This window comes from Pteronotus mesoamericanus, unplaced genomic scaffold (assembly GCF_021234165.1).
Source record: "Pteronotus mesoamericanus isolate MK-2021 breed Mesoamerican mustached bat unplaced genomic scaffold, CSHL_Meso_final scaffold_1135, whole genome shotgun sequence".
In the NCBI taxonomy this organism is placed as follows: domain Eukaryota; kingdom Metazoa; phylum Chordata; class Mammalia; order Chiroptera; family Mormoopidae; genus Pteronotus; species Pteronotus mesoamericanus.
In genome coordinates this window covers 1,316,033-1,386,153 of record NW_026555300.1, presented here as the reverse complement: position 1 = coordinate 1,386,153, position 70,121 = coordinate 1,316,033, and the positions used below count along the sequence as shown (strand labels likewise).

General features: G+C 45.7%; 6 protein-coding genes, 1 long non-coding RNA gene and 1 pseudogene across 10 annotated transcripts in view; 5 read left to right on the top strand and 3 right to left on the bottom strand.

The window, feature by feature from the left end:
• Positions 1 to 412, top strand: part of SPACA6 (sperm acrosome associated 6) — a 9,229-nt gene extending 8,817 nt beyond the window's left edge. The window contains exons 8-9 of the mRNA XM_054587264.1: positions 1 to 77; positions 379 to 412. The exon at positions 1 to 77 is cut by the window's left edge and continues 128 nt beyond it. Coding sequence (XP_054443239.1) covers positions 1 to 77; positions 379 to 412 — 111 coding nt within the window. The remainder of the gene's footprint in view (positions 78 to 378) is intronic.
• Positions 413 to 4,098: 3,686 nt separating this feature from the next.
• On the bottom strand, positions 4,099 to 12,091 carry HAS1 (hyaluronan synthase 1). Its single transcript, XM_054587285.1, has 5 exons — positions 11,744 to 12,091; positions 8,500 to 9,204; positions 6,914 to 7,139; positions 6,169 to 6,301; positions 4,099 to 4,774 (listed from the first exon to the last, which is right to left on the bottom strand). Exons 1-5 carry the CDS (start codon positions 12,089 to 12,091, stop codon positions 4,099 to 4,101), a joined length of 2,088 nt encoding a protein of 695 aa, XP_054443260.1.
• Positions 12,092 to 21,094: 9,003 nt separating this feature from the next.
• Positions 21,095 to 21,805, top strand: LOC129081621 (proteasome subunit alpha type-2-like; annotated as a pseudogene).
• Positions 21,806 to 29,957: 8,152 nt separating this feature from the next.
• LOC129081591 (N-formyl peptide receptor 2-like) lies at positions 29,958 to 38,112 on the top strand. 3 transcript variants are annotated; one of them, XM_054587262.1, is made up of 3 exons: positions 29,958 to 30,018; positions 36,151 to 37,170; positions 37,968 to 38,001. In XM_054587262.1, exon 2 carries the CDS (start codon positions 36,162 to 36,164, stop codon positions 37,167 to 37,169), a length of 1,008 nt encoding a protein of 335 aa, XP_054443237.1. In that variant the 5' UTR covers positions 29,958 to 30,018; positions 36,151 to 36,161; the 3' UTR covers position 37,170; positions 37,968 to 38,001. The 3 variants fall into 3 exon arrangements, with proteins under 3 accessions (XP_054443237.1, XP_054443236.1, XP_054443238.1); XM_054587261.1 differs by having other exon boundaries at positions 36,151 to 38,112; XM_054587263.1 differs by lacking the exon at positions 29,958 to 30,018 and adding an exon at positions 34,306 to 34,327 and having other exon boundaries at positions 36,151 to 38,112.
• A 1,740-nt stretch (positions 38,113 to 39,852) lies between these two features.
• Positions 39,853 to 45,446, top strand: FPR2 (formyl peptide receptor 2). Its single transcript, XM_054587284.1, has 2 exons — positions 39,853 to 39,901; positions 44,377 to 45,446. The coding sequence occupies exon 2, from the start codon at positions 44,391 to 44,393 to the stop codon at positions 45,444 to 45,446; it is 1,056 nt and encodes a 351-aa protein (XP_054443259.1). The 5' UTR covers positions 39,853 to 39,901; positions 44,377 to 44,390.
• Positions 45,447 to 52,667: 7,221 nt separating this feature from the next.
• Positions 52,668 to 53,960, top strand: LOC129081590 (N-formyl peptide receptor 2-like). Its single transcript, XM_054587260.1, is given in 4 exon segments — positions 52,668 to 52,782; positions 53,002 to 53,703; positions 53,706 to 53,932; positions 53,934 to 53,960. Coding segments are annotated over 4 exon segments (1,071 nt in total).
• A 13,334-nt stretch (positions 53,961 to 67,294) lies between these two features.
• On the bottom strand, positions 67,295 to 69,311 carry LOC129081554 (zinc finger protein 268-like). Its single transcript, XM_054587225.1, has one exon. It carries the CDS (start codon positions 69,035 to 69,037, stop codon positions 67,295 to 67,297), a length of 1,743 nt encoding a protein of 580 aa, XP_054443200.1. The 5' UTR covers positions 69,038 to 69,311.
• A 263-nt stretch (positions 69,312 to 69,574) lies between these two features.
• LOC129081573 (uncharacterized) overlaps positions 69,575 to 70,121 on the bottom strand; it is a 6,210-nt gene continuing 5,663 nt past the window's right edge. Inside the window, exon 6 of one of the 2 annotated variants that reach the window (XR_008530323.1) lies at positions 69,575 to 69,694. This is a non-coding gene — a long non-coding RNA (uncharacterized LOC129081573). Of the gene's footprint in view, positions 69,695 to 69,985 lie in introns of those variants that run through there. The other variant, XR_008530322.1, reaches the window with a different exon arrangement.

The following is a 70,121-nucleotide window of genomic DNA, read 5'->3' as shown; positions in this document are numbered from 1 at the left end:
GCTCTGACGCTGAGCAACCAGTGCCTACTCGGGGCCGCAGCCGCCTTAGCTTCAGCCGGTGTGACCCTGCTGGTGTGGTGAGTTCCCGGGACCCCGGCTCCCAGCATCTGGCGCTCTCCTTACATCGACCCGGGTATCCAGTCCCCTCGTTTTACAGACCCAGGAGTCCAGCCCTCAACCTTTCCTCCCTCAGACCTGAGAGTGCAGGCGCCCGGTCCCCTCCCTCCTCGGAACCAGGAGTCCCGACACCCAGCCCCTCCTCTCTCGGACCCAGGAGTCCAGTCCCCGAGCCCCTCTCCCTCAGACCCAGAAGTCCAGGCCCCAGACATCTGCTCCCCAACTTCCCCCCCCCACACACAAAACTCCTTATTTCCCCAGGATGTTCTTCCGGTGGTACTTCAGTGGCAACTAATAAAGGTATCTGTCTCTTTCTTATTCTATTTCCATTCCAAAAATAAAGAATATATTTCAGTGGTACAGATGTTTTCATCTTTGAAGGTGGTTACTGCCAATGTTGGTAGGGGGAGGGGCGGCATACCCCAAATGTGCCCAGGGGTCTGTGCCTCCAGAGTAACAGTACTGTTATAGCTGTCACAGTGCAGGCCCTGTGTTGAGAGACTGAGGGGCAAGCCCAGATCCCTCCCCAGACTTCTGGCAACCTCCTCGACGTTTCCAGCTGCAGAAGACACCCTCGGCGTGATTCTTCTCACCCCTTCCAGGACCTGACTATGGCTCTTTCCTCCCTAAAATAATGTTTTGTCCCTTTTTGGTCCAGTTAACTTGGTCCTGTTCCTCCGAACAGCCTTTTATATGTATTAACTCATTCTCATGACAACTCTGTGCAGCCAGCACTGAATTTATTGGCCTGATTCCACCTCCTCACCACCACCGGCCCCCCTCCCACCCCGCACACTTTATTCTCTTGTCCCTTCTGCTGGCCTTTGCCATGTGCTGTTCTTTGTCCTTAAAATGACTCTACCTCACTGCACAGGTCCCAGCCTATCCCCCTCTTTTAGCCCATGCATTGCACTCACTTGGATCTAATGTGAACTTATTTTTTCATTTAGTTTTGTGTCTTCCCCACCTAAAAGATAACACTCCCTCGGGCCATGTACTCATTCACTGATGTCTTCATTCACTCAGTGAATATTTACTGCGCGCCAAGCATTTTCAAACCACAATGAAGAGCTCAGAACAAACGAAAATCTGCACCCTCACAGAGTTTAGATGCCAGTGGGCAGGGAGACTATAAACTTAAAAAACTTAAGCAAGATAACACAGGCATTAGGTCATATAATGATATATGTGATGGAGAAATGAAAACAGGGAAAATGAGGTAGGAAAGGTTGGGGGGATGAAGGGAACAAGAGGAGCTTTGAAGAAGTCCTCACATTAAAGAAGGGGATGAGCCCTGGCCAGGTGGCTCAGTGGGTTGGAGTGTCTTCCCATACACCAAAAGGTTATGGGTTCGATCCCCAGTCAGGGCACATAGCTAGGTTGTGGGTCCGATCTCCATTTGCCTCATGTACAAGAAGCAACTGATTGATGTCTCTCTCCCCGATGTTTCTGTCTCTCTCAAATCAATAAACATCCCTGGTGAGGATTTTTTAAATGATAATAAAAAAGAAGGGGATGAGATGTGAGCCATGTGGGTATTGTGTTTTTTGTTTGTTTTATTGATTTGAGAGACAAAGAGAGAAACAGTGATCTGCTGTTCCACTTACTTAGCATTCATGGTTGATTCTTGTATGTGTCCTGACGGGGCACCGAACCCTCAACCTTGGCATGTCTGGATGACGCTCTAACCACGTGAGTTACCTGGTCAGGGCTAAGAAACAGCTCTTTTTTTTTTTTTTAGTCGTATTTTTCCCCCTATTACCATTTATCTCCCTATAACCTCTTCCACCTCCACCCACCCCACCTCCCCATCTGGGCATTTATGTTACAAGTGCTCCAGCAAAAGAAACAGAAGCAAAAGCCCTAAGTCAGGAGTGTCCCTGGTTGTGAGTGGGGGTGTGGGGAGGTGGGGAATGGCAGAGCAGCTGGCACAGGGCTTTAGGAAATGAGGATGTGGTGAGGTCCTGGAGAGCACAGCGCACCAGGTCATGCAAGAACTGGGCCACCGTAAGGTCTGGATTCTCCTTTGAGCGCACGGGTGGTTTTTAAGACAAGGAAGGTCATGATTTGATTTGATGTACACTGTTTGGGTAGCAGAATACAGGGGGCAAGGGGAGAGGCAGTGATCCAGGCATAAAATGGCAGCTTTGGTCGAGGAAAGAGATGCAGCTGCGGTGACAGACAGGATAAGGAGCAGTGCTTCCAGGATCTGCTGAAGAGAAAGCCAGTGGCATTGGCTGTTGGATCAGAATGTTGAGTATGAGACAAAAGAGAAGGGCCATGGATCAATGGTCAAGACAACAGCAATGGCCAGTAGAACCCTCTTCTCTGGAAATGTTCCAGAACAGGTCTACGATGTCCGGTACGGCAACCTTCGGCACACGTAGCCGTGAAGCACGTGAAGTGTGACCAGTGCAACTGAGGAACCGAATGTGTAATCTTTTCTATAGCTTTAATAACATCTCTAAATCGCCCTTTCTCTACAACAAATCTAGAGGCATGTGTCTGGGGGTCCTTAACTACGGGTCACTCTCTGTGCTTCCTTCCTCCAGAGCTCCTGTAAGGCAGCCACGGGCCCTTCATCTGTTTCACTCTGCAAAACTGGCCAAGGGTGTGGAATTCAAAAGATGCTTGGTAAATGTTTTGGGGACTGGCTGAATCAAAAGAATGAATGAATGGGGAAAAATGTAATAGCCTTATGCAGTAGTGGCTGCTCTTGTGGACGGTGCAGCTCTAGCAGATTTGGCCTGAAAGGCTGGAAGGATGGAGTTCTGTTTACTTAGAGGCTGAGAACTGCAGGAGCAGGTTTCATGGGGGTGGAAGGGAAGGACGGGGAGCACAAGTCAGGAGTTGGGACGTTACCAAGTGGAAACGTCTTGGTAATTTGGTGTTCAAGTCTGGAATGCAGGCGTGTGGTCTGATCTGAAGGTTAAAATATTGAGTCCATTCTCCAGGGATGGAGTGGGAATGAGGCGTAATACTGGGTGCACAGAGGAAATGAGTGTAGGTGGATAAGGTGATGATAAAGTTCCTCTAATGTTAAGCAGTAGGTGACATGAGGAGGAACCCAGAAGGAAAATGGAAAGCAAGGCCCCTGGCGTCCTGAAAGCCGAGTGAAGAGAGCACGTCAAGTGGGGAAGGGGGGAACGGCACTGAGCACGGACAGAGGTTCAGCCTCAGTACTGAGGGCAGGTGGCCTGTGTGAGCACAGGTACAGATGGGTGAGGATCATGGAGGCGGGGACATGGAAGGTCGTCCTCTTGTCCCTTCTGTTTTCTCAGAGGTAAGGTGAGGCAGGGGGAAGAGGTGTGGGGTTCGAGGAGAGAAGGTGTGAGCTACCCTTCTTCTGAGGGGCCCAGGAAAACACTCTCCATGGTGCCGAACAGAGCCCGCGTGTGGTGGGTGCTCCGGAAGTATGTGTGAATGAGGAGTTGAGAAATTCCACCCTCACAACAACCCTGGCCCATTGGATTAATAGTCCTAACTTTCTTTTGAGGGAACTGAGGAAGGAAGGTATCCTGTCTAGTTTCAAACAGCTGGAACCCAAGATGGAGCCGAGAGTCCCCAATTCTCAACCACAAAACCCCCTCCTGTTTCAAAAGAAAAAAGAAAAAAAAACAAGGGTGGTGGGAGAGGCTTGGAAGAAAATAAATAAAATTCTTTATTACATCCTAATCACACCGTACAAATGGAGATTAAATAAGAGCAGGGAGAAAGTGGGGGGCCCCAGAACAGTATGTGGAGACTCCTTGCCCCTAAAAATTCACAACCTGATTAATAAATACCCCTCCCCAGAGACCCAGAAGCCCCAGCCCCAGAACAGTCCAGGCTGAAGAATCTTGGGTAGACCCCCCCCTCCCTTCACAGAGGGGGGAAACTGAGGCCCAGAGAATTCACCCGTAAGTTCCTCGTCGATCCTGGGGCCTGATTGGTCTCTTGCCTCCCCTGAAGACCCCTTGGTCGGTGCCCGGGCGCCGGAACTCACACCTGGACGCGGTAGCCCCCAGCCCGCCGCCGGCAGAGTCTCCTCACGCCCACCCAGTAGAACGTGAGCATGAGCACCCAGTACCCCACGTAAGCCCCGGCCCCGGCAGCCAGATGGTAGGCCTCGGCAGTCCTGGAGGGGCCGCTCCAGTCGGCTCTGGCCTCGTACACCACGCTGCGCACCAGGCCGCCGAGCAGCAACAAAGCCCAGAGGGCCAGCGGCAGCACAGGGACGTAGTTGGCAGCCAGCTTCCTCCGGCCTGAGGTGCCCCAGCCACTCTGGTTCATGGTGGCCAGCGCCAGGAACTTGGCAGGCAGGAGGCCTCCCATGTAGAGGGGCGCGTAGAGCGAGAGCAGCAGCATGCGCGCGCAGCCCCGCAGCCAGGCGGCGAAGGCCGCCTTGGCCAGCGCCACTCCCTGCACGCAGAGCAGCACCCACAGCAACGCCCACGGGCGGCCGGCGTAGAAAAGCCGCAGCACCGTGGCCGCCACGAAGAAGGGAAAGAGTCCCGAGATCACCGCCTCGTAGGTCATCCACGCGTGGTGCCGGTGCCACCACAGCGCATTGTACAGCCACTCGCGGAAATATGACTTGGACCAGCGCGTCTGCTGACTCAGCCAGCGCAGAAAGGACGCCGGAGTCTCCGAGTAGCAGCGGGACCGGGAGGTGTACCTGGACAGGTGAGAAAGGAGTAGGCATCAGCATGGCTTTCCTTGGGGACAGGAGTCCAGAGCCAGCATTGGCCACTGCACATGGCCTCTGAGCAAGTTTTCTCAACCTCTCTGAGCCTCAGTGTTACTCTGTTTAAAATGGTGTTAACAATGGTTCCTACCAAACGGTGAAGATTCAGTGCCAAGTGCTTGGGACCCGTATGTGGTACTTGCTCAGTAAATGGCAGCTACTATGGGCCACTGTTTACTCAATGACTAATAACACTCTCGCCATTACTAATATTACGGTTACTGACGCTATTACTAATACTGTCACTAACCTATTACGAATACTCCTGCGCTTACTGTTATTGGCAGGCCCCGTGGTGAGGAACGAGCCAGACGTGGTTCCCGCCCAGAATAGCGCATGTGTTGGAGCTTCTCAAGAGAACCATAAGCCTTCCTTCCTGTGATCACTAGTCAAGCATTTCATTTCCTACCTTTAAACTTCCTATCCCCCTTCCTGGTTTTATTTATCTATAACATGTATATTCTACACTTTTCTTACTTATTGTCTGTCTCCCCAATCAACCTAAGCATGAATTTGTGTCTCTTTTGTTAACTGCTGCATTCCCAGAGCTGAAAACATTGCAGGCGCTTGCCCTGGCCAGCCAGCTCAGTTGGTTGGAGTGACGCTGCAATGTGCCAAGGTTGTGGGTTCAATCCCCGGTCAGGGCACATACAAAAAACAACCAATGAGTGCATAAATGAGTGGAACAACAAAGCAGCCTCTCCCTCTCTCCCTCTCACATCAATAGATAAAAAAGTTTTAAAACCATTTTAGACACTTAATATCTGTCGAGTGAGTGACAGATTTTAAACTTGGGTTTACCCCAAGTTCTTTCTGGCCCTTCCACTGGATCTAGCTTTGTAGAAATAACTTTCCCCCGCTCTAGCCCGTGCACCCCTGAGTCTCATGGAATTACATCTCTCCCTGAAGCATTTACTAGTTTGGGCACTCTCCTCCTCTGTCACTTAATTCTTCTCGCTTGCTCTCTCACTGGCTAGATCCTGTTCTGTGGATCTCTTTCCCTTCCCACCTCACTAACAGTAATTGTGCCGCCATGGGAATCTGTGTTCTCGGTGACAGAGCCATCTCACCCCTCTCATGTTGTATCTTCTTGGTGGGATCCCCCACCCTCACCGTGCCTCCCTTGGTAGAGTCCATTGAGTCGCATGATTCAATGCAAATGCCACCTCTGCCCCTTCTGGTCTCTTCTCTCTCCTCTAGTGACTCACTCTTAAGAGCCCACTGTCCTGCAAGTTACTTGGGCTGTGGCAAATGCCCACACACAAACATTTGTTGAGATAATCTGGTTTCTGCGCACGTTTGACTACCTGTTCCCCTCCGCTTACTTGGTGGCGTAGCCCATGCTCAGCATGCGGTTGGTGAGGTGCCGGTCATCCCCAAAAGTGCAGTGGGTGCCCAGGAACTTCTGGTTGTACCAGGCCTCAAGAAACTGCTGCAGGAGGTTGTTCCTGTATAAGCCTAGGTTGAGGGGGGAGCAGATAGCCGTGTCAGCCTCTGATGTCGCCGACTCCACCCCCGCTTCTATCTCAAACTCAAACTCCTCTCCAGTTCCGGCCCCACCCTTAAATCGCGTCCATCCCGTGCTCGGCCCTCTTGCCAGCCACAACTCCAGCCCCCATCCTGCCCTCAACCCTAAATCCTTCTTCAACCCCACCCCCCTCTCAAGCTTGCCCCGATCCTGTCCTTGACCCACGTCCACTTTGATAGCAAATTCACCCCAGTCCCATCCCCAATCCCGTATCTATTCTCTGCCCCAACCCCTACTCATCCATATCCCAAACCCATCTCCAACCCCAAACCGGCCCCCCCAGTCCTGACCTTGACTCCAAACCCATTCCAGCCCCTTCCCCAAACTCTCCCCTCCGGCTCAATCCTCACCCACACTCTTTCCTCGGCCCATTCCCGACACCAAACACATCCCCTCTTCCAGCTTCCTACCTTATCCCTATCCCCACCTCCTGCCCAAGCCCCTGAATCTGTGTCCACAGACTCAGTCTCATCCTCAACCTGTTGTGGCACCCCATCTCCGCCCCTGCACCCACAGCCCTCCCGTGCCCTCTCCCTGCTCACCCAGGGGACCACTGATACAGGACACACAGTGGAAGTAGCTCTGACAAGCCCGCTCCACATTGAAGGCCACCCAGTACCGCAGGCTGCTTAAGAAGCTGACCCAGGAGTCCAGAGGGTTGAGGATCCGCACGTCTCCCCCAACAGCCCCTACCCGGGGGTCCTCATCCAGCACCCGCACCAACTCCAGCAGTGCCATAGGGTCCAGCCTCGTGTCTGAGTCACAGACCTGTGGGGTAGAGGGGTCAGGGTTAGGCCAGAGCCCTGAACAGAACTGGTGCTTGAGGGAAGGGCACCAAGGGGCAGTGAGGAGCTGGGACACGCTGCAGCCAACTGGAACATAACCTTGAGTTTTCAGTAATCTTCAATGTCTAATGACACGTTAAGATGACCCCTAACCCTCCCAAGACCCATGTTGTTGTATGATACCCTCCTGCGGGGTTTGGGCAAGACCTGTTACTCTCTTCTAACCAACAGAATAGGGCAAAAGTTATGTAACTTCCATGTTATACGACCTTATATGGAAATGGTGAAGGGGTTTCACAATGTCATTAAGGCCCCAATCTTCCTTTTTTTTAAAAAAAAAAAAAAAGATTTTATTTATTTTAGAGGAAGGGAGGAAGAAAGGGAGAGAAACATCAATGTGTGGTTGCCTCTCATGCAGCACGCCCCGCCCCCCGCCGCGGGACCTGGCCTGCAACCCAGGCCTGTGCCCTGACTGGGAATCAAACCGGTGACCGTTTGATTCGCAGTCTGGCGCTCAATCCACTGAGCCACACCAGCCAGGGCAAGGCCCCTAATCTCTTGACTGTTAATTAATCAAAGGGGATTACACCTGGTAGGCTGACCTAGTCAGGTGAGCCCTATAAAAGGGGGTCTAGAAGTCCAAGCCTTTCTGTTGCTAGTCTGGAAGAGGTAAGCTACCCTGAGTTGTATGACTGCTGGGGGGTGGGGAGGAATGAATTCCATCAACAAATACGTGGCCTTGGAAGAGGCCCCTGAGTCTTAGATAAGGCTGATGACTGCAGCCCGATGCTACGCTGCACACAGGATCCAGTTAAGCTTTGCCCAGACTCCTGACCCATGGAAACTATGCGGTAATGAATGTGTTTTGTTTCAAGTTGCAAAATGTATGTCAAAAAACTGGCAATGCATTAAAGAATGAATTGCTACATTGAATGAATGAGTGAATGACTAGATGAACAAGTGAATCTCTATATTAAATAGATAGGTAAATGGATGAAAAAATAAATAAGAGAATTTCAACACTGAAGGAAGGAAGAGAAAGGACTTTCTTCTTCTAAATTTAATGAATAAATAAATGATCTCCATATTAGATAGATAAATAGATGATTGATAGAGAGGTAGCTAGCTTTATAAATGAATGCGCAAAGAAAAGTTTCTACACTGAATGAAGAAGGAATCTCTACACCGGGCAGATGAATAAATAAAGGAATGTGTTATCTCATATAGGATGGATGGATGGATGGATGAATAAGTAAAGGAAAGACCTACATTGAGCAAAGGCCTCCGGGAAGTGGGATCTGGGCCTATATGGTCACGGTGGGGCGGGGGCGCCTTCCACTCACCTGCACGTAGTCCACCGAGTCGCCGAGCGCTTTGAAGGCGGTGTACATGACCTCGCGCTTGCCGCCCCAGCGCTGCGCCACGCACACGCACCTGCGCGTCCTCACCAGCGCCTCCACCGCCAGCCGCCCGGGGTCCTCGACCTCCACCTCCCGGTAGGCGCCCTCGCCCACGGCGCCCGCCGCCGCAGGTTCCCAGGGCTGGTGGTAGTTGCCGTCCCACACGTAGGTGGCCGGGTCCTCGTCGGCGAAGATCTCGCGGAACATGTCAACCATGTAGAGGTCCTCGGTGCGGTTGCCGTCCACCACCATGACGACGCGCAGCCGCGAGCGCGGGTACAGCAGGGAGCGGGCGGACGCCAGGCACTGGCGCAGGTACTCGGGGTCCTCCTGGTACGCCGAGATGGTCAGCGCCACGCTGCGCGCCGTGGCCGCGTCCAGGGGGCCCCGAGCCGCCGCCCGCCGCGCGGCCGCCGCCACCCGCCGGTGCTCCAGGTACGCGAACAGGCTCTGCGCCACCAAGTGCGCGGAGAGGAAAGCCCCGTAGAGGCCGAAGGCTAAGAGGCCGTAGCGATCGGAGGCCAGCGGCACGCCGGCGGCGTAGGCCCAGGTGATGAGGCCCAGGATGAGCAGCGCGAAGAGGACGGTCAGCACCCGCCGGGCCAGGCCGGAGCACTGACGGGCAGTCCGGCTGGGCTTGGTCAAGTCCTGTTGGAAACAGAGAGAGGAGATAGCAAGGGGAAAGGGTCCTTTCTAGAAGGGAGGACCTCCTGGGTCTTCCCCGAGCCCGTGATGACATCCCTGTTTCGTAAAGAAAATCCCGAGTACCGCGAAGTTGTTTTCCATTAGTTAACGTAATTGTGGCAAACAGTTATCAAGGCCAAAAACCTGCTTATATTGACTCTAATGCCTTTTTTTTTTTTTTTTCACATTTCTACAGCTCCTAAACCCATGAGGGTTATGCTCAGTGGAGTGTCACGGTTTAGTTAACAGGGGTCCCCCCTCTCCTTGGTGGCACATAAAATAATGATTCATCTCACAATCAGAGGTTCCTTAGTGTTGAATGAAGAATAGTAATAATAATATACTGTACATCTAAAAGAACAATGCAGTACGGTATGTTCCAGGAGTTGCTCTAAGCCTTTGAAGACAGTAACTCATTTTAAACCTGACCACACCATTACTATCACCCCCATTTTACAGATGAGTCACAGAAGTGCAGCAACCTGCCCATGGTCACACCCGGAGAGTGGAGGAGCCAGGATTCGAACCCTCAGAATTCAGTCACCAAGCCACATCCTGATATACTGGACGTACTCCTCTGGAGGGCTCTGGGGGACCAGATAATGGTAACGGCCACCATATAGATGGCAAAGCCGAGGACCGATGAGCCAGGAGGAGTGGGTTGCTCAAGGTCACAAAGCTCACAGGGCGAGGAGGCTTTCCTGACTTCCCACCGGCCGGGACTGGTTTTCCTTCTCGTCTCCCCAACTCCCTGACAGGGCCAGGTGCCCAGCCTGGAAGAGCCCAGAAGAAGAGGGGGAGGGGCGCCTCCGTTTTATTGGCTGTAAAGTGGGGATTTAGCCTGTTCCGTGCCAGGCACCGCTCTCGGGAGGTCGGTACTGTTGCCTGAGGCACAGAGAGGTGGGTTCTCTGGCCAGAGTCCCTCGCAGCCTGGCTCCAGTGCCCTCCTCTAAGCTGAGCTGCCTCCTCTGTCACCAGTCCCCTCCTTGGGTTTATCATGAGTGAAGTGAGACGTTAAGCTATAGAGCTGTGTTGTCCATCCAACACAGGAGTCACGGGTCCCACAAGCCTACTGAGCCCTTGGAATGCAGCCAGTGCGACTGAAGAACCAAATTGTTCATTTTATTTAATTTAAACCAATTTAAATTTAAACAGTGATCCTCGGTTCCGTTATTGGAAAGCTCTTCAGTGTGTGTGGGACCAGTAGGATCTGTGTTCTTTTTCAATGGTAAATATTTGGAAATTTAAGCATTTCCATTGAAAATACTGAGTATGAGGAAAAGAAAGTAAAATGCCTCATTCATATTTTTGTATTGGTTGCATGCTACAATGATAGTATAGCACACTACACGTCTGCGGCCCAGGGCCCGCTCTCTTTCTCGCTGTGGCCCGCAAGCTCGCACTGCTGTTTACATTTTTCAGTAGCTGGAAAAAGTCAAAAGATGAATCATACTTTGTGGCACATGAAAATGATATGCAATTCAAATTTTGGCGTCCTTAAATCAAGTGTAATCGGCAGACCACCGTGCTCATCTGTGTAGATTGTGTGTGGCTGATTTCACTAGTTAAGTTGCAAAGGAGACCACATGGCTGGCAAAGCTCAAGTACTATCTGGCCTTGTAGAGAAAAAGTTTGCCAACCCCTTATACATTGGGTTAAATAAAATATATTGTTAAAATTAATTTCACCTGCTTCTTTGTACTAGTAGCATAGCTACTATAAAGTGTTAAATCATGTGCGTAGCTCACGTTCTGTTTCTTTACAATAGGGCTTAGGTGGAGCTTTTGGCCTGGTGCAGGTAACCGCTCAATATTAACAATTATTATGACTTCCTCCTCCTCTGTCCTTTTGCCCCAGAACAAGCCCTGCCTGAGTTTCTGGGGGTGGCCAGATTTATCCTGGAAATCACCAAGGTGGGTGGGCATCTGCACGGTTTTAACTGCAACCACACGCATGAACACACATGTATCAGCTGTGCGTATGCTCACATGACAAGTAACAGAATGTGCCCACGTAGGAAAACACTCATGTCCTAGAAAATGACCCAGACGCCTGTTCTAAGGCAGAGCTTAGTGATCCTGAGCCCCCACTAACAGCCACACAGATGAACTTGGGGACACATGCCTCTCAGCAGAAAGGAGCAATACTGGCAAGAGACCCTCACAAGACAACAAACACACAGACCCCCACCCGTGGGTCTGGAATAATAGGACAGAAATAGTAACAGGGGAGTTTGAGCCATATGACATTCCCATTTTTACACATTAAGGGTGATTTAACTTGAACACATGAGAAGAAATCCAGGCCTAGGTGTCAAGCAAATTCCTCTCTCCCCGCTCCTCTCTCGCACTCACTCTCTTTTGCTCACTCTCTCCTTTCTTCTCTCTCCCCACCTCCCACCAACACACAGACAACACGGATTTATAGCAACAGGAACACGGACGGGTCACATGTCACACAGGCATGGGTGGCATGGCCACCTGCACACAGACAGGACCCGCACCCTCAGCCGCACATGGTCACTGTCCCACACAGATGGTCGCTGTCGCACACCTGAGCCCACACAGAACCCCAGCACACCTGGCCACACGCCTGGGAGCGTCCCCTCCGCGCCCCCAAACCCGGCCGGCGGTCCCACACACTCTCCTGCGCGCACCTGTCTCATCACTGCGAGTCCGGCTGGGCTCTCCGCTCTCCCGCTGCTCTCCGCGTTGCTCTGCGGCCCGAGAGCTGGGGGGGCCATTTGAAGACCAGCGCCGGCGGGGGCGGGAGGAGGGGTGACGTCAGGGCTGAGCGGGGCCAGGGGCTCTGAGGTCACGCACGCCGGGCAGCTCCACCCGCTTCCCGCCATTACCCCCTCCCCGCCCCGTGCGCCCAGACGGGCTTCCCTTCCCAATCCCCCGACATCGCCACCCTCCCCTCTCCTCCCTGGTCTCCCCCATCATTCCCCTCCCCTCTCCATTTTTCTCATCTCCTGTCCCCGAGCCTTGTCTTTCTCTCCATCCCTGTTTCTGCCGTCTCTGTCCTTATCCCCCGTTTCTCTCTCCCTCCCCGTGCCCTGCACCCCTCGCCTCCTCCTCCTCACCCTCGACAGCGCGGCCCCTCCTCCGCCGTCGCTCCTGCCCTGCCACATCTCCTCCCCTTCTGGCCCCAGAACCCAGCCAGGGTTGGGTCCCCCAGGGACTTGTCTGGGGAACTGGCCGATGGAACGAAACGGGCACACGTGCGTGGCTGTGGGTGGGACCGTGTGTGCTGGGTTGTGAGGCACTGGCTGTTGGGAGCTGGAGCTGTGAGTGAACGTCTGTCCGGCCGGCGCCCCATTGACGGGTCCATGTGTGCCGTGTGTGCATGTGCGTGTGCATGGGCGTGGGCGTGGGCGTGCGTGCGTATGTGCCAGGGCCTGGGGAGGAGGCTGAGGCACTGGGATCTGTCTCCCCAGGGGCTTGGGGGTAATCTCAGAGCTGGTGGTCAGCGCCCCCGGGAGCTGCTGAGGAAACTGAGTCAGCCTAAAGGTGCGAGTCCGGGGCCCTGGGGCCTCTGACCTCCCGGGCCCTCAGAACCAGAAGATTCAGTGATAAATGTCAGCGTCTCCATGCCCTTCTTTTCATGATTATTTCTGTCTCCTCCTCTTACGAGGAAACCAGTGTTTGTCTCTCCCTCCGTATCTTTCTCCCACCCTGTGTCTGTGACTCTAATTCTTTATCCCTGTGCCCTCCTATGTCCTTCTCTCTCTTTGTCTCTGTCTTTCTCTCAGTCTACCATTTTCGCCTCTGCCTTCCTGGCCCTGTTTCTCTGTCCATCTGTCTGTCTGGTTCCCGTTCTGTGTGTGTTCCCCTGTTCTTCTCCCCCCCCTCCCCCCCCTCCATCTCTCTCCCGCTCTCTCCCTGCTCTCTCTGGGTTTGCGCGTGTCTGTCAGTTTCTGGCTCTCAGTCTTCCCAATGTTCGATTCTGCTTACTCCACGCCTTTCTTTCTTTTTGAGTATCTCTCCCTGGCTCTCACCCATTGTCTCTCTTTTTCTCCCTCTCCCCTTGAGTTTCTCTGCCTTCGTCTCTCTTTATATATTTCTCTCTCCTTTCTGAATAACTGTATCCCTACCTTCCCATGTTTTCCTATCTCCCAGTTTTCGTTTCTCTCTGTTCCTTTCAGGGGCTGCCCATGTCTCCTTTCCCTGCCGCTATCTGTGCATCACTCTGTCTCGGTCTCTCTCCTCCCTCATCCTCGCTGCCTCTCTGTGCATCTCTTCCTGAGGCTTCATCTCTGTGTTTCACTGTATCCCTCCCCTCACCCCCATTCACTGTTTCTCTCTGTTTTGCTGCCTCTCAGTCCTCCTGTCTCCCCCCTGCCCCACCTCGTCTGCCTGCCCTGGAGTTTTCCCCACGCGGGATGCCAAGCCCTCGCCCCCTGAGCTTTCCTGGAGCGGCGGCCTGTGCTGGGCCGGCGGCCTGTGCTGGGCCAGCGCCAGGCTGGGCCTTCGCCTGAGCCTGGCTGTCAAGGGGAAAGAGGCCAGTTCAGGGCCGGAGCTCGGGAACCCCGCCCACCCACCGGAGCAAAGTCAGCCTGTGCTGACGGCGTTGCCGGGAGCCTGGGCCACCGCCTGGTGTCTGTCTGTGTCAGGATGATGGGTCCTCCGGTGGGAGCTGAGCCCAGAGCAGGAGGGGCCAGTGATTCTTCTACCCCAGGGTGGGGAGAGGGGGAAGTACAAGCTCCACTCAGAAGCTGGGCATTTGACTATCCAGCCCCCACCCTGCCCTGCTGGGTGGAGCTGCTGTATAAAACCAGATGTTTCTAAAACCAGAGTGTGGACGAGGGAGGAGGGACCAGGACTATACACCCCAATAGTTTCCTCCTCTGGGTTTCAGGAGTTCGGGCCCCCAGCCCCTCTTCCCTCAGACCCAGAAGTCCAGGCCCCCAGCTCTTCCTCCCTTAGACTCAAGAGCCTAGGCTCCCAGAATCCCTTGAAGGGAGAGATGACCAAGGCTGGAAGAAAGGAAGACAGGGCTAAAAGAAAAGAACAGAGGAAAGTGGGCCCTCCTACAGCAGGCAGGTACTCGTAGGGGTGGGACTACCTCCTGCAACCCTCACGAACAGCCATGTCTCCCAGAACCCCCCACTCCGACGGGGCTGACCTCCGGTCCCTGCCCTGGGTCCTCAGGGGCCCTCCCAGGATTTCAGAAAAGCCTCAGGGTGTGGTTACAGACCAGCAGGACAGAGGAGAGAAGACTGGGGCGATAATAAGGCAGACATGGGCAAAAGGCAGAGGACAGAACATTTGTTCACTATGGGGACATCCCTTGTACTGGTGACCGGCCGGGCTCCCAGCTGGGCGATGCCGGGAACAAAGATGACTAAGACCTGGCCCGGCCCTTGAGGAGATGCCAGTCTGGTAGAAGAGACAGCTGTGTAAACAGAGGGCCACAGACCAGTTGGAGGATGCACCAACTCAGCCGGAGAGTCAGGGAAGGCTTCCTGGAGGAGGTGATATGCTTGAGGAATTAGCCAGGGTAAGGGCAAGGGAGGGGGTGGGGGTTGAATAATGGAGCAGAAAAGGCATCCAAGGCAAGGAATGCCCTGACCAGTCAAGAAAGTATGGACGGATTGATGTGGAGCATAAATGATGAAACACGGTGGGTGGGGGGGAGTGGGGGTGGGGTGCCTAGCAAGGTCCACCCCTCAAAGGTTTTGAATGCCAGATTCAGAGGCTAGGACTTGGTCTGGGGGCGTTGGGGAGCCATGGGAGGGCTGTGAGCAGGGCAGGGACAGGCAGCTCTGGCACCAATGAGGGACACAGTGAAAGGACAGGCTGGGGACTTCTGGCCTGGGCATCTGTGCGGTCGGTCATATCAGGGTTTCCTCTGGACTAGAGCGAGCTCTGAGTCTGAGCTTGGAAATTATGGCACAGGAGAAGCACTGGGGATGGGATGGGCAGAGCCAGGTCGACCCTGAGGAGCAAGGCGACAGAAGAGGGACCTCGGAAGGGGGCGGGCCACTCAGCCCTTCATTCCCTAGAGCTGTCCTGCCTAGTCGTTTCAGGGATGAATTTTATTGTCTCACTGATTACTTGCCTCAGGGGAACTATGGAGAGCAAGGGACCCAGGGAAGTAACTTGAGGAGGTCTGTGTTTTGTTCAATGCTTGAGTCCAGGCAGATTCTCTGCAAGGCGTCCTGCTTTGGGACGATCTAGATACTGTGAGACAGAGGAGAGAAAAAGCTATCGTCTTCCTACAGAAAGTATAACTTGCCCATTTAGTATCTTTTTTTGTATAATGGGCGTCTCCCTGGTTAGCTCGTGAGCTTTACCCAGGCAGCAGTCTCTACCTGTTTTGTTCACGACTGTTTCCTCAGGGTCCGGACCGGTGCCTGGAGCACAGTAGGTGCTCATGCATATGTGTTGAATGAATGAGTGGGGTTGGGATGGAGTCAGAATGGTAGGTGGAGAGGGGAAATAGAAAAAAGAAGAAAAAGAGAGAAGATGGAAGGAGGAGGAGGGAGGGGGAAGCGAGGGAGGGAGGCAGGGGAGGATGGGGAGGGAGGCTGAGGAGTGGGAGGGGGAGCCCAGCAGCTGGGAGGCCCCAACCAGGCCCGGGATCCTGGTGTCCACCCCTCAGAGAGGCCAGTCCTGAGAGGGATGGTGTGAGAAGCTCCCAGCGAGGTGGGACCCTGGGCCAGGCATCCCAGATCAGCGAAGGTCCCAAACCTGGAAGCAGACGGCCCTGGACTTCCAGGAACTCCGAGGGCTCAGACCTCAGCGGAGCTCTGGCTGCGCTGTAGTTCCACCGCCTGTTCTTCCCACACACTATGTTCTGGGAAACACCTAGGCCTCCCAGATCCTGCTGGAATCCTGAGAGGGAGGGAGGAAGGGAGGCGGCGATGAAGATACACCCACCTCTGCCTCTGGAGAGAGCTGTGGGACCTCCAGGCCAGGAATTAGGGAGGGCTCAGCCTGCCCATAACCCTGTCCCTCCAGCTGAAGCGCCTCCATATTGCTTCCTCCATTGCTGGTACCCCTTCCCCGGAGGAAAACAGACCAAAAGAGCCAGGGAGAGGGAGAGAGAGACTTCCTTGTTCCCAGCTCTATCCTCTCCCAGGGAAGCAAGACAGGAGTGGTCTCATTTTCCAGAGAGGGAAACTGAGGCCTGGAAAGAACCGTTTCCTGACTCAGACCTGTGTGGCTCCCAGGGAGGCTCTTCAGGCCCTGGTCTGTGGTGAAGGCCGACCCAGGGCTCAAGGTGGCCCACGAAACTGCAGCAGCGGAGGAGGGGAGGCACAGAGCCAGAGAGAAAACTGGGTCCTGCAAAATTTCCTGTCGGGAGCTCAAAAGGGGATGGGCTGCAGAGGCCAGAGGCCAGGCATCCTCTTCAGCACATGGGAGTGCAGGGCCCAGAGGCCTCCTCCTTCAGACCCCAGGGGGCAGCAGAGCTAAGGAGGTAAGAAGGTCACTAAGGGAGGAAGGACTGAGGGCCTGGACTCCTGGGTCTGAGGCAGGAGGGCCAGGGGCCTGGACTCCCGGGTCTGGCCTCTGGGACCTGCACTCCCATGTGCTGAAGAAGATGCATGGCTCTGGCCTCTGCAGTCCACCCCCTTCTGAGCTCCGACAGGAAACTTTGTGGGACCCAGTTTTCCCTTGCAGGCAGGCTGTGGCTCTGTGCCTCCCCTCCTCCGCTGCTGCAGTTCCGTGGGCCACCTTGAGTCCCCCGGGTCAGCCTTCACCACAGACCAGGGCCTGAAGAGCCTCCCTGGGGGCCACTCAGGTCTGAGTCAGAAGGCGGATGTGAGGATGGGGCACTGGAGGGACTGGGAGGAGCCGGTTACTTGCATGTTCTTGGCAAAGGACTGGGGTTTTTTCTTTCTTTTCCTTTTTTTTTAATTGAACTTTTTGAGGTGGTATTGGTTAATAAAACCATACAAGTTTCAAGTGCACAGCTCTTTAACATATCATCTGCACACGGCATTGTGCATTCACCACTGTTTTATTCTCCTGAGCCTCTATCTTCCATCTGCGAAATGGAGCTGTCTCAAATTGTCCCTCACAGGGTAGCCCTTCAGATTGGGAGACAGCGCCTGCCTGGCACACTGGAATTTTTGGTGAGTGTTACCCATTTCTCAACCAGCAGCAACTCAGGTGGCAACAGGGGGAATCCTGAGAGGACCCGGTGACCTTCACACACCCTGACTGCCTTAGCTCTGGTGTGCGGAGTCAGCCAGGCCAGGGCTGGGAGCCCAAGCTCTAGAGTCAGATGCTCCTGGGTTTGCCAAGGCTGGTGGCCTCCCGCAAGCCACCTCCCCATCCTGTGGGGCTTCCCCATCCACCTGCGGGCAAGGAGAGCCCATCACTCTATGGGTGATCCCTCGCCCCCAGTTCCCTCATGTCACCAGGTAGGGGAAAAAGACCCTCCCACCCCGGGCATTTCAGTGAGCTTGGCACAGCAGGAGGCTCAGAAGAGTTTGGGGAGCAGACAGCGCGGCACAGATGGTGTGCTAAGGAGGGGGTGCCCCTGCGGGCTCCACTGAGCAGAAGTCAGAGGCGGCCTGGAGGCCTGTCCTGCAGCGCGGGGAGGGCTGCGGGCTGCAGGCCCGTGGGCCGGCCACGGGGAGGTGAGAAGAGGAACGAATGCCGCCACCGTTTTCTGTCTGTCTGTTGCCAGCACCGGGCTGTGAACCCAGATCTCATCCTGGTCGACACTCCCCTGATTCCTGTGATGAGATCCGCTTTCCAAATGCCGCACTTTGAGCTCAGAGAAATGGCGGAAGGTGCCCAAGACCACACAGCCAGAAACCGGCTCCACTCTCTGCTCTTGTCATCATACCCGAGTGTCCTACAAATGGGTCTGTGGGCACAAGAGCATCCCAGTCACCTGGGTGCATTTGCTAAAGATACAGGTTACTGGGCCCCACGCCCACATGTTCTGACTCAGTGAGACCAGCGCCCCGGAAGTGACTGAAAGAAATGCCCCAGAGTTTGAACCATATGAAATTGCCATTTTTACAGACCCAAAGTGACCACATATCGGCTTTTTCATTTGGTTTGACTTAAACGGAACACACAAAAAGAGAAATTCAGACCCACGTATTAAACGAATCCAGCGCTCTCTCTTTCTCTCTCCCTCTCTGTAAAATGTTTACTGAAGCACGATGCACACAGAGCATTGCACATGCCATAACCGTCCCATTAGCGAAGGTTCACAAGGTTCACACGCCTGCGGAACCAGCGCCCACATCAAGACGCAGGACATGCCCACCCGCCTCCTCCCAGCCCCCCACCCCCGCGCGCGCTCACAGACGAGCACTGCTGTGACTCCAGTGGGCACAGGGGGCGCCCCTGTTATTACAGGTCCGGCAGATGCGCGGCCCCTCCGCGCCTGGCTTCTTTCTCACGTTACTGCGGAGGCTGTGAGGTTCCTCCGCAGCCGCGCCCGCCCGTCATTGCCGGTCGCTGGTTCTCCTTCCTGAAGCAGCGTTTCCCCGCTGTGATCATCCCCTGTCCCTCTTCTTTGTGCAGAGAGTTCCCCTGCAGGAGGGACTGTTAAGAGACCGTTTCCAAGTGAGAAGACAGAGGCTCAAAGTGGTGAAGCCCTCGGTGCCAGGAGCCTGGGTCCCCACGCTCCTCGGTCAGCCAAGAGCTGAGGGTTCCAGTTCTCTACCCCTCGGGAATCGTGCCCTGACGCGGGCGAGGCCCGTGAAAGAGCAGAACTGTCGAAAGCAAAGGGGAAGTACAGCAGCACCGGGCCCTTACACACAGCTTCCCTTCCTGCGGTTTCAGTTCCCCACAGCCAAATGAAAAATTGCAGAAACACATTATGGATCAGCTCTGAATTCCACGCAGTTCCGAGTAGCTTGATGAACTCTCACGGCGTCCCGCTCCATCCCACCGCTGCATGCCACCTGGGCGTGATGTGTACACCACCTGCACATTAGTCACTCCATAGCCCTTCCGTTACTAGGTGCGCTGGCACTTGTGTTCAAGTTACTCTTATTTTACTTAATAATGGCCCCCGAAGACATAACTCTTATTGCAGTGTATTGTTATAAGGGTTCTACTCTATTATTAGTTGTTGTTAACCTCTTACCATGCCTAATTTAGAAATGAAACTGTATCATAGGTTTGTGGGCATAGGAAAAGTATAGCATATGCAGGATTCAGTGCTGTGCCCGGTTCCACTGCGGCTCTTGGAATGCATCCCCTGCAAATGAGGGGAAACTACTGCAGACCCGGGGCTGCTGGAGTAGCAGGAACCAGGGTCCTTCCTGATTCTTACAGGCTCGCTCCTACCACCCCGTGACCCTCTGCACCTCCGAGTCCATTTGGGATCTTCTGGGCTGAGGACATAGAGGTCTCTTTGAGGTTTTAAAAGTTTTCAGAAAACACCACTGACTCTCTTACAAGCACATTGGTCAAAAGCAGAGAGAGCCCTGGCTGGTGTGGCTCAGTAGATTGAGCGCTGACCTGCAAACCAAAGGGTCGCTGGTTGGATTTCCAGTCAGGGCACAGGCCTGGGTTGCGGGCCAGGTCCCCAGTGGGGGGCATGTGAGAGGTAACCACACATTGATGTTTCCCTCTTTTTCCCTTTCCCCTCTCTCTAAAAATAAATAAATAAAATTAAAAAAAATTTTAAACACAGAGAGAAAACCAGGACTACAAAGACAAATGTGAGAGCATAAGGATACTCATTTCTTTGAACTTCCCGGGGACTGCGAGTGCCAGGTTCTGTGGCCAGAACACAGAGGCAAACGGGACACAGAACAACCCTAATGGGCTCAAGGTGGCACAGGGGAGGCCCTCGGGCACATTAGAGCCACCGGGGCCATGCCTGTGGCCAGGAGCCACATGCAGCTAATTAGATTTAAGTAGATTAAAATGAAATTAAATTTATAGTCTAGTTCCCCTGATGGGGATTTAGACTTGGGTTGGGTACTTGGCTATCATGAAAAAAGGTGGGGTCAATGAGGAGGAAGATTGGGAGAGGCTGTTGGGAGGTACAATTTTGATCGGATCCCAGTTTTAACATGTGGGCTTCCCCCCTCCCCACACACCAAGCAATTCTCCCACACCAGCTTGGTGTCCTGCGATGTAACTTAATTCTGACACAAACTCCCCAGAGACAGCATCAGATCGTTCAGGTTAAGGGCTCAGTCCTACAAGCCCACCTCTCTCCCAATTTCAGATGCCAATCGCTAGTCCAGGCTGCTACCTGTGCTTCTCTGACTGATCAGCTATAGATCAGAGGTTCCCACCACACCCTTGTTAGGTTCGATTTCCTTGCTAGAATGGCTCACAGAACTCAGAAAACCCATTTACTCACTAGATTACCTGTTTATTACAAAGGATATTAAAGGATACAAATCAACAGCCAGAAGAAGAGATACACAGGGCAAGGTCTCAAATAAAGGAGCATCTGTCCCCACGGGGTCTGGGGCCTGGCACATGGAAACTCTCCGAACCTCATTCTTTTTCTTTTTCTTTTTTTTAATGGAGGCTTCATCACATAGCCATGATTGATCAAATCATTGGTGACTTAACTCCACCTCCAGGCACTCACTTTTTAATTGTTTTAATTTTTACATTTGGGGGAGGGGAGCAGGTGGAATTGGAAGAGGGTATAAGGGGAATAAATGGTAATGGAAAAAAATACAATAAAAAATGAACTACTTTTAAAAATTAGCTTCACTGGTTTCATCTTAATTTTTCAAACTGCCTACCAGACAATTTAAAATGATTTATGTGGCTCAAATTTCTTTTGAAATTTGATGCTCTGCAGTGTGGGAAATAATCGGTTTTTTCCACCTGCATGCAACCACAGAGATGCCCCGAGAACATTCGTTCTCTAGAATCTGCAGGGCAGGACTCTCTGGGTGAAGATGGCGGAGCGCAGTTACAGCTTTTCATTGACTATGTTCGGCCCCTCCGGTAAACTTGTCCACATTGAATATGCTTTGGCTGCTGTAGCTGGTGGAGCCCCTCCAGTGGGAATTAAAGTTGCAAATGGTGTGGTATTAGCAAGGGAGAAGAAACAGAAATCCATTCTGTGTGATGAGCGAAGCGTACACAAAGTGGAACCAATTACCAAACATACAGGCTTGGTATATAGTTGGCCCTGGGCATGGGCCCAGGTTATAGAATGCTTATGCACAGAGCTCGAAAACCAGCTCAGCAATATTATCTTATTTGCCAAGAATCCATTCCTACAGCTCAGGTGGTACAGAGAATAGCTTCTGTGATGCAAGAATATATCCAGTCAGGTAGTATCTGCCCATCTGGAGTTTCTTTACTAATTTGCAGTTGGAATGAGGGACGACCGTATTTATTTCAGTCAGATTCATCGGGAGCTGACTTTGCCTGGAAAGCCTCAGCAATGAGAAAGAACTATGTGAATGGAAAAACTTTCCTTGAGAAAAGATACAATGAAGATCTAGAACTTGCAGATGCCATTCATAGAGCCATATTAACTCTAAAGGAAAGTTTTAAGGGCAAATGATAGAAGATAACATAAAGTTGGAATCGGCAATGAAACTGGATTTAGGAGACTTACTCCCACTGAAATTAAGGATTACTTAGCTGCCATAGGATAATAATGACGTGACTGACAAATCCAGAATTTCAGATAATCGCTGTACTTAAACATATTTAAAGTATGTTTTGTTTTGCAAACCTTTTGCATACCTATTTCTACATGATTTAATGGACTGATGTTTTTAAATACTTATAAATCAAACTGTTAAATCCCCCCCCCCCAAAAAAAAAAAAAGAATCTCCAAGGCAATCATTTGCAAAGGTTGATGCAATGAATAAGGAAGATTCCACAATGACAGGAGGGGACAGGAGGGGACCAGAAAGGAACTGCTGTGCAATTGGGACTCCACCAAGACTTGGAAAAGGGAGAAAACTTATGATCTCCAACCCACACAAATCATGCTGGTTGCCATTTATTGAGCCCCTTCTGTGGGGCAGTTGCTGTATCAAATTCACATCTTTCTTGCCTCTGAGCTCAACAAGCTGGGAATTGGCTAAATGTCACTATCAACAAATGACAAAAGAAGAAACTTGTGTTTTGACGGGGGAACTATGACTGGCCTATGGTTTAAGGTTGTAATTTTGACAGGGCAGGGCCGAGTCCTGCGGAGGGGTCCCACACAACATCCAGTGCCAGTCTCTTCATGTGGCGACACATCGCTGCTCTGGAAGGCTACTCCTTCCCTATTGCTTTCCTTTCCCCTTGGTCCATAGTAATTATTATTTCAATCTTTCTGCTTTCTCCTTAAAGCTTTGAACCTCTTCTGTCATGCCTGCTCACAGCTGATGTCCTTGCCCTATACTCCACCAGTCCACATTCCTGTCTGCTCCAGCTTCTACCTCCATGGCCAGAAAACAAGTACCCCTACCTAAGACCTATGCTCTACTTGTCCTCTGAATCCCGCCCCTTCGTTTCCTCAAGAAACTCCCTCCTTCACGTATCCTCTCTCTCTCTCGCAGCATCAGTATTTTTCTCTCCACTCCGTCATTCCTATCAGCACCCTCACACAGGCTAGAACCTCTTTGCTTTAAAAAAAATTTATTCTTCAACTCCACATTCTTCTTAAGTTTCTAACCAATTCCTTGGCTCTCTCTCACGGCAAAACGTCTGGAAAGAGTTGTGTGTGTTTGCCGTACTCATTTCTTTACCATTTCTCTAGACCTCCCTCCGAGGAGTCCTTTGTCCCCACTCTCCTACCAAGTGTGTCCTTGTCAAGCTCCCCAGCGCCTGCACAAACCATGACCCATGATCTGGGCAGTGCTACGTTCTGGCTTCCTGAGGAGAGTGACTCTGGCTCTAATCATCTTAGCAGCAGATCCACAAGAGGGACCGAGGAGGGGCAAGTGAACAGAAAACAGTTGGGTAACAGGAAACCAGGGCTCCTTGTGCTTCTCCGTGGCCCCAGTACACCATGAATAAATCAACATGGCATTTGTTTTAACGGTATTTAGGGAGCAGGCTGGGCCCGTTTAGAAACTCAAGTAACTGACTGTTTTCTTCAACCTCAACCCTCTATGGAATGCAGAAGTCCAACCCTTTCAACATCAAGGGTCAATGAATCTGGGTGTCCAAAACTCTTTTCTCTCAACGGATCAGAATAAATAAATAAAGGAGCCAGTATTGAGGTGAGAAGAATCCAAGGTAAGCAATGGAAGGCAGAGGTGACAATGAGAGAGATGGGAACCAGAAACACAGAGAGAGCTCCCAGAAGGAAGGCAGAGAAGCTGAGACATTTGGACAACACAGTGCACTCCCCACCCACTCACCACTGCCAAGACTAGTCCCACAATCTTCTGCTCCTGTGGGAGCTCATTGGTAGGCCTCTACCCAAAGAGATGGTGGTCATCCCCAAATTGTCTGCATTATCAATGGGTACTGAAGTGATACAAGGAATTATGGGAAGGCAGAGACAGAGGAAAGGGCAGTCATCTTAAAAACATTACTCCCAAGGCCTTGCATCAATTAGGACACTTTCAATGATAACTAATTTATAATTATACCTCACAATGGCTTAAACCAGGACAATATGCATAGTTTACTTTACAAAAAGTTTGGAGATGGATAGTGCTAGGTCAAGTTCTGTCTAGTAATATCATCAAGAAACAGATTTATTTTAATCCTTTCACTTTATCAACCCCAATACAGTGGATTTCTTCCTGGACATTGCCACCTCATGGATGCAAGATAGCTGCCATAGCTCCTGACTTCACACTACAGCATCCTGAGCTGGAAAAATGTGGACAAACTTTTTTGTTATTTTTGTGGACAAAAATAGGGAATCACTGAAGATTTTTAATCAGGAGTGAGATATGTTCAGATTTGTATTATATGAAAATTTCTTTGGGGTTATACATAAAAGACAAATTTTAGAAAACTCCAAGGAAGGAAGAGTGACAAATGTGGATGTAGCAAAGAGTCAAATGGAGGCCAGAGTTGAGGGGAATTAAAATGAACAGTAGGCAGAGGGCACTGCAATGCATACAGAAGAAAGGCCTACATGCTGAGAAAAAAACAAGAGGCATGGGACCTCACAGAGAGTGACAGACAGATTTCCAGGTATCTATAAAAGTCTGCCTGAATAGACATATGAAAAGGTGCTCAATGTCACTCATCATCAGGGAAATGAAAATTAATACCACATGAGGTTCCACCTCACACTGCTCAGAATGGCTATAATCAATACTGTATTTTGCTGTGTGTAATGCGTACTTTTTTTGCCCAAATTTTTAGAGGTAAATAAGGATGCGCATTCTGCATGGGTAGTACTAGTTCCGTATCTATATAAATGATTTTAATTATTTTATTTATGCTTATGTGTTAAAAGTGTAACTCTAGAAAGCAGTAACGATATCCATACACAAAATAACACCCTGGAATACGATAATCGGTTTTGCTTCTAGATATAAATAAATAAATAAATGAATTAAAAATTAAAACGAAAGATTTTCTTTCCTGAAAGTTTGGTCCAAAAACGTGGGTGCGTGTTATACATGGGAGTGCATTGTACATGGCGAAATACAGTAAATCAACAAGCAAGTGTTGATGAGGATGTGGAAAAAACGGAACCCTAGTGCAACTCTTGGTGGGAATGCAAATTGACGAAGCCACTGTGAAAAACAGTATGGAGGTTCCTCAAAAATTTTAAAATAATAAAACTTCCTTATGATCCAGCAATTCCACTTCTGGGTATTTACTCAAAGATATCCAAAACACTAGTTCGAAAAAATGTATGTATCCCCATGTTCGTTGTTTGACAGGATAGTAAGAAGCTAGGAAAATTCCTGAGCAAGTGGAATAGGGAAACTGAGACAAGAAAATTAAACAAGGCCAAACATTTGAGCAACATACTGCCGGCCAGTGAATCGCAAGGCCTTGCCTCTCCTAAACAAGGAAACTTGAGAACAAATGGCTTATGCCTTATACCTTTCCTCCCTAACCAGATAATACATAACTCAAATCACCCTGCTCTGGGAAAATAGAGAACAGAGACCCAATTAATGCCATTTGTGCCAGCTAAACCCAAGTACAGATGAAGTCAGGGGAACAAATAACAAAAATCCCATTAGAGCCAGACAGACCCAAGATAAAAGTAAAACAGTACAGCAGACCAAAGACTATCCCCCAGCACCACCCCCTACATGCCCATTTTGATGCATCAGCATATTAAAAACACACCTGGAAAGCTAATACATATTCTGCTGAAACCCTCCCCTAAGATTCTCACCTATAGAAAAGAGATAAATATCCTCAGGACAAAGACTCAGGGTGGGCTTGTTCATGGGCATGAACCTTTCACTTTCTCTTAAGCTAAGGGTCCCCATGAGAACTTGCAGCAAGGGGAGCAGTGGGCAGCGGCAGCTCAACCTGGGCTAACCCCCTGATCTCGTCCCCAAGGCCCCCTTTTTTCTGACTTCCCAGGGGGCTCACAGCAGCCCCGCCTTGGCTCTCTCCTTTCCTACAACTTCTGCTAGGATCCCAGAGCAGAGCACCGCCTAGGCCCTCTCCTGTTACTCCTTCCACCCTAAGGCCTTCCTCTGTTTCACTGTCCCCAGTTTTAAGAACCATATTCTCAAAACCACCTGGACTTGTACTGTGAAATCTTTCCTGCATGGAATCAAGAACCCACACACTACGGGCCGTCTGGACGCAGGCCTGCTCTAAGCCAGTTGCTGTCCTGTAACAACTGCAGCATTATTTACAATAACCAAAATATGGAAGCAATCTTAGTGCCCAAGAATAGATGAATGGATAAAGAAGATGCGGTGCCTATGTATAGTGGAATATTACTTGCCCATTAAAAAGAAATGAAATCTTACCACCTGCAACAACATGGATGGACCTAGAGGGTATTATACAAAGTGAAATAAATCCAACAAAGACAAATACCATATGATTTTACTAATATGTGGAATCAAAAAAATCAAAATAACAGATTTGAAAAAAACAGAAATGTACTCATAGATACAGAGAGCAAACTGATGGTCTCCAAAGGAGAGGGGGTTGGGGGCTGGGTAAAAAAGGTAAAGGGATGAAGAAGTACAGATTGGCAGTTACAAACTGCTGCAGGGATGTGAAGTACAGTATAGGGAATATACTCAATAATATTGTAATAACTATGTAGGTGGCCACTAGAATTACCAGGGGGATCACTTTGCAAGTTATATAAATGTCTAACCACTATGCTGTATACCTAAAACTAATACGATGTTGAATGTCAACTAAAATTGAAAAATAAAATAAAATAAAAATCTGGCAGTTCTTCCTGGAACTGATGCATGCCCCTGCATGTTTCTCATAAGCTCTCTTTATGGAAACACAAGCAGGTTTTGTTCCTTGCTACCAAATGGCTCCTGTTTAACCAATATGTGCAAAATCGGACAAAGGCAACGTGACTATGGTGAAAACAAGAAGCCAGGTCTCAGATGGACTCCCATCCTGGAGGGGCCCCACTGCCTGCACTGGGTAACCCCAATGGGACAATGACCTTGGGAGTAATCTGGGGCCAATCCTTACCTGTGCCGCAAAAATCCCTGGCTGTTGTGGTAGCTGGTGTCTGAAACGGCCTCTGTGAAGAGCCACGTCTTTCAGTAAAGCATGGTGCCTGAGCGGGTGAAGCCAGATTGTCACGGCTGGACACCTGGGTCTGTCCTTGACTAGTCCTGCAACTGGTCAAGTCATTCCACTCAGAGGTCAGCATGTGGCTTCTGTAAAAAGCCAGATAATAAATATTTTACGTCTTACAAGCCCTAGGGTCTCCATTACATCCCTCCTCTCTGCTGTGATAGCATGAATACAGCCATAGAGAATGTGTGTCAGCATGGCCATGTGCCAAGAAAACTTTATTTAAGGACACTGAAATTTGGATTTTATGTAACTTTTATTTGTCACAGAGTCTTCTGGGGCAGAAACAGCCTCTCCTCTGTACCATATTCTAATTTCCAGCCCACATAATGCATGAACACAATAAAATGTTTGTTGTGAGATTATAAATATATACGTGTATTAAATGTGCATATAGGTATGTGTGTGTGTGTGTGTGTGTGTGTGTATCTGCCCCAATATTTATATACATACGTCTCTTCTGGCACAGAGCTCCTCACCCCTTATAAATTCCTAAGTGATAAGAGCACTAGGAGCATCTCTTACTCTAGTGAGGAGACCCCAGGTGGGCTCCTGGATGGGACTGCTCACCCGAAAGACCAAGCCACGAGTAGAAGCTTGGCGTTTTCAACCAGTCTTCCCAACCTCTGCTTCTTCAGAGAGGGGAGAGGGGCTGGAAGTGGAGTTAATACTGGCTCATGCCTATGTGAGGAAGCCTTCATAAAATCCCAATAGTATACAGTTCGGAGAGCTTTCAGGTGGATGGACGCATCCACAGCAGGAGGTTGATGCACCCCAACTCCGCGGGGACAGAAGTTCCTGTGCCCAGACTTCGCCCTGTGTATGTCTTCGTCTTTCATCTGTATTATCATATCCTGTAATAAGTTGATAAATGTGTTTTCCTGAGTTCCATGAACCACTGTAGCAACTTAATCAAACCTGGGGTGGGGGTCACTGGAGCCTCTAATCTGCAGCTGGTTGGTCGGAAGCACAGGGGACATGAACTTGTGACAGGGCGTCTGAAGTATGTGTGAAAGGGGGGTGGGCAGCCTTGTGGGACTGAGCCCTTAACCTGTGGTGCGAGATATTAGCTCCAGAGCTGAGAGCAATTGTGAGACACCCAGATGGTGGGGGAAACGTGCCTGTTGTGGTGGGAAAAAAACTCCACACATTTGGTAACCCAGAATAAAATGTTCTGTGTAAAAGTAAAGGAAGCACAGACGGGAAGAAATGCACGATGAGGAAGTACCGAGTGTTCCCCTACATAGCTGTTTTACATAGTTATGTTTCTGGGTGGTATCTATTATAGTAACTGGGCCCCAATCAAGAAACATGGAGTTCATGAAGAGCCCTCCTTCTTCATTCCCCAGGGCCATCCAGTCTCCAAGGCCATCAGCTAAGCCTGGACAATCCCTCCCAAAACCACACTTCCTCTCTGTTACACTATTCCTGACCTGGGTAACCCTTCAACAGCTTCACCTTGATCCCTTGCAATATCCTCTACTCTAAGATCTCTGCCTCCAATTGGGAACATTCTCAAATCCATCTCTTTGCAGGAATCAAGAACTTCTTTTTTACCCCCTGAAGAACAGACTCAACAAGTCCCTGTCCTGCTTACGCGGCTTTTCATTTACTTGAAGAGAAGTTCCAAGTCCTTCCTGTAGCATTCAAGACCCACTACGCAATGAGTCCAGTCACCTTCTACAGAGTCACCACTTGCTGCTCTCTGCCTCATCCTGTGCCCCAACGGCCCAGTGCGACCCATTTATTGGCCCACTCCTGTGCGCTTTCACTCCCCTCTGCCTGGAATGCAATTCTCTTTCTCCTCTTTACCCAAGTCATATTCTGATGGTACTTACAAGCTCAGAAAAGGCTCATCTCTTCAGACTCACAGATTATCACTTCCGGGAGCAGAAGCCCAGGGAATCATTCTTGGTGATGGTGTTGGGTGAAGAGTCCTCTCTCTCTGTTCTCGGTTACCATGTCTTTTACCTCCACTGTGGTAGAAAAAGAAACATATTTGGCCTTTGTCCCAGGCTCTTGGGACAAGGCTCAAACCCTTGCAATTTCCTGAGTGATAGAAGTGTCTTATTTTATTTATGAGGAGCCCCTTTTGATCACATCAGGATTTTTGCTAATGAGGTGAGTTAAGGTGGACCCTTAGGTAGCCTTAATGGGACCAAGTGTTAAAGCTTTGGCAGTTTAAGCTTCACACACCAGCTTCTGGGAAGGGGAGGTGAGAGAGAGGCTGGAGACTAGGCTTTATAAATACTCTTCAACAATGAGATTTGATGATCTTCTAAGTTAGTGGACACATCAAGGTATAGGGAGGGTGGTGCCCCGCTGAAAGAACATGGAAGCTCTGTGCACACACATCCCCCATACCTCTTGCCCTGTGGATCTCTTCCATTTGGCTGTTCTTGAGTTGTATACTTTAACTGGTAAACATATGTAAATTGTCCTCCGAGTTTCTATGATCCATTCTAGCAGATTAGCAAATCTGAGGACAGGGTAAGGGCAGTGCTTGACTTATAGATGCTCAGTAAGAAATACAGTTGGCAACCTTGGACTTACAATTGCCACCTCAAGTGAGAGCAGCTTTATGGCACTGAGCCCTTCACCTTGTCGGATCTGGACCTAATTCCAGCTAGACAGTGTCAGACTGAATTGAGTTGTAGAACAATTCAGGTTCACAGAGAACTGGAGAATTTCTTGGTGTAGAACAAACCCACATATTTGGTGTCAGAAGTGTTGTGTGAGAGGAAAACAAGTTTTTGTTTAACCATCATTTCTGTTTTTTCTTGCATGCCCCTAATTCTTTTCAACTCAGTAATTGTTTCTTTTATTTTCCTGAATATCTGAAAGAAAGGGGGACTAAACACCCAGCATTCATGACCCCAGACATTTACAGGACTGAACTTCCTCTCTCCTACAGAAGCGGGGAGGGGAGGGGAATATTCAGGCATTAAGTTTCTAAGAATAGTATGCTGACAGTATATCGAGAATGCTTTATGGAACTTGTAAGATGCTCTGAGTTTCTGTCACCTGATTGATTCAAGTCCCATTGTCCCTTCCCACTGGCCTTCAATAAAGTATCTATTGAAGCCCCTCCAGGCTGAGTTAGTCCAGAGGAAGGCAAGAACTGGCCCAGTAACGGGATTTCAGCTGACAGTAAGTTCCATGCCTGACAATTTAAAAATTATTTGAACATCTGCTATATGACAGATACCTTCTGAACTCTAGAGTTAGGCTGCTCAGTAAGAATCAACTTGCCACATTTGGTTACTGAGCTCTTGCTAGTCTGACCTTAGAGGGCTGTAGTCAGAAATGAATTTAGTTATTTGAGACTTAGTACAAAAAAGAATAGGAAATAGCTCATTGATAATTCTTATTTAGTCACATGTTCCAACTATGTTCTTTTTGACATGTTGGGTCAAGTAAAAATACTATTAAAATTAATGTATTATTAAAATTAATTTCTTTTAATTTTTAAAAACTGGTAAGTCACATATGTGGCTTGCATTTATGGCTTGCATTTATGTTTTTATTGGACAGTGTTACTGTAGAAATATAGCACTGAAAAAACTTAGTAGTCTTTGGAGCATGTGTACTAATGTGGAGGGTATTTAGAATTAAAAATATAAGTGGAAAAATAAATAAGAACAGAACCTGATGAGATAGGCTGTACCTGGGGTAGCATTGTGGGTCAGGAAGAAATTTTCTGAGGACATAATATCTAAACTGAGGTAGGAATATTCAGAAAGAACCAGATGTAGGGAGTTTGAAAGAAAAAGCATTGGATGCAAAAGAAAGAGAGGATGCAAAAGCCCTGAAAAGGCAATGAGTCTGGCATGTTTAAGAAATGGAAGGAACTCAGTGTGGATCCATTGCAGTGTGTGAGAGGGCAGTGGGTGCGTGAGTCCACAGGACAGATTTAGGAGGGCTTGGTAAGCTTGAACTAGGAGTTCAGGAGCCTTTGGAAGGTGTTGAGCAGAACAATGTTATGGTATGATTAACAGTTTTTATTGTTTGTTTTTTTTTTAATTTTTAAATTGCTTTTCAATTACAGTCGTCCCCATTTTTCCCTATTGCTTTCCCATGTCCTGCCCCCGCAGTCAATCCTCCCCACCATTGTCCTCCACGGGTCCTTTATACAAGTTCCTTGACTTGACGTTTCCCCTTCTTTCCCCCATTATCTTCCTCCTTCCTCTAATCGCTGTCAGATTGTTCATTTCCACGTCTCTGGTTCTATTTTTCTCACTTGTTTGTTTTGTTAATTAGGTTTCACCTACAGGTGGGATCATACAGTATTTGTCTTTCACCCCCTGGCTTATTTCACTTAGCATAATACTCTCTGGTTCCATCCATGCTGTCGTGAAGGGTAGGAGTGCCTTCCTCTTTTCTGATGTGTTGTATTCCATTGTGCAAATGTACCACAGTTTTTTGATCCACTCATTTACTGATGGACATTTGGGTTGTTTCCAGCAATTGGCTATTGTAAATAACACTGCTATGAACACTGGGGTGCATAGGTTCTTTTGAATTGGTGTGTCTGGATTCTTAGGGTATAATCCAAGCAGCAGAATCACCAGGTCAAAAGGCATTTCCATTTTTATTTTTTTGAGGAAACTCCATACTGTTTTCCACTGTGGCTGCACGAGTCTGCATTCCCACCATCAGTGTACTAGGGTTCCCTTTTCTCCATATCCTCGTCAGCACTTGTGATTAACATTTCTAAAATTTTATTTGTCTTATGTCTGCAGAACAGATTGTGGGGGCAGCTTAATTGCCAAAAACAAAGCTATTTGCAAGGTTAATGCAAATGAACAGCCAGACAAGAGCCTTCAACTAGGGTAGAGGTGATAAAAAATGATTGCAGGTGTCAGCTTAGTTGCTTTATAGATAGAATTGATTGACTTGGATTGGATTGGATGGCCAAGGAAAGGGAAAACAAGGATAAGAGTTAGATTTGGAAGTTTAACAATTGAATGTGTAGGCTCCAAATAGAAACAGAATATTGAGAGTGGACAACATGAATGGATGGAAGAATTAAGAGTTTGGTTTAGGCAGTGGTAGGTTTGGAGTGCCTATGGGACTCCTATGGAGAGATATCAAGAGTCAGTTGGTTATGTATCAGGCTAGAACTGTGGGGAGAAGCCAAGACTGATTACATGAACCAGAAGTTATCAGCACAATATTATAAACCATGGGACTGGATGACATTACTTATGAAACAAGTAGAGGATAGGGAGAGGTAGGGACATGACCTGGAACACCTAACATTTATAATTAAATATAAAGGAGAAAAAGCAATACGATGGAGATGAGGTGGCTATAAAGACAACCAAGAGTGTGTTCTGTGTGCATTTTATCATCTAAAGGCATAAGAAAATGTGTTTTTAGAGAAAGGAAGGGGTTTATGGGTCCACGTCACTGAGTTATCTGGGTAAGAACTGGGAAGGCACCCCCTGGAGCAGTGACATGGAGGTCATGGGCATCCTTCAGGGGGCCACAGCCCATGGGGTGCTCAGGACCCACGTCAGTTTGCGGCGAGTTTAGGAGAAAAGGTGAGGTGACAAGTGGAGACACTGCCTTCTAGCTTTGGCTGTGAATCCCCTTCACTGAGAGAATTTTCTTGCAACAACACAGCTGAAGCTGGAAGGGAACATCTGCCAAGGACAGTTTCCTTGTGAAGGGAGGGGAGATGATTATGGCTATGTGATAGAATGATCTAGTAGAAAGACAATCTTGGGGATGTTTTGGCAGAAAAGAAAAGTGATCCCACAGGAGAAAAATTAGAAAAATTCTTGGGAAGGTGAGGGAGAGAGGGATCCAGAGCAAACATGAAGGGGGAAGGACCAAGGACTCTGGGTTCACCGTAACAGGTGCAGAGAAATGGGAGAGTTGGGGAGAGAGAAAGTTACAACAAGGTTCACAAACAATTTTTACTATTTTCTCATTAAAATATGAGGTAGGGGCATCGGCTGAGAGCAGGAATAGGGAGGAGGTTAAGAATTTGGAGGAGAAAGCAGAACTGAAGCAATTACTTGCAAGCATGAAAATGCGAACATCATGAAGAAATAGGGTCAAATAACAGGGAACTGCTGAGTTTGTGTGTGAAATCTGTGGTGTAAATCCAGTTGCACTCTTAGTAATTGTGAAACTTGGCAGATTACTTCCTCTGTCAGGGCCATAATTTCCTCTTGATTTGCAGGACGATGATATTCATCCAAAAGTAATGATGATGATTTCAGAGCTGATAAAATGACAGCTTTTAGGGGCTCATCAAATAGCAGCCATTGTAATCCATCTGAGTAACATCTGGGGCACAGAGTTTCTCCCCCACCCCACACTAAGAGGGTCGGCCCATAATTTCACCATTTTCTCCATTGGCCTTTCCCCACCTGTCACTGCACAATCATCCTTCCTTGTTGTATCAACATGTTTAAACCAATAGTTTAGATATTATTGAACTCATGGTATCTTCTGAGGTCCTTGTAGTGTTGTTGACTGGGTGGGTGGAGAGAGCCTTGCCCTGCTGAGGAAGCACTGGTTGGGCACACATTTCTGGTGATATCCATCTGCCTGAGCTCAAATTCAGCTCTCTCTAACCGTGAGTTTTGAACAAGTAATGTAGCCAGTTTAAGTCTTCATCTACTCATCTGTATGATGGTTATACTAATTATAACTAACATGATTCCATATTTACAAATTTGCAGAGTATGTATAGTGCTTTATGCATATTCACATGTGCTTCCTGAAGAGCCACATGAGAGGAGCTGTGGCGAGGGTTAAAATAGGAGCTCTTGGCACATACATGTTCATAAGTAGTAATTATGATTATTATGCACATTGTTCTTGATCTGAACTTGAGCTTCTATAATGCACAGTCCATGATAGAGTCCCAGAACACAGGACAGAGGCTGGTGAACACTGAGAGTTCCCATGTGTTAAAGACACGCAGTTCAGTCTAAAAGATTTCCATGTCTATTTTCATCTGATCCTCGCCTAAAAACCAGTTTCAACAGAAAATCACCTCATTCTGTAGAGGAGGAACCTGTAGTTTGAAGAGATGTCACTGACTAAAAACATCCATACTGGGCAGGTTTTGAGAGAAGACCAGAATACAGATTGACCTAACTTCTGAGCCCAGCATTACACTATAAAAATGACCCTCAACTTGGGGGGGTGATTTCTCCCCCAGCGGCATTTGACACTTTGGGTTGTTACCATTAGAAGGGGTGGCTACTGGGATCTAGCAGAAGGAGGCCAGAGATGCAGATGAACATCCTACAATGTACAGGACAGTACCCCACAACAAAGAATTATCCACCCAAATGTCAATGTTGCCAAGGTTGAGAAACCCTGTGCTCCATTAAGCAATATCCCCTAGATGGCTGGCTGAAAGTGACTGGCACAGACAGGAAGAAAAGAACAAAAGAAAGAAGAGGAAAAAAATGAGGCAAACTGTCATACTAAGGTATGATTGTCTCCACGTAGTCCTGGGGGAACCTGGCAGCACTTCACGAGGACTAACGCAGTGACTCTGGGATCGGTTCAATCTGGCTTCCAAGCTTACTATCTCTGCTGACTGGCTGGGCTCACCATGGTGAACAAAGTGCTGCAAGCCCTGGACCATAGTTTCCCTTTGGCAAAAAAGGGATGGTAGTGGATGTCTTGCAAATATTATTACACGTATTAAACGTACATAAGTGTTCAAAAATTGCTATTTCTCTGCAAGAGGCAGAAGAGCCTAGGCTCAGATGATTCTTAAATTTTGAGGCCATAGAAAATTACCCCAGATTTTATGCAAAGAGATTCTAGGATAGAGTTGAATGTGCATTGTAACAGCCACCCTGGATGTTTGTGATAAAACTCACAGACTGCATATGAGGAAATCTGGTCCAGTGGAACGGGCAAGTGGGTCACACAGACATTGGGTTGAACCGAAAGGCAGCAATTCCAGGTGTGACTTGGTCCAGAGGCAAACAATACTACATTTTTGTGGATTTTGCTTAAAAGTAAACAAATTTGTGACAAAAGCTCACATAGATATCTTCCCCTAGTTTTATTGTCCAGGACTTAGCCACATCCCACTGCTAAAACAGTCCTTTTCAAAGCCAGCAAATGCCATCTTCCAGTGAGACTAATCAGGATTTGCCTCAACAGATGGGGAGGATCATCTTTCCTTAAAAGTAAATAACCATACAAAATTGAGTTTGATTGGAAGAGAATGGGGGGATAGGTGTTGGGCAGGAATCCAGCAATGTCTGTCAGAGTTGTGTAGTGGAAGAAGGATTTGGAAGTCAGGTCAAGCTGGATGGAAGTATTTCCTCTACCATGTACCACCTAACTAACCTTCAAGGTCTCATAATTGCTCTGAATATCTATTTATTCTTATAAAAAGTAAAAATAATAACAATTATAAAGTATGTAGGTCAAACTAAATATATATATATATATAAACATATGTGTACACACACATATATAATATGATCCCCACTTAATATGCATGATCTCTAAAAATAATCCCACAAACATTGACTAACCTATTACTCTCATATTCTCTATGCCACAGAGGCTAAAAGCTATACCATGTGTAAAATTCTTTATATCCCAAACATAAAAGAGCTCCATATCAAATACAGACAATGCAAAACAGGGCTGAATGTAGAAAAGGGGCCTCTTCACTTACCTCTTCTAGTACAAACTCTACAGGATATGTATATTACTACATATTACCACTAACTGTTCAAGATCCTCTTCAGCTATAAACTCAAACCACACTCTAAAACTTTAAAGACTATTCAACCAATAGGGCAAGAGTTCTCACCGAGGGGGAGAACAGGAGCTGGGCAGGATTCTGCAAGAACCTGGGGTGGCAGAGGTGGCAGAGATGGCCAGCATCTATGCATCGAGGCATGGGTGGAAGGAGATGTGAACCTACTGACTTTGATCTCGTGCCTCCCTCACTGTGCTGAATGCCTCCCAGCAATTTGCTGGTGTTTATACACCCCCAGCTCAGAATTCTGCTGATGGACAGGAGCCTTGTAACCCTCTTGGTTAGGGAATCAGCCTAATAGATGGAATGCATATTAATAATTAAGGAAATATGGAGAACTGTCCCCTTCCAAAGGAACAGCCAAGATTTTGCCAAATGTATAGTGACCAGCCACAAGGTTCAGTAGCATGGGTATCCCGTTTAGAAAGGAAGCTACATGTAGTGGATGTTGATGCTGGTCTGAACAGAAATGCTGTAGGATGGTTTCATAGCTGACAAATTCTCGTTGCTGAAATCTTCAGGTGTGGACAAGATGGAAATTGACTACATCGCTCTGGATATCTTCACATTGGTAGTACAAGGAATCACCTCTCTCCTTGGCATCCTGGGCAACGGGCTTGTGATCTGGGTGGCTGGATTCCGGATGGCACGCACAGTCACCACTGTGTGTTACCTGAACCTGGCCTTAGCCGACTTCTTCTTCACTGCCACTCTACCATTGTTCATGGTTGTATATGTCATGAAAGCACAATGGCCTTTTGGTCCATTCCTATGCAAGTTTATTAATACCTTCGGGGACACAAACCTGTTTGGAAGTGTCTTCCTCATTGCATTCATTGCTCTGGACCGCTGTATTTGTGTCCGGTGTCCAGTCTGGGCCCAGAACCACCGCACTGTAAGTCTGGCTAAAAAACTAATCATTGTACCCTGGATTCTTGCACTACTCCTTAACTTGCCAGTTCTCATCTTCACTACTACACAGACTCATGATGACAATAAAGTGTACTGTGTTCTAGATGTTGAATTCGGGGGAAACATCACTGAAGAAGAGAAGATACAAAAGATATTAACCATGTCAAAAATCATAGCAATCAACCGCTTTGTCGTTGGTTTCACATTTCCAATGTCCATCATCGCTATTTGCTACGGGCTCATTATTGCCAAAATATGCAAAAACGTAAGGAATAATTCCACACGTCCCTTACGGGTCCTCACAGGTGTGATGGTCTCCTTCTTTATTTGCTGGTTCCCCTTTCAACTGTGTCTTCTTCTGTCGGCACTTTGGGCCAGAGAAATACTGTTTGAAGGAAAGTACGAAATACTTACTCACCTAAGGCACATAACAGGTCAACTAGCCTTCTTCAACAGCTGCCTCAACCCAATGCTCTACGTCTTCGTGGGCCAAGACTTCCGAGAGAAGCTGATCCAGTCCCTGCCGGCCAGTCTGGAGAGGGCCCTGACTGAAGACTCTGCTCCAACCAGTGATGCAAACACCAGCCCTGCTTCAGACTCTACAGAGGTCAAGGAGCAGGAGTTGTAAGGTGATTCGTGGCATTTTTGAGTCCTGCCTACACCTGCCCTGCTCCCCGTTCCAGCTTCATCTTACCTTGGGACATACTGAGTGTTAGGTAAATTTTCTTTGGCCAGAAGACCCTCCAAAGAGGCTGAGGGCCCCATCATTACATTCAGAGTTTGTTAAGGGAATGTACACACAAGCCTCAGATTGGACAGTAGCTACATGACACGGGTATCTTCCGTGCCACATGGAAGCCACTCAGGAGTTTATAGGACAGTGCAGGACGGATGGGGGTACTGGGGAATGACCCACCTCAGTAAGGAGACACTGCCTTACATTTGTCCAGGCCTCTGTGAGGTCCCAGTCCAGGAACCAGCGCGTCAGGGGCACAGGGCATGGGCCGGCAGGTCTCTGAGGGGATTTAGGGGAAGCAGTCTTCGTTCTGGCCTGAATCTACCTGGATCTAGCTACACAACCTGGCTGCGGTCACATCAGCGAGCAGTTTCTTCTTCACGCTGAACTGCTCATCATAAAAAATACTAGGGTACCCCTGATTTACGGGGAAGAAACAGACCCCACGGTACTACTGGTGTCATTTCTGCCTTTGGCACCTCGGCCCACATACCCTGGGATGAGTGGAGGTTGGAAAGAGTACAAGAGAAGAAACAGTGATGGAGAATCCTAAAGTCTAGATGGGAGAGTATACTAAGGGGGAAATGTTGGTATTTCACCATGAAGTAAGATGTTTGCTGTAGATTGTTTTATATGCCCATGGAAGTTTCTTTCCTAATTTACTACGTTTTCTTCCCTTCTTAATCACAGATAGCTACGGGATTGTATCAAATGCACGTTCTGCTTATAGTAAGAAGATCATATTATTTTTATCATTTTATATACATCATCATGAATTGTATTCTTTCTGGAATGTTAAACTACCATTGTATTCCTAGAATAAAACACACTGGTTCATGATGTGTTTCATGTACTTCTAATTCATCTCACTAGATTGGTTTTGAATTTCTCCATCTGTATTTATCTAAGAATGGGTGTGTTCTCTTTCTTTCCTCTACTACCTGTGTCAAGTTTTACATCAAAAGATGTGAAGAGAGCTGGGAAGTGAGCCCTCCAATTCCATTCTCTGGTGTTATACCTTTTATAAATGTTTGGAGAATTTCACCAGTGAAGCCAGTGGGCGTTGGGCTTTCTTTACAAGAACACTTCTAAAAGGATTCGGTTTCTTTAATAATTGTCAGACTATTCAGACTTCCTATTTCCTCTTCTGTCAGTTTTGGTAACCGGTGGCTTTCAAGGAATTTAGCCATTTTATCTAAACTCTCAAACACATTGGTGTGAAAGAGTGTGATAGCTGTATACAGTTCTTGGTACAGCTATCTTTACATACTCAGAATGGAATCTGTACGAGGCCGGGTTTGGCCTTTATTGTTCATGAATGATCCTGATTCTCTATGTGCAAAATAGTGCCTGGCATGTGACACACACTCGATAAGCAGTTACTGAACTTATGGATCAATGAAACATAGTATCACGCAGGTGTCAATTGAAAACCTTTAATGTCTACATAAAATGAACTCTGAACTAATCATGAAGTGGGCTGTGCTTATTGAACCCCCAGTACTAGTCTCAAAATTTACAAATCTGCATCTGGTTTATATGTTTAGGGACACCTCAGTTCTGACTTTCTGTTTCAAATACAATACGCCAGCTAACTGTTGACTGATGGTTTGTTTTGAATAAATCAATCTGCAATAGCACTCAGCCTTTTTTCTTGGTTTCTGCAAATGACCAGTCACACATTGTCATCTAACGTGTAACATGACATCCAGCTACATTTGGGAAAAATGAACATAAAATAATAAATCAGCCTCCCCCACGGCCCCATCCCGTACCCTGGCCCGCAACCCAGGCATGTGCCCTGACTGGAATTCGAACCAGTGGCTTTTAGGTTCTCATGCGGGCACTCAACCCACTGAGCCATGCAAGCCAGGGTGAGTTGTATTCTTAATGATGAACTGTGAGAATTCATTAAATTCCTTCCTGGGTTCTGTGAGTAATGCCAGCAAATCATCCTACTTGAGGAGGGTGCCAGGGGAACCTCTGATTCACAGCTGGTCAGACTACAGTTGACAAGCCGGGCCCCCCAAACGGCATCTGAAGTGGGGGGAGGTGGCATTGGAGCACTGAGACCTTTACCTCGTGGGAGCTGACCATGTCTCCAGATAGACAGTGTCAGATTGAACTGAATGGCAGAACACCCAGGTCAGGCCCACAGAGAATCGGAAGATGTCTTGGTGTATAACAAACATACATATAGTGTCATGAAGTGTTGTTTCAGTGCAGAAACAAGTCTTTTTTCAGCCATGATCTGCTTGTCATTGCTCGCCTCCAAATCCTCTCACCTCAGTAATTGCTTCTCTCATTATCCTGGATCTCAGAAGGAGAAAGGGCCTGGGTACCCAGCGCCCTTGACCCTTGCAATTTGGAGGACACAGCTCCTGTCTCCAACAGAAGGTGGGAGGTGAGGGAAATCTTCAGACACCAAGGTTCTAAAAAGAGTAAGCTGACCACAGATCCAGAGTGTTTCATGGAAACTGTGAGAAGCTCTGACTCCCTTGATTGGTTGAGTCCCATGGCCCCTCCCCCCTTGGCCTTCATAAAGCATCTGCTGAAGCCCTTCCAGCCTGAGCTACTTCAGAGGAAGCCAGGAACTGGCCACAGGAACAGGATCTCAGCTGGTGGTAAGTTCCAAGCCTGGCAATTTTAAAATGATCACTTGATCATCTCCTATGTGGCAGAAATCTCCTGAGCTCTCGAGCTGGGCCGGGCAATAAGAACCCACTTGCCACATATGGTTACTGAGCTCTTGCGAGTCTGACCTCAGAGGTGCTATAGTCAGAAGTATATTTAGAATATTCAAAGACAGAGTGAAAAAAGAATGCTAAAACATCTCACTGAGAATTCTTAGGTGGGTTATGTGCAAATGATATTCTTTATTTCTTGACTTAAATAAAATACATTATTAAAGTTAAGTAGTATTTTATCAAAATTAATTTCTTACACTTTATAAATCGTAAGTCACAGGTGAGGCTCATATTCGTGGCTCTAGTGGTCAGTATTACTATGAGGATACTGTACTATGAGGATAGAGCACTGTAAAGACGACGTAGTCTTCTGTGGCTTACAGACTAATGTGGAGGGGACGTAGAATAAAACAAACGAATGAACAAATAAGCAAGAACAGCACCTGGTGACATGGGCTCTTCCCGAGTGGCAGCTACGGCCTCTCTGAGGGTATAGTATCTAGGCTGAGACAGGAATATTCCGAAAGAACCAGCCGTGGGAAGCTTGAAAGGAACAGCAGACTAGGCAAAGGAACAGAGATGCAAAAGCCCTCAGGTGGCAATGAGGTTGGCCCGTTCAAGGAACTGAAAGAATCCGGTGTGGATCCATCACAGTGTGTGAGAGGACATTGAATGTGTGAGTTGGAGGGGCATGCAGGGCAGATCCAGGAGGGCTTGGTAAGCTCGGGGAGGAGCTGGGAAGCCACTGGAAGGTGTTGAGCAGGGTGATGCCATGGTACGATTAGTGTTTCTAAATCATCGTTTGGCTTATGTCTGGACAATGGATCGGGATGGGGGCAGCATCAGTGGCAGGAATGAGCTATTTGCAAGGTGACTGCAAATAAGCAGCCAGACAAGGACCACGGACAGGAGTGGTGGTGATAAAAATTACTCCATGTGTGGACTCAGTCACGTTCGCGGTACCGCAATGCACTTGGATTCGATGGTCACGGAAAGGGAATTCAAGGATGAGCTGGACTTGGGAATCTGACAACGGAGGGCTAAGTTCCAAACAGGCACAGAATATTGAGAGTGGCAGAGCTGGGAGGGAGGGAAAATTAATTAAGAGTTTGGTTTAGGTAATGCTAGGTTGGGGAGAGAAACTGCAATGAGATGAGGAGGACTACAGAGCTCCAATGACAACCAAGAGCCTACTGTGCGTACATTTTATCATCTAAAGGCAGAATAAAATGTTTCTAGAGAAAGGAAGAGGTTTACAGGCCCGACGTCACTGAACTGCGGTAAGAACGGAAAAGGCACCCTGGAGCAGCGACGTAGAGGCTATCTGTGTCCTTTAGGGGAGCACAGCCCATTGGGTGCTCAGGACCCACGTCAGCCTGCACTGCGTTTAGGAGAAAAGGTGAGGTGACAGGTGGAGACAATGCCTTCTAGCTTTTGCTGTGAATCCCCTTCGCTGAGAGAATTTCCTTGCGAGAATGCAGCTGAAGCTGAAAAGGAACATGGGCCCAGGACGGTTTCCTTGTGAAGGGAGGGGAGATGATCATGTCTGTGTGACAGGATCCTCTAGTAGAAAGACAATCCTGGGGGTGCTTTGGCAGAAAAGAAAAGTGATCCCACAGGAGAAAAATTCTTGGGAAGGTGAGGGAGAGAGGGATCCAGAGCAAACGTGACGGGGGAAGGACCAAGGACTCTGGGTTCACCGTAACAGGTGCAGAGAAATGGGAGGGCAGGGCAGAGAGAAAGTTACAAGGTTCACACACAATTATTACTATTTCCTCATTAAAATATGAGATAGGGGCATCGGCTGAGAGCAGGAATGGGGAGGAGGTTAAGAATTTGGAGGAGAAAGCAGAACTGAAACAATTGCTTGAAAGCATGAAAATGTGAACATCGTGAAGAAAGGGAGTAAAATAGCAGTACACTGTGGAGGTTCGCTGTGAAATCTGTGGTGTAAATCCAGTTGCAGCCTTAGTAATTGCGACACGGGGCAGGTCACTTTCTCTGCCAGGACCATGGATGATGATATTTATCAAAACCCAGATGTTGTCATTGGAGATGGTAAATTGTACCGTGACCGGCACCTTTTGTGAGTCACCAAATTGCAGGCATCCTAATCCATCCGAGTACCACCTGGGGCACACAGGTTCTCCCCAACCCTGCACTGAGAGATTGGGCCCCCAATTTCACAACTTTGCCTCCCTGGCCTTTCCCCACCTGTGACTGCACAATCATCCTTCCTTGTTGTGTTAACACGTTTAAACCCGTAATTTAGAGCTCACCGAGCTCATCATACCTCCTGAGGTCCCTGTAGGGTGCTGAGTGGGTGGGTAGAGAGAACCTGCCCCTGCTGAGGAAGTTTTGGGTGGGAGAAAGTTAAGAGCACTTTCCTGGTGGAATCCACCTAGCCGAGCTCAAATGTGGGCCCTACCTCTGTCTAACTGGGGGCTTTAAGCAATTAATGTAACCAGTTTAAGTCTTCGCGTCCTCATCTGCACAATGGTTATATTAATTAGAACTGACATCATCCATATATACAATTTCACAGAGAATGCCTAGTGCTTTACGTATTTTCACACATGCAGTTCTCAAGAGCCGTAAGAGTAGAGTTGCGATGAGGCTTCAAAGACGAGCTCTTGGCACATACGAAACGTTCATAAGTGGTAGGGATGATTGTCATAAGAGTTGCTCTTGACCTGAACTTGAGCTTCCACACTGTATAAACCAGGACTGACTCCCAGGACACAGGACAGAGCCCGGGGAGCACCGAGAGTTCCCATGTCTTAAAGGCAGCCCGTTCAGCCTAAAAGACTTCCAAGTCTATCTTCATCTAACTCTCACCTAACAACCAGCGTTCACCCCACGTCACGTCATTCTGTAGAGGAGGACGCTGAAATTCAAAGCCATATCGCTATCACTGGGCCGGTGTCAGTGAGGAGATTAGAATACAGATTGGCCTAACTCCTGAGCCCAGCACTCCACACCACAACAGTGACTCTCAACTGGGTACCTTTCCCCCATGGGACACTTCACAGAGTTCGTAGAGACTTTTGGTTGTCACAACAGAAGGATGCTGGTAAGGGCATGCAGCAGATGGAGGCCAGGAATGCTTCAGGACACCCTACAACGTACAAGACAGTGCCCCACTACCAAGAATCAGTCCTGTATGAAGCTGGATTGAAGTCTTTCCTTTACCACTTACTTCCTTTGTGACTTCTGCAGGTCTTATATTGGCTCAGAATGAAAAATTATTCTTTTTTTAAAGATTTTACTTAAATTGTTTTTAGAGAGAAGGGAAGGGATGGAGAAACATCGAAGTGCACAAGGAACATTGATCAGTTTCCTTCTGCTCACCTCCAACCAGGGCCCTGGCCCACAACCCAGGCATGCACTCTGACTGAGAATCCAACAGGCAACCTCTCGGTTTGCAGACTGGCGCTCAATCCCCTGAGCCACACCAGCCAGGGAAAGGTCAACTTATTCTTATGAGAACCTGGAAACAGTAGACATTCCTCAGCTGTATGTAGGTCAAACCGAATGCAGGCATATGTAACTGGACCCATGCTTAAAATTAATGCACGGTCTCTCATGATAACCACACAAATATTGACTACCTCGACTCATCTTGTTTCTTTATGCCACAGACACTACAGCTCTACAATGGATGAAAATTCTTTGCATCCCAAACAGAGCCATCACACAGACACAATGAAAAACAGAGGGCTGAATGTAGAAAAGGGTCCCCTTTGCAGACCTGCCGCAGCACAGACACAACGAGGTGTAACATAGTCCTTCATATTACCGGTAACCGTTCAGGATGCTCTTTAAGTATATACCTAACCCACACTCTGAGACCAGCAACACAGACATACATGCACTCCCCAAGGGCCACGTGAGAGGCGTGCGGTGAGACAAACAGCACAATCGGTCAAGGGTTCTCACAGAGGGAAAGGACAGGAGCTGGGCAGGATCCTGTGAGAACCTGAGGCCGGCAGAGGTGGCAGAGATGGCCAGCATCTATGCATCGAGTCGTGGGCGGAAGGAGATGTGAACCTACTGACTCTGATCTCGTCCCTCCCTCCCTCTGTTGAAGGTGCTTCCCATCCATTTGCTGGTGTTTGCACACCCTCAGCTCAGGATCCCGCTGGTGGACAGGAGTCTTGTAACCCTCTTGGTTAAGTAGTCAGCCCAATAGGTGGAATGCACATTAATAATTATGGAAGTATGGACAGCTGTCTTTTCTCAGAGGACTAGCCATAGTTTGCCAAACGCATAGTGACTGACCACAAGGTTCAGTAGAGTGGCTATCCCGTTCGGCGAGGAAGCTAGATCTAGTGGATGCTGATGTTGGTCTGAACAGAAATGGTATAGCATGGTTTCACAGCTGACAGATTCTTGTTGCTAAAATGTTTCAGGTGTGGACAACAAGATGGAAAACAACTCCTTCATCTCTCAGAATGCATCTCATCAGGCACTCTTTGAGTCTCCTCTGCTCTTTCCTCTCCAAATCACTTCATTGGTGGTTCATGGGATCACCTTTGTCCTCGGCATCCTGGGCAACGGGCTTGTGATCTGGGTGGCTGGATTTCGGATGGCACGCACAGTCACCACCGTGTGTTACCTGAACCTGGCCTTAGCCGACTTCTCTTTCATTGCCACTCTACCCTTCCTCATGGTCTCAATGGCCATGAAAGAACAGTGGCCTTTTGGTTGGTTCCTGTGCAAGTTAGTTTACATCATCATGGATATCAACCTGTTTGGAAGTGTCTTCCTCATTGCCTTCATTGCTCTGGACCGCTGTATTTGTGTCCGGCATCCAGTCTGGGCCCAGAACCACCGCACTGTCAGCCTGGCTACAAAAGTAATCGTTGTGCCCTGGATTCTTGCAGTAGCCCTTACCTCGCAAATTATCCTCTTCATGACTACAGTAAGGGATGGAAGAGGGAATACATACTGTACGTTCAACTTTGCACCCTGGGGTGACACCCCTGAAGAGATTGTGAAGGTGGCTATCACTGTGCTGACAGCCAGAGGGATCATCCGGTTTATTGTTGGCTTCACCATGCCAATGTCCATCATAGCTATCTGCTATGCGGTCATTGCTGCCAAAATCCAAAAAAAAGGCATGATGAACTCCAGCCGTCCCTTACGGATCCTCACTGCTGTTGTGGCGTCCTTCTTTATTTGCTGGTTCCCTTTCCAACTGAATGCGCTTCTGAGAACTGTTTGGCTCAGAGAGGTAATGTTGGAGGGTAAATACAAAATCATTACTCTCTTGATATTCCCAGTGAGGTCCTTGGCATTCTTCAACAGCTGCCTCAACCCAATGCTCTACGTCTTCGTGGGCCAAGACTTCCGAGAGAAGCTGATCCAGTCCCTGCCGGCCAGTCTGGAGAGGGCCCTGACTGAAGACTCTGCTCCAACCAGTGATGCAAACACCAGACCTGCTTCAGCCTCTATAGAGGTCGAGGAGCAGGAGTTGTGAGGTGATTCGTAGCAGTTTTGAGTCCTGCCTACACCTGCCCTGCTCCCCGTTCCAGCTTCATCTTACCTTGGGACATACTGAGTGTTAGGTAAATTTTCTTTGGCCAGAAGACCCTCCAAAGAGGCTGAGGGCCCCATCATTACATTCAGAGTTTGTTAAGGGAATGTACACACAAGCCTCAGATTGGACAGTAGCTACATGACACGGGTATCTTCCGTGCCACATGGAAGCCACTCAGGAGTTTATAGGACAGTGCAGGACGGATGGGGGTACTGGGGAATGACCCACCTCAGTAAGGAGACACTGCCTTACATTTGTCCAGGCCTCTGTGAGGTCCCAGTCCAGGAACCAGCGCGTCAGGGGCACAGGGCATGGGCCGGCAGGTCTCTGAGGGGATTTAGGGGAAGCAGTCTTCGTTCTGGCCTGAATCTACCTGGATCTAGCTACACAACCTGGCTGCGGTCACATCAGCGAGCAGTTTCTTCTTCACGCTGAACTGCTCATCATAAAAAATACTAGGGTACCCCTGATTTACGGGGAAGAAACAGACCCCACGGTACTACTGGTGTCATTTCTGCCTTTGGCACCTCGGCCCACATACCCTGGGATGAGTGGAGGTTGGGAAGAGTACAAGAGAAGAAACAGTGATGGGGAATCCTAAAGTTTAGATGGGAGAGTATACTAAGGGGGAAATGTTGGTATTTCACCATGAAGTAAGATGTTTGCTGTAGATTGTTTTATATGCCCATGGAAGTTTCTTTCCTAATTTACTACGTTTTCTTCCCTTCTTAATCACAGATAGCTACGGGATTGTATCAAATGCACGTTCTGCTTATAGTAAGAAGATCATATTATTTTTATCATTTTATATACATCATCATGAATTGTATTCTTTCTGGAATGTTAAACTACCATTGTATTCCTAGAATAAAACACACTGGTTCATGATGTGTTTCATGTACTTCTAATTCATCTCACTAGATTGGTTTTGAATTTCTCCATCTGTATTTATCTAAGAATGGGTGTGTTCTCTTTCTTTCCTCTACTACCTGTGTCAAGTTTTACATCAAAAGATGTGAAGAGAGCTGGGAAGTGAGCCCTCCAATTCCATTCTCTGGTGTTATACCTTTTATAAATGTTTGGAGAATTTCACCAGTGAAGCCAGTGGGCGTTGGGCTTTCTTTACAAGAACACTTCTAAAAGGATTCGGTTTCTTTAATAATTGTCAGACTATTCAGACTTCCTATTTCCTCTTCTGTCAGTTTTGGTAACCGGTGGCTTTCAAGGAATTTAGCCATTTTATCTAAACTCTCAAACACATTGGTGTGAAAGAGTGTGATAGCTGTATACAGTTCTTGGTACAGCTATCTTTACATACTCAGAATGGAATCTGTACGAGGCCGGGTTTGGCCTTTATTGTTCATGAATGATCCTGATTCTCTATGTGCAAAATAGTGCCTGGCATGTGACACACACTCGATAAGCAGTTACTGAACTTATGGATCAATGAAACATAGTATCACGCAGGTGTCAATTGAAAACCTTTAATGTCTACATAAAATGAACTCTGAACTAATCATGAAGTGGGCTGTGCTTATTGAACCCCCAGTACTAGTCTCAAAATTTACAAATCTGCATCTGGTTTATATGTTTAGGGACACCTCAGTTCTGACTTTCTGTTTCAAATACAATACGCCAGCTAACTGTTGACTGATGGTTTGTTTTGAATAAATCAATCTGCAATAGCACTCAGCCTTTTTTCTTGGTTTCTGCAAATGACCAGTCACACATTGTCATCTAACGTGTAACATGACATCCAGCTACATTTGGGAAAAATGAACATAAAATAATAAATCAGCCTCCCCCACGGCCCCATCCCGTACCCTGGCCCGCAACCCAGGCATGTGCCCTGACTGGAATTCGAACCAGTGGCTTTTAGGTTCTCATGCGGGCACTCAACCCACTGAGCCATGCAAGCCAGGGTGAGTTGTATTCTTAATGATGAACTGTGAGAATTCATTAAATTCCTTCCTGGGTTCTGTGAGTAATGCCAGCAAATCATCCTACTTGAGGAGGGTGCCAGGGGAACCTCTGATTCACAGCTGGTCAGACTACAGTTGACAAGCCGGGCCCCCCAAACGGCATCTGAAGTGGGGGGAGGTGGCATTGGAGCACTGAGACCTTTACCTCGTGGGAGCTGACCATGTCTCCAGATAGACAGTGTCAGATTGAACTGAATGGCAGAACACCCAGGTCAGGCCCACAGAGAATCGGAAGATGTCTTGGTGTATAACAAACATACATATAGTGTCATGAAGTGTTGTTTCAGTGCAGAAACAAGTCTTTTTTCAGCCATGATCTGCTTGTCATTGCTCGCCTCCAAATCCTCTCACCTCAGTAATTGCTTCTCTCATTATCCTGGATCTCAGAAGGAGAAAGGGCCTGGGTACCCAGCGCCCTTGACCCTTGCAATTTGGAGGACACAGCTCCTGTCTCCAACAGAAGGTGGGAGGTGAGGGAAATCTTCAGACACCAAGGTTCTAAAAAGAGTAAGCTGACCACAGATCCAGAGTGTTTCATGGAAACTGTGAGAAGCTCTGACTCCCTTGATTGGTTGAGTCCCATGGCCCCTCCCCCTTGGCCTTCATAAAGCATCTGCTGAAGCCCTTCCAGCCTGAGCTACTTCAGAGGAAGCCAGGAACTGGCCACAGGAACAGGATCTCAGCTGGTGGTAAGTTCCAAGCCTGGCAATTTTAAAATGATCACTTGATCATCTCCTATGTGGCAGAAATCTCCTGAGCTCTCGAGCTGGGCCGGGCAATAAGAACCCACTTGCCACATATGGTTACTGAGCTCTTGCGAGTCTGACCTCAGAGGTGCTATAGTCAGAAGTATATTTAGAATATTCAAAGACAGAGTGAAAAAAGAATGCTAAAACATCTCACTGAGAATTCTTAGGTGGGTTATGTGCAAATGATATTCTTTATTTCTTGACTTAAATAAAATACATTATTAAAGTTAAGTAGTATTTTATCAAAATTAATTTCTTACACTTTATAAATCGTAAGTCACAGGTGAGGCTCATATTCGTGGCTCTAGTGGTCAGTATTACTATGAGGATACTGTACTATGAGGATAGAGCACTGTAAAGACGACGTAGTCTTCTGTGGCTTACAGACTAATGTGGAGGGGACGTAGAATAAAACAAACGAATGAACAAATAAGCAAGAACAGCACCTGGTGACATGGGCTCTTCCCGAGTGGCAGCTACGGCCTCTCTGAGGGTATAGTATCTAGGCTGAGACAGGAATATTCCGAAAGAACCAGCCGTGGGAAGCTTGAAAGGAACAGCAGACTAGGCAAAGGAACAGAGATGCAAAAGCCCTCAGGTGGCAATGAGGTTGGCCCGTTCAAGGAACTGAAAGAATCCGGTGTGGATCCATCACAGTGTGTGAGAGGACATTGAATGTGTGAGTTGGAGGGGCATGCAGGGCAGATCCAGGAGGGCTTGGTAAGCTCGGGGAGGAGCTGGGAAGCCACTGGAAGGTGTTGAGCAGGGTGATGCCATGGTACGATTAGTGTTTCTAAATCATCGTTTGGCTTATGTCTGGACAATGGATCGGGATGGGGGCAGCATCAGTGGCAGGAATGAGCTATTTGCAAGGTGACTGCAAATAAGCAGCCAGACAAGGACCACGGACAGGAGTGGTGGGGATAAAAATTACTCCATGTGTGGACTCAGTCACGTTCGCGGTACCGCAATGCACTTGGATTCGATGGTCACGGAAAGGGAATTCAAGGATGAGCTGGACTTTGGGAATCTGACAACGGAGGGCTAAGTTCCAAACAGGCACAGAATATTGAGAGTGGCAGAGCTGGGAGGGAGGGAAAATTAATTAAGAGTTTGGTTTAGGTAATGCTAGGTTGGGGAGAGAAACTGCAATGAGATGAGGAGGACTACAGAGCTCCAATGACAACCAAGAGCCTACTGTGCGTACATTTTATCATCTAAAGGCAGAATAAAATGTTTCTAGAGAAAGGAAGAGGTTTACAGGCCCGACGTCACTGAACTGCGGTAAGAACGGAAAAGGCACCCTGGAGCAGCGACGTAGAGGCTATCTGTGTCCTTTAGGGGAGCACAGCCCATTGGGTGCTCAGGACCCACGTCAGCCTGCACTGCGTTTAGGAGAAAAGGTGAGGTGACAGGTGGAGACAATGCCTTCTAGCTTTTGCTGTGAATCCCCTTCGCTGAGAGAATTTCCTTGCGAGAATGCAGCTGAAGCTGAAAAGGAACATGGGCCCAGGACGGTTTCCTTGTGAAGGGAGGGGAGATGATCATGTCTGTGTGACAGGATCCTCTAGTAGAAAGACAATCCTGGGGGTGCTTTGGCAGAAAAGAAAAGTGATCCCACAGGAGAAAAATTCTTGGGAAGGTGAGGGAGAGAGGGATCCAGAGCAAACGTGACGGGGGAAGGACCAAGGACTCTGGGTTCACCGTAACAGGTGCAGAGAAATGGGAGGGCAGGGCAGAGAGAAAGTTACAAGGTTCACACACAATTATTACTATTTCCTCATTAAAATATGAGATAGGGGCATCGGCTGAGAGCAGGAATGGGGAGGAGGTTAAGAATTTGGAGGAGAAAGCAGAACTGAAACAATTGCTTGAAAGCATGAAAATGTGAACATCGTGAAGAAAGGGAGTAAAATAGCAGTACACTGTGGAGGTTCGCTGTGAAATCTGGTGTGTAAATCCAGTTGCAGCCTTAGTAATTGCGACACGGGGCAGGTCACTTTCTCTGCCAGGACCATGGATGATGATATTTATCAAAACCCAGATGTTGTCATTGGAGATGGTAAATTGTACCGTGACCGGCACCTTTTGTGAGTCACCAAATTGCAGGCATCCTAATCCATCCGAGTACCACCTGGGGCACACAGGTTCTCCCCAACCCTGCACTGAGAGATTGGGCCCCCAATTTCACAACTTTGCCTCCCTGGCCTTTCCCCACCTGTGACTGCACAATCATCCTTCCTTGTTGTGTTAACACGTTTAAACCCGTAATTTAGAGCTCACCGAGCTCATCATACCTCCTGAGGTCCCTGTAGGGTGCTGACTGGGTGGGTAGAGAGAACCTGCCCCTGCTGAGGAAGTTTTGGGTGGGAGAAAGTTAAGAGCACTTTCCTGGTGGAATCCACCTAGCCGAGCTCAAATGTGGGCCCTACCTCTGTCTAACTGGGGGCTTTAAGCAATTAATGTAACCAGTTTAAGTCTTCGCGTCCTCATCTGCACAATGGTTATATTAATTAGAACTGACATCATCCATATATACAATTTCACAGAGAATGCCTAGTGCTTTACGTATTTTCACACATGCAGTTCTCAAGAGCCGTAAGAGTAGAGTTGCGATGAGGCTTCAAAGACGAGCTCTTGGCACATACGAAACGTTCATAAGTGGTAGGGATGATTGTCATAAGAGTTGCTCTTGACCTGAACTTGAGCTTCCACACTGTATAAACCAGGACTGACTCCCAGGACACAGGACAGAGCCCGGGGAGCACCGAGAGTTCCCATGTCTTAAAGGCAGCCCGTTCAGCCTAAAAGACTTCCAAGTCTATCTTCATCTAACTCTCACCTAACAACCAGCGTTCACCCCACGTCACGTCATTCTGTAGAGGAGGACGCTGAAATTCAAAGCCATATCGCTATCACTGGGCCGGTGTCAGTGAGGAGATTAGAATACAGATTGGCCTAACTCCTGAGCCCAGCACTCCACACCACAACAGTGACTCTCAACTGGGTACCTTTCCCCCATGGGACACTTCACAGAGTTCGTAGAGACTTTTGGTTGTCACAACAGAAGGATGCTGGTAAGGGCATGCAGCAGATGGAGGCCAGGAATGCTTCAGGACACCCTACAACGTACAAGACAGTGCCCCACTACCAAGAATCAGTCCTGTATGAAGCTGGATTGAAGTCTTTCCTTTACCACTTACTTCCTTTGTGACTTCTGCAGGTCTTATATTGGCTCAGAATGAAAAATTATTCGTTTTTTAAAGATTTTACTTAAATTGTTTTTAGAGAGAAGGGAAGGGATGGAGAAACATCGAAGTGCACAAGGAACATTGATCAGTTTCCTTCTGCTCACCTCCAACCAGGGCCCTGGCCCACAACCCAGGCATGCACTCTGACTGAGAATCCAACAGGCAACCTCTCGGTTTGCAGACTGGCGCTCAATCCCCTGAGCCACACCAGCCAGGGAAAGGTCAACTTATTCTTATGAGAACCTGGAAACAGTAGACATTCCTCAGCTGTATGTAGGTCAAACCGAATGCAGGCATATGTAACTGGACCCATGCTTAAAATTAATGCACGGTCTCTCATGATAACCACACAAATATTGACTACCTCGACTCATCTTGTTTCTTTATGCCACAGACACTACAGCTCTACAATGGATGAAAATTCTTTGCATCCCAAACAGAGCCATCACACAGACACAATGAAAAACAGAGGGCTGAATGTAGAAAAGGGTCCCCTTTGCAGACCTGCCGCAGCACAGACACAACGAGGTGTAACATAGTCCTTCATATTACCGGTAACCGTTCAGGATGCTCTTTAAGTATATACCTAACCCACACTCTGAGACCAGCAACACAGACATACATGCACTCCCCAAGGGCCACGTGAGAGGCGTGCGGTGAGACAAACAGCACAATCGGTCAAGGGTTCTCACAGAGGGAAAGGACAGGAGCTGGGCAGGATCCTGTGAGAACCTGAGGCCGGCAGAGGTGGCAGAGATGGCCAGCATCTATGCATCGAGTCGTGGGCGGAAGGAGATGTGAACCTACTGACTCTGATCTCGTCCCTCCCTCCCTCTGTTGAAGGTGCTTCCCATCCATTTGCTGGTGTTTGCACACCCTCAGCTCAGGATCCCGCTGGTGGACAGGAGTCTTGTAACCCTCTTGGTTAAGTAAACAGCCCAATAGGTGGAATGCACATTAATAATTATGGAAGTATGGACAGCTGTCTTTTCTCAGAGGACTAGCCATAGTTTGCCAAACGCATAGTGACTGACCACAAGGTTCAGTAGAGTGGCTATCCCGTTCGGCGAGGAAGCTAGATCTAGTGGATGCTGATGTTGGTCTGAACAGAAATGGTATAGCATGGTTTCACAGCTGACAGATTCTTGTTGCTAAAATGTTTCAGGTGTGGACAACAATATGGAAAACAACTCCTTCATCTCTCAGAATGCATCTCATGAGGCACTCTTTGAGTCTCCTCTGCTCTTTCCTCTCCAAATCACTTCATTGGTGGTTCATGGGATCACCTTTATCCTCCTTAAATTGTTTTTAGAGAGAAGGGAAGGGATGGAGAAACATCGAAGTGCACAGGGAACATTAATCAGTTTCCTTCTGTACCTCAACAGGGCCCTGGCCCACCCAGGCATCACTTGATGAGATCAGGCAACCTCTCGGTTTGCAGACTGGCGCTCTATCCCCTGAGCCACACCAGCCAGGGAAAGGTCAACTTATTCTTATGAGAACCTGGAAACAGTAGGCATCCTGGGCAACGGGCTTGTGATCTGGGTGGCTGGATTCCGGATGGCACGCACAGTCACCACCGTGTGTTACCTGAACCTGGCCTTAGTCGACTTCTCTTTCATTGCCACTCTACCCTTCCTCATGGTCTCAATGGCCATGAAAGAACAGTGGCCTTTTGGTTGGTTCCTGTGCAAGTTAATTAACATCATCGTGGACATCAACCTGTTTGGAAGTGTCTTCCTCATTGCCTTCATTGCTCTGGACCGCTGTATTTGTGTCCGGCATCCAGTCTGGGCCCAGAACCACCGCACTGTCAGCCTGGCTACAAAAGTAATCGTTGTGCCCTGGATTCTTGCAGTAGCCCTTACCTCGCAAATTATCCTCTTCACGACTACAATAAGGGATGGAAGAGGGAATACATACTGTACGTTCAACTTTGCACCCTGGGGTGACACCCTTGAAGAGATTGTGAAGGTGGCTATCACTGTGCTGACAGCCAGAGGGATCATCCGGTTTATTGTTGGCTTCACCATGCCAATGTCCATCATAGCTATCTGCTATGCGGTCATTGCTGCCAAAATCCAAAAAAAAGGCATGATGAACTCCAGCCGTCCCTTACGGATCCTCACTGCTGTTGTGGCATCCTTCTTTATTTGCTGGTTTCCCTTTCAACTGAATGCCCTTCTGAGTACAGTTTGGGTCCAAGAGATTTTTTTGAGGGTAAGTACCAAATCCTTGATATCTTGGTACACCCAGCAAGCTCCCTGGCATTCTTCAACAGCTGCCTCAACGCAATGCTGTACGTCTTCGTGGGCCAAGGCTTCTGAGAGAACCTGATCCAGTCCCTGCCAGCCAGTCTGGAGAGGGCCCTGAGTGAAGATTCTGCCCCAACCAAAGACTCTGCCCTAACCAGTGACAAAACCACCAAGTCTGCTTTGGCTCCTACAAGAGGCCGAGTTACAGGCAATATAAGAGGTGGTGGGGAACATTTTCAAACTCTGCCTATTCCTACCCTGCTCCCAGTTCCAGCTTCATCATACTTTGGATCATACTGGGCCACTCATCATGAAAACTACTATGTTGCCCTCTGAATGGTGAGAAAGAAAATGGATGTAAGGATATAATTGTGTCCGTTCTGGTTTTAGAACTTTAGCCTATACCCTGAGGTAAATAGAGTTAGTAGAGAGTACAACAGGAGAGAAGAATGATGGGGAATCTGGAATGCTTAGATGAAAGAGTATATTATGGGGAAAATGGGATTTCTTCATGTAGTAAGATATTTGCTGCAGCTTTTGTAAATTGTTTTTTTGTTTTTATCAGACTATGGAAGTTTTTTCTACTCCCAGCTAACTAAAGAGTTTCTTCCTTTTTAAATCATGCATAGCTATTGCATTGTGTGAAATTATTTCTGAGCATATTAAGATGATTGTATTATATTTATCCTTTCATTTGCATCATTATAAATTGTCTTTGATTTTTAATGTTTGACTACCCATGTATTCCTAGAGTAAACTACACTTGGTTATGATGTATTATACATATTTCTAATATCACTAGATTGGTTTGGAATTCCTGAATATATGTTTAGGTAAAGATTGATCTGTTCTTTTACATTCTTCTAATTTCCATGTGTGGTTTTACATCAAACATATAATGGCCTTCTAAAAAGTGCTGGGAAATGATTTCTCTGATCCTATTCTCTGGTGTTATATGTGTTATAAATGTTTACAGAAATTCACCAGTGAAGCCCTCTAGGTCTTGGGTTTTCTTTACAGGAAGGCTTTTTATAACAGGTTCTATTTCTTTATTAGTTATTAGACTCTTCAGATTTTTGATTTGTCAGTTTTGATAAACTGTGACTTTTAAGAAATTTAGCATTTCATACAAACTATTGAATTCATTGGCATGAAACCATATAATCACTATTTACAGCACTTGGTATGATTTCCTTTACATAATGAAAACGTAAGCTATCTGAGGGCTGGGTTTGGCCTGTCCTGTTCTCTAACAGATCCTGATACCATATGCGTAAAATAGTGGTTGGCATGTGACAGACACTCAATAAATAGTTATTGACTTAATCAATCAATAAACATAGTATCACACATGTGTCAAGTGAGAACCTTTGAGGTTTAATTAAAATTATCTCTGACCCTTATATCATGTGTTGAGCCATGTCCAGTGAACTCTCAGCCCCATGTCTACACTTTTTACAAATCTTCATGTGGTTTATATTTTCATAAACACCTAAGATTTTGACTTTCTATTTCAAAGAAAGCACTCTGGTTGTTGACTTACGATTTTGTTTTCAAATAAATCAACCCACAATACTCAGCCTTTTTCTGTGCTTTCTACAAATAATTACTCATAAATTGTCCTTTATTGTGTAACACACTTTGCTGACTTATTGGGAAAAAACCCTCAAAACACATGTTAGGTAATCTTGTTATCAAAAATCCTTAACCATGGAGACTAGGCTTTGGGTGGTAGGCACACAACACAATATACAGATGATGTATTACAGAATTGTGTACCTGAAAGCTATGTGTTATTAACCTATTTTACCCCAGTACATTTAATTTTTCAAAAATCTTTCACTTATCCACTGTCTTACTCAGTCAGCCTTTTCCTTTCCTTCATGTCATCCCTAAAATTTTTGCATTTCCAATGCAGAGCAGTTTATCCATTTTACCTGCATTCTTGATTCCTAGAAATTTTTTTTTAAACCCTCACCTGAGGATTTGTTTATTGATTTTAGAGAGAGAGGAAGCAGGGGGGAGAGAGAGAGAAACATCAAGGTGAGAGAGAAACATTGTACCCCAAGCAGGGATCAAACCCACAACCTAGGTATGTGCCCTGACCATGGATCGACTTGCAACTTTTTGGTGTACGGGGCGATGCTTCAACTAACTGAGCCACCTGGGGCTAGAAATGCCTTTTACTGCCCAAGAAATGTATACCCTCTAATGCCCTTCTAAGGTATGGCCACAGAAAATAAGAAACAAGAGATGCAATAGGGATGGTGGGGGTGGAGGAGGCCTAATAAATGGTGATGGAAGATGGTTTGACTTTGGGTGCTGGGCACACAGTGCAATATACAGATCTTGAATCACAGAAATGTACACTTGAAACCTATATGATCCTATTAACTAATATTACCCCAATAAATTTAAACAAGAAAAAGTTTTTTAAATAAGATTTTAAAAAAAAAGAAAGAAATGCAAGAGGGTAGAGCCAGCAGCCATAAAGGATGATGCGCATCATCTAGATAGGCGAGCCAGTGCTTCCAAAGTGGCTAAGAAACCTCCTCCACTGTCACGGCAGGGAATTCTTACTATTCCTGCCCACTGGCCTTGGTTAATTGCAATACAATTGTGCCTGCTACATCCTCTCCACTTTTCTGTGCTGCACTGGAAGTTTCCACTGTGGACACTTCATCACCATTGCTCCACTGTATATTGGGAGTCTGGAAGTTGAGGATTCTTGTAAGTTTATGGAACATTTACCACAAAGAAACACTTCTAGGCCTGACTGAGTCTAAAACTCCTAAATAAAATTTCAGGCTGACACCCTGGGGAAGGATGGGACTAATTCTATTTGAGGAGAGAAGCATACAGGGATGGTGATTGGACAAAGTGGTAGGATGTTGCAGACTCAAAGCTTCCTACTCAATATTTGCCCCCTCCCTCCTTGCCAAAATTCATCAAAATTCACATACCTAAAACAATACTTTCTTCAGCCATCCTTTCAGCTAAATGTGAATAAATTCATAGCAATGAGACAGAATGGTCTTATCACATCAGTACATAAAGAGCTTCCTTGTTCTTTTTAATGCTTGCATTGTATTCCATTGATGTGACAAAATTTCTTTGACCAGTCACATATTAATGAAAATTTAAATTGTGTCTAATCGCTTCTCTGACCTTTTGGCAAATATCCATTGTAGATTATCTCTAATCTTTTGCTGTTACCAACAATGCTGCAAAGAATAACTGCAAATATATCCCTTTAAATACATATGGGTTTACCTGTAGGGTAAATTAAATTTAGAGAGAAGAAGTTGGGGAGAGAGAGAGACTGATTGGTTGCCTCCCTCATATGCCCCAACCGGGATGGAACCAGCAGCCTTTTGGTGGAGGTGGACTAACTTCAACCAACTGAACCACCCGGCCAGGGCATGTCCCATCTCCTTTATTCTAAAGAAGACTCAAAGCTTCTGTAGTCCTGGCTGCCTATTTGTGTCAGAGTTATATTATCTAAAGTTGGGCTTATTAGAAGAGAAAAAGCAGGAGGATCAAAAGAAGCAAAAGCTGAACTCCAGCGTGCGCTGACCTCGACGCTGCCCACCTTCCCTTTTTCATCCCAGGAGCTAATGAAACTCATGGCGGAACACAGTCGCCACCTAGCGGTCGTCTGGAACTAAAACACAATGAAGGAAGTGGAAGTTCTGAAGCTCACTTCACCCTGAGCCTCCAGAGAACTTGTTTAGTTCCCTGTCGGCTTCTCTGTTTTCTAGGCTCTTTTGAATAAATAACCTTCCGAGAAATCCAGGATATCTTTTTGGCCCTCTCCTCAACCCTCACTGCTACTAAGCCAAAAAAAACACAAAACACATATTGGTTATAAATGCTTTGCAATCTTGGGACACTCTTTGTTGTACAATTGTTTTCCCCTCATATTCCCATCTCCTCCTGTCCCCTACCTCTGAGTACCACCTGCGGCGGTGGTGTTTCTTTCCATATGCTGATTTCTAGTGTGGTCACAACAGAGTCAGCTAGGGAGGTAGTTGAAAAGACAGTTTGAGAAACTACATATTCCATTATTTAGTCATAAAAAAAGAGAGAGAGAGCAAAGCCTGCCATTTACAACCTAAATGGACCTTGAGGGCATTATGCTAGTAAAATAAATCAAACAGAAAGACAAGTACTGTATGATCTCATTTCCATGTGAAACCTAAAAACAAACTCAACACTAAACTCATGGAAAGATCAGATTTGTGGTTACCAGAAGTGGAGGCTGGGGGTTGGGGAAATTAGAGGAAGGTAGTCAAAAGGCAAAACTTCTGGTAGTAGATAAGATAGAAGTACTAAGGACATGATGTACAACATGATGATTATAGCTAACACTGCTGTAGGACATACAGGAAGGTTGTTAATAGAGTAAATTGTAAGAGTTCTCATCACAAAGAGAATTTTTTTCTCTTTATTTCATCTATTAGATGATAGATACTAAATGATTATAGTAATTTACAATATATGTAAGTCAAACCATTATGCTGTGTGCCTTAAACTTATACAGTAATGAATGTCAATTACACCTTAATAAAACTGGGAGGGGGAGGGGATGGCTATATATTCTGAAAAGCTCCTTGGCTCCTAGATATTTACCCAAGAAAATAAAAAATATATTTCAACAAAAAGATTACAAGAAGGTTCATAGTACCTTTATTGATGATAGCCCCAAACTGGAAACAACCCAGGAGTCCATCAATAAAAGAATGTGGATAAACTGTGGTATATACAATTTATGTTTTCTGCAGGTTTCTGTATATTATACCTCACAATTTTTTTTTGAAGTTAAAAAAATACAGGGTGTTAGAAATCTTTAAAACCATTATAAGGTAAATAGAGATCCAATCTCTACTATTTGTTTATATAAAATATCTGGCATAAAAGCAAAGGTTAAAAGAAAATAATGATACATACTGAAGAAGAAAAATACATAAAAGATAGACCTGGAGAAAAGCCCAGATTTTGGAATTATCAGACAGTTGACTTCATTATAAAAATGCAAAAGGGTTTAATGAAAAAAACTTAAAATAAGAGATTTTGTGGAAAAGGTGGGCCATATATGAAGAGCTGGGAAGTGTCAGCAGGAGACAGAATAACAAAGTAATGGAAATTGTAGAAATAAAAAACACAATCTCAGGTGAGTTTACAGCAGATTAAAGTCAAAATTAAAAATGAGTAAACTTGGATTCAGACCAACAGAAAGACTCAAGACTGAAATATAAAAAGAAAAAAGGAGTGGGAAGATGAACAGAATGCAGAATCCAAGATCTGCAAGAAAATATCAAATGATCTAATAAAAAATTAATCCGTAAAAATATAGAGAGACTTAAAAGATACAACCAAATGACCTAATTGGTATGAATAAAATACTACACCCAACAAGAACACAAAGCACTACAAAATCCTTTTCAAGTGCTGAGTCATAAAATGTCTCAATAAAAATCAAAGGCCTGAAATCACAAAAAGCAAATTCTATGATCACAACACATCAAATTAAAAATCAGTAACAATAACTAGAAAATGCCCAAATATTTGAAAAATTAAATATACTTTTAAACAACCCATGGGCCATAGAAGAAATCTCAAGGAAAATTAGAAAATACTTTGAACTGAATGGTAATAAAAATAAAACATATCATAATTTGCAGCTAAAGGAAGTACTTAAAAAGAAATTTTTACCTCTAAGAGTTTTTAATAAAAGAGAAGGGTGTGAACTCAACATCTAATCCCCCCCTTAAAAAACTAAAAAAAGTTCAAATTAAACCCAAAGGAAGTATAAAAAATACTAGTAAGAAAAGTGAAAATAGATGAAATAGAGAAAATCAACAGTCAGTAAGTAGGTTAATTGATGAATCCCTAGAAAACACAAAATTACCTTAGGAACAAATAAACGGACATCATTACAGATCCTAACATATTAAAAGAATATTATAATTTTAGGTCACCATATTTAAAAATTTAGATGAAATAAACAAGTTCCTTGAAAAGCACAACATATAAAATTGACACAAAGAACTAGAAAATCTAAATAGTACAATATTAAGATATTGAATTCCTAGTCAAAACCCACAAACTCCAGGCCTGCACTGCTTCACCTGTGAATTCTATCAAACATTTATGGATGAGACAGCGCCAGCCTCATAACGAACTCCTCCAGAGAACAAAGGTGAAGGGGACAATTCAGTTTACTTTTAAATACATCCGTTCAAAATAAAAAACGTTGTGCTTAAAGAAAAATATAATTTTTAGGAACTTGAATCAATGTTAATTTATCATAACCAACATTCAAGAAAAAGTGGTTTTTCTTTTTTGACATGGTCAGAAATAACTGAGAGCAACCAATGCCTTAACTAATGTTTGTATCATGCAATTTTAAAGGAGGGCATACTTTGCAAATTATTGGTTTTATACAGGTAGGCTTTCTTACACTAATATTATGGCAATACCTGGAAGAAAAAAATACCTATTTCTTTAAAACAATAAAAACCTTGGTTTCTAATAACTTGTTATACAAAAATTTTCAGTGAAGCAAAAATAAAGCCAAATAATTTAATTCTTACTGTTTAAAAGTCGGCATGGAGTAGATTTCTTAAGTATTTGATTAGTAAAATAAGTTGCTCTGATATTACTGTCAGACACCTCATGAAATCCTAAGACAATAACCCTGGAAAGACACTATGAAATCTTACTGTTCAAATATAAGCAGTTCCTTAATTCCAAATAATTTATACACTTTTTGTCAATTACCATGAAAACACAAGAAAGTGACGTGTTTTTTATTCACAGACTAGTACTTTTTGAAATTGTAATATATTTCATGCAAAAGAATATCTATTATCTGTATGTAAGACAGAAAAAACTTTACTGAACTTTCAGTTCCGTCACCAGACTTGAGAGAGAATATTATCTACACTGCTGGAAGTTTCTTTGCCCTTCTCTGACCAAAATACCCCTTCATACCAAAAAGTAACTACTAGGTGGGGAGGACTGGGAGAGTAATGGGGAGGAGATAGGGACAACTATAATTGAACAATTAAGAAATAAAAAAAAAAGTAACTACTATACTAATTTTGTGTCTAACATTCCTTGACTTTTCTTTATAGTTTTGCCAAACATGTGCCTCTAAGAAACTTATTTGTTTCTATCACTTAATTTTATTAAGTATTATACTGTTTGCTTTCTACGATCAGATTTCTCAATCAACATTGTATTTGTGAGATTTGATCACACTGATAAATGTAGTTCTAGGTCGTTTCTTTTCAAGGTGGTATAATGTGCCATTGATGAACTTGTGATTTTTAATTTTGCATACCTAAAATATATAAAATAACTAACCTTTTTTAAAATAAAGGGAACTGTCCTGATTCCTATTCCACATTCATGAATGAGCATAGTAAATAGAAATTTCAACCCTTTCAGAAATAGTGGGAAAGTCAGTCTCTTACTTCCCTCTACACCCTCAATCACCCCCATTCATAAAAATAGGTCGATGACATACTAATTCATACTATTTCTGTTATGATGCAGCATTGTTATAACATTAAACACAAATGTTGAATTTTTATCAAAAGTCTAAAACTAAAAATCACACAAATTACTTTGTTGAGTAATTCTATACAAAACTATATAAAACTTTCAGTATAGTTTTGACATCTGGAACTATGCTGTTTTGAACACAAAATAAATAATGAACATCAACAAGTATGGGTTGAAAAATTCTAAAATAGAGTATTAACAGAAAATAACTGGTTTAATTATATATTATTCATAGCCACAACAAGGCGATCTTAGAAAACCATCCCAAGTAACTTTTCAACAGTGTTTTAACTTTATACTCTAATATTTCAGACAAAAAGAACTATACATGAATATTAACTAAAATAGTGTTTCACAACAGTACAGATTAGCTGCCCTGAAATTCTTTCCTGTGTATTCTAGGGGTTGAGAAAATTAGTAAATATTTTTGGAGTAATTGGAGAAAAATCTTGACAGTGTTGGAGAACAGAGTAAGATATATGGAAAGGGGGAAGACTAGAATGAGTCCACAGTGCTGGATTAAAATGAGAATTATCAGTGTGATTCATGGTTATATACGTACATGTACACATACAAACATATACACACAGATATACAGCAGTGTGTTTCCTAAGTTCTGTCCACTCAAGACAGCCTAAAAGCAATGACTTCAGTAACAACGGGGACACCTAGCACCCTGATTTATCTTTTTTTTTTAAGATTTTATTTATTCATTTTTAGAGAGAGCGGGAGGGAAGGAAAAAGAGGGAGAGAAACATCAATGTGTGGTTGCTACTTGCATTGCCCCCTACTGAGGACCTGGCCTGCAACCTCAGCATGTGCCGTGGACTGGGAATTGAACCAGTGACCCTTTGGTTTGCAGGCCAGCGCTCAATCCACTGAGTCACACCAGCCAGGGCCAGACTTGTGTTTAGAAACAACTCAGCTCTGGCTGATGTGGCTCAGTGGATTGAGTGCTGGCCTGTGAAACAAAGGGTCATGGGTTTGACTCCAGGCCAGGGCACATGCCTGGCTTGCAGGTCAGGTCCCCAGTGGGGGTGGGGGGGTAAGTTGCATCCACACATTGATGTTTCTCTCCCTCTCTTTCTCTCTCCCCTCCACTCTCTAAAAATGAATAAGTAAAATCTTTAAAAAATAAAAATAAATAAAAAATAAACACAACTCTGCACCTTAAAAACCTAGGGCTCCTTAGAGAAATCACTGATTCCAGTAACTGAGGCAAGGAAAATAAAGCAGCCTAGACAGTATTATTGAACCAAACAAGCTGCTGAAAAAATGGTGGAAATGTCAAAAACACACCCAAGCGAAGGTGACAGGACTTGCACTAGCCAAAACTAGAGAACTATTAGTTCAAAACAATGATAGCAAAGTTGATAAACCAGTAAATAAAATAACTCTTGAACCCATAATGACATTAAATAAATAAGCAAACAAGCAAATAAATGGGGGGGGGGGAAAGCCCATCCTTACAGAATTCCAAATATTAAATATATACAGAATAAGTAGAAATCATTATTTTGCAGCCATCATGGTAACCACTGAACCAGGTGAGAGTAGTCAATGGTTGGTAAAACTAACCAGTAGGGCAAAGTTCATCCACAAAATGTAGCCCTACGATAGTGGAGAAGCTCACTGAAGGCTATGGGACAGATGGGACTCATCAGTGAGGAACACTGAAGTGAAGGTTAGGGGAACTCCAGCCAGCCACTCTGCTGGTAGCCACACATTCAGAAAAAAGCATGCAAGAACCATAAAGAGAAACAACCCCTTTGCTATCGCCACATAATGTCCCTCCTTCTACTATTAATAACCCTACAAATGCACCAACTGACAAAGGAGACATCCACAAGGTCCAGCTCTAGCATTGTTAAGTAGGGTTAAAAAGGGGTAGATTGGGTCTGAGAGTCAATACATTGATACAGGTATTGATACAGGAATAACTGGAAAGGACATACTAGGTGTATTCTTACACAACTAGCTTGTGTACCTGGTTTGCGACATGTATCCTTTTGAGGAGGGTGGCCCTCAGCCACTTATTTCCTGTTTTCAGTATTTTATTGTACTGATATATATTCCATGAGCTTGGACATTCAATATAACTGGCATGGCCTCACCCCCTTTTTGAATATGCTGGAACATTTTCTCTATCTCCTCAAATTTATAATTAATTTATTAAATAAACTATGTCCACTAAATTGGGAAGAACACTTTGCTGCACCCTCACCTTCTCCTCTCCAAAGGAGACAGAGTAAACTGTCCCATCTGTGAGTTATCCAAATAGTTTGTCTGTGGTGTCTACGCTAACTTCCTTTTTCTGTTTGTGTTAGCCTATTGGCAGAGCAGCACGTTTCCTCTTGTATCTGCTGTCATGGTGGTAAACACCATCACTACGAGATCCAGGGTGTGCCTCAAGGGCACCTATAGGCAGGGTATTCTCCCTCAGTCTCCGCTTAGGAAGCATGATGAGTGTAACTGCCTAGCTAGATGTGTCTAATCTGAACCTAGGACTATCTCTATAGCTACACATCCAAAGTATTAGGTGTTTTTGTATGAATTGTGTTCTCTCATACTATTGTGATTTATAAGAAATAGAGGGTCTGACACAAATAATACCCTTCTATTACAAAACATATGCATGTAATTCTGTAACATAACAATATCATACACTAGCACATCACATGAAATTTTAGGTGAAATATTTAAATTAAAACTATAAAGTACACGCACGTTATTACCCTACCAACCACACTCAAGCAGGCGTTTCTTCTGCCAGACTCTGTATATATAGTCTTCATCCACAGTTCTGGAGCCACAGCTTCCCAAACCTTTGGAATTTCTTAAGTGTTGAGGTGTTCAAAGTGTCTTTTGTCTTGTTATTGAGGTGATTTTTAGAAAACACCAGGATGGGGGTTGGTTGCCAGGGGAGCCAACTGTGTGATTAGAGGGTTGGAACTGTCAGTTCCACGCACCCCCAACTCCAGGAGGGGAGAGGGGCTGGAGGTTGAATCAGTTGCCAATCGCAATGATGTCATCAATTGTGGCTATATAACAAAGCTTCAATGAAAACCTGAGAGAGAGGTTCGGAGAGCTTCCAGATTGAACACATGGAGGTATGGGGAGAGTGGCATGCCTGGAGAGGGCATGAAGGCTTCACACCCCTCCCCATATACATTGCCCTATGTATTTCATCTGTCTGTTCCTGCATTAAATCCTTTTACAAAAGAAAAAAAAGGTAATCTAGTAAGTAACATGTGAGTTCTTTAGCACATTAATGAAATAAGGGAGTTGTGGAAAACTCTAATTTATAGCCCGCCAGGCAGAAGTACAGGTAATAACTTAAATGTGTGATTGGCATTCTGTGTTGAAAGGGGTCATTGAAACCTGCAGCTTTTTTTATTTTTTTTAAGATTTTATTTATTTTCAGAGAAGGGAGGGAGAAAGAGAGGGAAATATCAGCCTGGCCTGCAACCCAGGCATGCGCTGGGTATCCAACCAGCAATCCTTTGATTTACAGGCCACACTCAATCCACTGAGCCATACCAGCCAGGGCAAAACCTGCAATTTATAGTCATTGGTCAGAAGCATGGCTAAGAGTCTGGGACTATTGATGCCATCTGAAGAGAGGGGCCAGTCTTGTGGAACAGAATCCCTAAACTGTGGAATCTGGTGCTTCCTCCAGGCAGACAGCATCAGAAAGAGATGAATTCTTGGACACCATGCTGGTGTCTGAGGATCATTTGTTGGTGTGGGAAACTACCTCCACTCCCTCCCCAGAAACAAACACAATGAAACTGGTACCAGAATCAATGTACCCTACCTCCAACAGAAGTATACTTAAGTCCTAACCTCCAGTACCTCAGAATGTGACTGTATTTGGAAATACAGTAGTTGCAGGCACAACTAGTTGATGTCATAATGTACTAGCGTGGGCCACTAACCCATTATGACTAGTTTTTTTGTAAGATGGCCATATGAAGGTACAGAGGCATATGGGAAGGATGCCATGTAATGATGGAGACAGATTAGACTTGTGCCCCATCAAGCTAAGGAATGCCAAAAACTGCCAGCAAATCTACCAGAAGCTGGGAGGCAAGGAAAAATTCTCCAACAGGATTCAGAGGAAGAATGGCCCTAATGACACCTTGATTTTGGACTTGTAGCCTCCAGAATTTTCTGTTGTTTTAAGCTATTGTTTATAGGACTTACCTATGGCAGCCCTACAAAACTAATAGACTAGGTTTTGGAGAGGAAAGGAGTGGGAAGCACATCTGGCTGTGGGTCTAAGCCACGATCCTCATATAAGCAGTACCACCAACAAAGATAACATGTTAATCTTTATTTATTTGAAAACAGCAGCTGCTTCCAGTTTCTCAGGACTCATCTTTAAAAAGTTGTGATTACCATTCACTCTTAAAATTCAATTATTTTTGCCTTGCCCAGTGTGGTTCAGTTTGTGGGAATGTCATCCTATAACTGAAAGGTCGCAGGTTTGATTCCCAGTCAGGGCACATACCTAGGTTGCAAATTCAATCCCTGATACAAGCATGTAGGACCCCTAGTCCAGCACATACAATCCCAATCCAGGGATGTAAAAATCCCAGTCTGGGCACCTACAAAAGGCAACCTATAGATGCTTCTCTCTCTCGCATTGATGTTTGCCTCCTCACTTCCTTCCTCTCTCCCTTCTCTCTCCAAAAGCAATGAAAAAATGTCCTCAAGTGAGGACTTTTTTTTAAAAGATAATTATTTTTAATATGTGTTTTTTTCCTAAGTGACAACCAAGACAATTTGTTTAAAAATTTTTTTATTCCAAAGGGCTGAAAAGAAATACCAGTTCCATTTACATATAAGAGTAAACGGTAAATATATGTGTGTATGGTTATGTTATAGTCTCATTCAATCTTAAACCTAATTACTTTCTTTGCAATATGACATACAAAAATTTATGATTTTTTTTTTGGTGGTACACAACCTTACTTTGTTAAATCTGGAAATGAATATATACATGTTCTACAAAAATACTCAGACACAAAGCAAAATACATACATCAATGACCTTTCTTAATTTACTGCTTTGACTATACAGTATATCCAAACATGAAACAGTGTTATCTGCCTTGGTAAAGTTACCTGCTCTTCACAATTGATTACTTTGTGGTGCATTTTCTATAAATACATAATAATGTGACAAGATTAGAATTTTTATTATAAAGTTGTTTAGATGCAAATAAACTTTTCCATCATTACACTGTACTAATTCTTCTTAATATTGTCTGATGCACAGGAAGTTTGAATTTAATGCCAGAGGCATTCCTTATCACAAGTATTCAGTTATCTGCATTCTTTGGTATGAAAACTCATTTGTTTAGAATGTTTTCCAGGATTCACAACATTCATGAGATTTTTCCTGTGAAAACTGAAAATTTTATGATGACCTATCAAAAACATTTGTGCACTCGAAAGGTTTCATTTGGGTGGTGCACAATCGTATTCCTCTCCTTAAGAAATTATTTTGACTTTTCAACTTATTCACACGGACTTTGTTTAATAAAATAAGGTTATGTTGGTGGCAAATACTTTTTGTATATTCACTGCCTTTAAAAGATTTCACTCCTGGATAAGTTTTCTGAAGCTTTATTAGAAAGGTCGAAAATAGTAGAAAAATATCAGAACTTACACACAGAGAGCATTCATAGGATGTCTCTATGTGTAAATTCTCTTCTTTCAGTGAGATTTGACATCTCACTAAAGTCTTTCCAGCACATAATAGGTTTCTTAGATTTCTGTATAAATTTCTTCATTCAAAGTGAGAAACTACTTGACAGGTAAAGTTTTCCCACATTCATTACATTGATAAGGATTTTGTCCTGCATGACTTCTCTGCAGGACACCGAGGTATGACTTCTGAAAAAAAAGGTTTTCTCACATTGACATGGTTTCTCTCTTGTGTGACATACTGGTATGTAATGAGCTAGGACTTCTAGCTAAAGATTTGACCACATGGTATGCATCCATAGGATTTCTCTCCAGTATGGCATCGTTGATGGATAATAAGATGGCTTTTTTGGCGGAAAGCTTTTCCACATTCATTGCACCCGTGGGGTTTCTCTCCTGTGTGAATCAACTGATGTGTACTGAGCATTGCCATACTGCTGAACGCTTTTTGGCATTCCAGACAGACAAAGGGCTTCTCCCTTGTATGTGTCCTTTGATGTACAATGAGCACTGCCTTTCGTACAAAAGCTTTTCCACATTCACTGCATTCATGGGGTTTTTCTCCTGTATGAGTCCTCTGGTGGACAATAAGATGTGACTTGTATATAAAAGCTTTCCTACATTCACTGCATTCATAAGGCCTCTCTCCTGTATGAATTCTTTGATGGGCCATGAGGGATGACTTATAACTAAAGGCTTTCCTACATTCCCTGCATTCAAAAGGCTTCTCTCCTGTATGAGTTCTTTGATGAACAATAAGCTGTGAGTTGTCTATAAAAGCTTTTCCACATTCACTGCATTCATAGGGTTTTTCGCCTGTATGAGTTCTCTGATGGACAATGAGATGTGACTTATCTATAAAAGCTTTTCTGCACTCACTGCATTCATAAGGCTTCTCTCCTGTATGAATTCTCTGATGTGTTATGAGGGATGACTTTTTATTAAAGGCTTTCCTACATTCCCTGCATTCATAAGGCTTCTCTCCTGTATGAGTTCTTCGATGTACAATAAGATGTGAGTTGTCTATAAAAGCTTTTCCACATTCACTGCATTCATATGGCTTCTCTCCCGTATGGATTCTCTGATGTCTTATGAGGTGTGACTTTTTGTTAAAGGCTTTCCCACATTCCTTGCATTCATAAGGTTTTCTTCCTGTATGAGTTCTCTGATGGACAATAAGCTGTGATGCATATACAAAAGCCTTTCCACATTCACAGCATTTATAAGGTTTTTCTCCTTTGTGAATTCTCTGATGTGTTATGAGGTGTGAATTTTTATTGAAGGCCATCCCACATTCCCTGCATTCATAGTATTTTTCTTCTGTATGAATTCGTTGGTGAACAACAAGCTGAGACTTTCCACAGAAGGCCTTTCCACATTCTCTACATCCATAGGGTTTCTCTCCTGTATGAATTCGTTGATGGATAATCAGGTTTGACTTCTGCATAAAACCTTTCCCACAATCACTACACTCAAAAGGTTTCTCTCCTGTGTGAGTTTTGCAATGTAATCTGAGCTTCGTCTTCTCCCTGTAAGCTTTTCCACATTCTTTGCATTCATAGGGTTTCTCTCCTGTATGAGTTCTCTGGTGTATTATGAGCTTTGACTTATACCTGAAAGATTTGAGACATTCACTGCATTCATGTTTCTCCTCTGTGTGAATTCTGTGATGTCTTTTAGGATTTGTCCCAAGGCTGAAAGCTTTTACATGTAAATTCGGTTCATAGTACTGGGCATGAATGTTAGAGGTTTCGCGTAGAGTATAGAAAAACAATTTCCCAGAACCATTTAACTCATTAGAGTTCATGTCTGCATAGTCTTTACTCTGAAAATTTAAGTCTCGTTTCAAAGTTACTCCTCTTGAGGTACATTTATTGGGTTTTTCTATAAATGGAACAAAATTTTTGCTATCAGAAAATATTTTTCCCAATGCATTATTTTCACGATCTCTCTCCACAGGTTCATCCTTCTCAATGTCTTCCTGATACCAATCACAAACTTGCCACATTACTTCTAAGGGGAAAAAAAATCAATGAATTCTACCATTATCATGAAATGGAGGGTGATGGACTCTCAAATCAATATTCAAAGAGAATGAAGAAAGTGATGTAGCAGGTACACAATATAAGTCTCAGGCTTTCAATAAAAGTAACTGTAATGAGCAATGAACTGAAGGATATGGGTGTCATCAAACTTTGGAATAAATCTATGAATATTTGAAAGCATGATATAAGAGGTATGTGAATATGGATAAAAGGTGGAGGAGGCTGGTTGTGTTTAACAAGCTTCAATAGAAGAACAACTAAGCAAATAAAGACCAAATGAAATAGGCAAAGATCTGACCCACAGTACATAGAAGGAGGTACACCTCCTGGGTGGCTAAAAAAGACAGTCATATATGCGAGGGTGGTAATAGAAGCAGGCAACATTCATACAAAAGGCCTCTTTTTACTCACTCTAAGTTATATCTAAAAGTTCAGAGACTAAAAAATATTAGAATGACAAGGTTCCTACACCAATGACCAAATGTTACTTTGCTTCCACTAACTCCCACTGCATTGGTTTCACTCACCTGGACTAAAATGACTTGGAAACACCCTCTCTACAATTCCTTGTTCTTCTTTTTCCAAGCAGACCACTGCTTCAGGCTTGGTAGCCTGACAACCTGTCAATGGGTAATCACAGAGAACCTGAGCAGTATTAGGGCCTGTGAAAAAGTTCTGTTTCAGAGAATGTATAATTTATTTACTTATTTTTAACTCCAAATATTTTTATGTGGGGTATTTCTCTCTTTTGGGGGGAGGGGGCTTTGATTTTTTCTTTTATTTTTTTCTTTACTTTTTTATTATTTACACTATTGCAGTTGTTGCCCCCTTGGCCCACCTCCATTCAGCCCCCACACCCTACTCCCTCAGGCCCAGAGACTACATAATTTTTTTTAAGATTTTTATTTATTTATTTTTATAGAGAGGGGAAAGGAGGGAGAAAGAGAGGGAGAGAAACATCTGCATGTGGCTGTCCCCCACACACCTCCACCAGGGACCCGGCCTGTAACCCAGTCATGCACCCCAACCGAGAACTGAACCAGCGAC

What these genes read in the sequence shown, in the direction of transcription:
- LOC129081591 (XM_054587261.1), top strand. Translation starts at nt 36,162, where the DNA reads ATGGAAATTGACTACATCGCTCTGGATATCTTCACATTGGTAGTACAA.
- HAS1 (XM_054587285.1), bottom strand. Translation starts at nt 12,091, where the DNA reads ATGGCGGGAAGCGGGTGGAGCTGCCCGGCGTGCGTGACCTCAGAGCCC. An exon ending in GTGACCATGTGCGGCTGAGG is followed by an intron (nt 9,205 to 11,743) that starts GTGCGGGTCCTG and finishes TGTTTCCAACAG; the next exon opens with GACTTGACCAAGCCCAGCCG. An exon ending in CTGTATCAGTGGTCCCCTGG is followed by an intron (nt 6,302 to 6,913) that starts GTGAGCAGGGAG and finishes CCCTCAACCTAG; the next exon opens with GCTTATACAGGAACAACCTC.
- FPR2 (XM_054587284.1), top strand. Translation starts at nt 44,391, where the DNA reads ATGGAAAACAACTCCTTCATCTCTCAGAATGCATCTCATCAGGCACTC.
- LOC129081554 (XM_054587225.1), bottom strand. Translation starts at nt 69,037, where the DNA reads ATGTGGCAAGTTTGTGATTGGTATCAGGAAGACATTGAGAAGGATGAA.